At 42.7% G+C, this 57,559-nt stretch overlaps 5 protein-coding genes across 10 annotated transcripts; 2 read left to right on the top strand and 3 right to left on the bottom strand.

Annotated features, from left to right (window-relative positions):
* Positions 1-5,931: 5,931 nt before the first annotated feature.
* Positions 5,932-21,484, top strand: rimkla (ribosomal modification protein rimK-like family member A). Its single transcript, XM_034536188.1, has 5 exons — positions 5,932-6,094; positions 12,636-12,866; positions 14,704-14,790; positions 17,624-17,827; positions 18,529-21,484. Exons 1-5 carry the CDS (start codon positions 5,932-5,934, stop codon positions 19,038-19,040), a joined length of 1,197 nt encoding a protein of 398 aa, XP_034392079.1. The 3' UTR covers positions 19,041-21,484.
* Positions 21,485-22,961: 1,477 nt separating this feature from the next.
* On the bottom strand, positions 22,962-29,542 carry LOC117733498 (zinc finger MYND domain-containing protein 12-like). Its single transcript, XM_034537197.1, has 8 exons — positions 29,355-29,542; positions 27,728-27,857; positions 26,710-26,881; positions 26,453-26,616; positions 25,994-26,116; positions 25,803-25,896; positions 25,068-25,198; positions 22,962-23,312 (listed from the first exon to the last, which is right to left on the bottom strand). The coding sequence occupies exons 1-8, from the start codon at positions 29,492-29,494 to the stop codon at positions 23,181-23,183; spliced, it is 1,086 nt and encodes a 361-aa protein (XP_034393088.1). The 5' UTR covers positions 29,495-29,542; the 3' UTR covers positions 22,962-23,180.
* Positions 29,543-29,993: 451 nt separating this feature from the next.
* LOC117733869 (epithelial membrane protein 3-like) lies at positions 29,994-32,823 on the bottom strand. Its single transcript, XM_034537779.1, has 5 exons — positions 32,640-32,823; positions 31,467-31,555; positions 31,282-31,384; positions 31,029-31,169; positions 29,994-30,486 (listed from the first exon to the last, which is right to left on the bottom strand). The coding sequence occupies exons 2-5, from the start codon at positions 31,542-31,544 to the stop codon at positions 30,311-30,313; spliced, it is 498 nt and encodes a 165-aa protein (XP_034393670.1). The 5' UTR covers positions 31,545-31,555; positions 32,640-32,823; the 3' UTR covers positions 29,994-30,310.
* Positions 32,824-33,848: 1,025 nt separating this feature from the next.
* ccdc30 (coiled-coil domain containing 30) lies at positions 33,849-48,538 on the top strand. 2 transcript variants are annotated; one of them, XM_034537777.1, is made up of 28 exons: positions 34,454-34,605; positions 34,726-34,960; positions 35,628-35,810; positions 36,009-36,129; positions 36,413-36,603; positions 36,916-36,996; positions 37,168-37,242; positions 37,705-37,861; positions 38,316-38,387; positions 39,196-39,311; positions 39,402-39,529; positions 39,708-39,900; positions 40,139-40,237; positions 40,682-40,810; positions 40,982-41,119; positions 41,275-41,453; positions 41,623-41,896; positions 42,732-42,836; positions 43,226-43,396; positions 43,593-43,802; positions 44,422-44,579; positions 44,718-44,883; positions 45,418-45,539; positions 45,714-45,855; positions 45,968-46,104; positions 46,482-46,599; positions 46,773-46,837; positions 47,052-48,474. In XM_034537777.1, the coding sequence occupies exons 2-28, from the start codon at positions 34,946-34,948 to the stop codon at positions 47,230-47,232; spliced, it is 3,726 nt and encodes a 1,241-aa protein (XP_034393668.1). In that variant the 5' UTR covers positions 34,454-34,605; positions 34,726-34,945; the 3' UTR covers positions 47,233-48,474. The 2 variants fall into 2 exon arrangements, with proteins under 2 accessions (XP_034393669.1, XP_034393668.1); XM_034537778.1 differs by lacking the exons at positions 34,454-34,605; positions 37,168-37,242 and adding an exon at positions 33,849-33,932 and having other exon boundaries at positions 47,052-48,538.
* An 85-nt stretch (positions 48,539-48,623) lies between these two features.
* Positions 48,624-57,124, bottom strand: znf362b (zinc finger protein 362b). 5 transcript variants are annotated; one of them, XM_034537582.1, is made up of 9 exons: positions 56,995-57,124; positions 54,929-54,992; positions 54,408-54,669; positions 53,898-54,044; positions 53,171-53,489; positions 52,449-52,673; positions 52,009-52,087; positions 51,696-51,854; positions 48,624-50,848 (listed from the first exon to the last, which is right to left on the bottom strand). In XM_034537582.1, the coding sequence occupies exons 2-9, from the start codon at positions 54,989-54,991 to the stop codon at positions 50,732-50,734; spliced, it is 1,371 nt and encodes a 456-aa protein (XP_034393473.1). In that variant the 5' UTR covers position 54,992; positions 56,995-57,124; the 3' UTR covers positions 48,624-50,731. The 5 variants fall into 5 exon arrangements, with proteins under 5 accessions (XP_034393473.1, XP_034393475.1, XP_034393471.1 ...); XM_034537584.1 differs by having other exon boundaries at positions 53,940-54,044; XM_034537580.1 differs by lacking the exon at positions 56,995-57,124 and adding an exon at positions 56,609-56,657.
* Between the last annotated feature and the right edge of the window lie 435 nt (positions 57,125-57,559).

Here is a 57,559-nt window from a genome sequence, read left to right as displayed (position 1 = left end):
AAATGTATAAACACAAAACAGTATTGACGTGGTATGGGTTACTACTCTATGAGAGGTCAAATACTGACAGAAAGGAGGAGCATATGAATTACTTGAACAATATAAAACCGTCCTCAGTGTGTCAGTATTGATTTGGTTATTTGGAGGTCAGAAGCCGTCTAGACATGAAAGTTATGATTGAGATGAATGTGGGTGAAAAAGAAATGTTTTGGATGTCTAAGCTACATATAACTACAATTGCAAAACTGTTTCAACTACACAATTCCGAAAACATTACCATTTTCCAGTGAAATATGGCGATTGAAATGCTGTTAAAACACAGTCGTTGAAGGTTTAACTCAACTGTTGACACACAACAGTAGTTATAATGTATATACATATATATATATATATATATATGTATATACATATATATATATATATATATATATATATATATATATATATATATATATATATATATATACATATTATAGAGTATATACGGCACGTGACCTTGGTATATAAAGAAAGACATGGCTCAGGAGGTATACAAATATTATAACAATAAACTATGTCAGAAATAAATTAATAACAATAAATCAGAAGCAAAAAAAAAAATCAAACCAAGTCATTTTTTTTTAAAACCTAGACTGTCAAGTTTATAACTGGGCTACATTTAGCAATAACATATATGCCTTCAAGATACTGTAGCTGTAATACCAATCCTTGTTTGGCTGTTTATGAAGCGTAGACTCCCCATTTTATGAGACTATTTGAGGATCAACAAATATAGCATGGATGTTATCCGGATCTACATCTACAAGCTGTTGTGCGTTATTTACACTAGTTCATGCCATAAACTGAAAAAAGGGAATATTTGATGGCTAATAACTTTTACCCCACACTTTAAGTTCTTAGTTGCGAAATAACAGCTCTTTTTGGAAAAAATGCTTTGGAAAATATATGTAAAACTATACGTGTGAGTTTTAAGGGCTGTGGCTTGATAGCACATGCATCCATAAAGGGAAATTGTTTGCACATTAAACAGCCTGCAGTATCTCATTAGCAAGTTATATAGGGTTAGGGGTAACTTTACATGTTATTGATATTGCTTAAGAGGTTCATTCAAATAGCCGTTTTATCATGATAGAAAAGCAGAAATAATGTATATGTTATCAATATATCTCAAACAATATCTCTTAATATAGAATTAAAAAGAATAACGTTTCTCTGACAATTTCTTTCCTAATGTTCCTGTCCTACCACATAAATGGCATACCGCACAAGTTGACAGAAGCCACCACTCCAAAGTTGTTCAGTATTACCATATTATCACTCTGGCAGGTAATGAAGCATCAGTTGAGGATGTCAAAGACACATCAGTTAAAATAGCAATAGTAGATTTGTTTTGTTTGTACCAGCTGATGTGGCTGGTAGGTACACAATATGTCCTACACAGCATTATGTCGAAAATATAAAAATAGCCATTGAGTAAAGCTTGTGTACAGACTCACTCTGCCACTATAGCCAAGTACTTTCTCCTCCATTCCCTACCACACATTGACATGTTGCATTACTTATTAATATCAATGTACTTTATTGTATACATATACAGTATATGAATATATATATATATACGTATGACTTATGTATATATATACTGTTCTGTTACTTTGTAATTCCAGCTAGGCTGCATGTCAGAAATTGGTTGCATAAATGCGAGGAGAAGCTTAATGTGAAGCACAGCGCAGCCACCTGGACAGAACATCAGTCAGAGCATCTGGTTGGAGCTGAAGATGTCTGGTCAGGCACAAAGTGATATTTGTTTCCCATGTTTAACTCACACAGTCTCAAGGATGTGTTTTGCAGTGTATGGTCTCGCAGTATAAACTTTGCTGGTATTTTAATTTTTTGGGAGTTGAACATTGTAAATTAAAATAGGGATTTTAAACCCTGAAGACAATGCTGAAAGACGAGCGTGAGCTTTGATTATCATGCAGCCACCACACAGTCGGCTGTTGCTGTAGCCAATGTAACGTCCTGTAAATCAGTTGCATGTTTTGTAACTATTGGATCTAAGTGCTAATTTTGAGTGAAATCTGTATCTAGAAGTCACCGAGGTCAGCATAGAATACACACTCAAGTTCTTGAATGCGATATCAACCACCAAATATATACGTGCATCTAAACTTAGATGAACAACAGCTTTATCTGTTACAGCTCCTATGCCCCCTTACAACATGTTAGCTATGCTCAGTAGATGCATGTAGCAAGGTTTAAATATATGCAGACACAGTAGGCTTCAGATTACAATTTGCTTGGCAAGTCTACAAAACCCCCTAAATCTTAGCTCCAGAGCTGTTTGCTGTGGCGTTAGCATACAGCTAACTCCATAATCCCACCATAAAGCCTGAGAGGATACAACAATTCAGAGTGTCGAGACATCGTTGTATAAAATGTAGTGTTGTGTCTAGTGAGGAGCACTTGGAACTGCATTCTGGTTGAAAAGTGTAAGAATAAATGTATTCAAAACGGATTAATACTGATTTGATGCTGGCAAGATGAGCAAATGAAAAATTGGGAATATTCGGCCTGACTTGTAAATAATAGCAGTTTTGCATATTGCTATACTTCACTTGGATGTTTGACCTTCAATGTGGAGAATGACGTATGATTAAAGTTTGACTGCAGGGCTGTTTTCACATGTATCTGCTGGAAGGGGGGTATGTTTCTCTGTGTGTACCTTGATGATTTTGTGACATTACAACTGGTTTAGAAACCACCATTGGTGGGGCAGCATGCCACTTACACACATGTGGTGTGGATACCCGAACCCTCTGGGGCGAGTGGAATTTACAGGGGAGTAAAAAACATTTTGTGTCCAATAATTGGATATAGATATTGTGGATTTTTCAACAAAGGAGAAGGAGTAGACCTCATTTTTTTATATTGGTAATTTAACTTTGAATGTCTGAATGGGATCTTTATTTTGTCATCTATCAAAACAACTACAATTTCATTTCTGATCTGCATTCCTGCAATATAATGGCTTCCCCTATCATTTAACACCACTACATTTAGTCAGCCCAACTTGGTCACGTGGATCCCGGCCTGGATCAGTGTTGGCTCAGAAACAACTCAGTGCTGCACTCGTCTGGATGTTGGAGGTGCTTGCAACTGCAAATATTTATTATAGGATTTTCAAAGCAGCAATAAATCGATTTTTTTGTCTGAAGGAGATTGTAAACCTGTAACGATAACAATCCCTATATGTTAATGAATTTTCTCTAATTGTAGTCTTTGAAAGATTAAGAAAATCAAAACACACGATTAACTATAGTAATGTAAACGGTTGTAATTTGTAATCCACCACCAGAGGACACTCCAGGCTAAAAAAGAGTGTGTTGCCATAGTTGGACAAACCTATTAAAGGTTGTTGTTTTTTTATGTGCACTTATCTGCGTGTTGTGTTATTTTAATATATAATGTACTTAAACACTGTAAACTGTGAACAGCCACGTGAAAACACTCCAGACTTTTCATCTTTTAATTGAGTCGTTAAATGATTACGACCTGTCTGCTTCTTACAAAATGCAACCAGGCATGAACTGTCTGGACAAAATGTGAAAAGCTATAAGCTAAATCTTCTGAGTTGATTCTATCCAAACATGCTTAAATTATATTCGGCAAATTAAGTGACAATTAATGATTCGACTCCCACTTCACTTTCACGTGTGGGTCAAGTATGCAAAACATGTTTTTTTTGGGTTTTTTTTAGGAAAACCAGAGATCATTTTGGCACGGAATGTAAGGGTTATGTATATGTTACGGTTTATGTATATGTTGTAAACACGATGGAGGTTGGCTTTAAGGCTTCAGAACCCTGTCTGTCAGTTGTAGACTGTGTGGCGTTAATGAGGAGGAATGTGTCTGCCATTAGTCTTACCATTACATGGTGTCAATTAGGCAGCGCGACTGGATCTGCCTGGTTTGATCCTGTTGATTCTCAGACGTTGCGGTGTGAAGGGCCAAAACAAATCACAATACATGCAATATTTCAGGGAGGAACATGAAGGGTGCAACACCCTATATGCGCCAACATGTCCATCTCTAGGCTGCGGGCTTTCCGTGTCCTCTGAATGAGCAAATACCTCAAGGACAAGGTTCAGTCACATCATTTGTTTATTTCGTATCATATTTGAAGCATGCCGCAGCCTCGCGAGAATACGCCAAGCACTCCGTGAAAAAGAGGTGAGTGCTGCGCATGCGCAACAGTTGCATCTGCCGAAACAATTATCCCAAAGGATGCAAACACAATAATCAATAATTTGCTTCTGGTTTGAAGTGTATGTCCTGTAACATGGCTGTTTATGGAACAGTTCAGTTCTGTTTTACTCAACAGGGTCACAGGATCATCTTGGAGCCGCCTGCAACTCATTAAAATTAAACGGTCTCAAATTGTATAGGCAGCTGCATGCCTACTTTTGATGATCACATTTTCCTTTCATTCTAATAAAATAGTACGCACCGCCACAGTTGTTTTAGTTGTTGTCTTTTTCTAACACATGGCAAATACCAATACATGAATGTGTGAACGAGAACTTAAAGACCTGATTCGGGAGTTTTTTTCTAAGCGGATTCGTGGAGGTTATTCGTGATGGACAGCGGAGAAGATACCCTCGGACAGTCCCACTGAATCTAAGAATATGTGTATCATGTCTGCGTGTTCACGTCTGACTGGAGTCCCCCCCTCTCCCTCTCCCCGCCCCCGAGGTTCTCTGGCACAGGACAGCGGGAGGAAGTGGGTCACTCGCATAATTTCGCACATTATCACATGGAGTGTTTTCCCTCTACCCAGCCGACCCGGCTGTCCCGGGGTCCCGCTGCTAGACAGCAGCCAGCCCAAATACGAGTTAGGTGTCGGCGGAGAAAACGTTTCTCGATCTCTCACATCTGGCCCAGAACTGACGGGAAACAAAAGGAAGATAGGCAGATGCTTTGGTTTGCGATGACCTTGATCCATTTCCTGCCACTTCGGCATGGAGACAGCACCGTCGGTATTCGCCAAACCTCCTCGCACCGTCTGGTCTGAACCGGTTCGCGATGTGCGCAGTTTCGTGCGCACTGCAGACGCCACGCACTGACTCAATGCACTGACACCACGCAGCGCCCCGCGGCCTCTTCAGGCCCCACCCTCATTGGTTCGGAAGGCTCGCGTCCCGCCCACATTTTTCCGCGTGCCGAGTGGACAATGGGGACGCTTCCGATTTGCAATTGGTCCGCGACACTCCAAAACTTTGATTTTGGGCCAGACCCCGTATGTTGTGCACGGGCACGCAGAGAAGTGGAGTTGTAAACGAAGCTCGTGCACGTTTCAGCACCAAAACTCGTGGACAGCAGCCAACCGAAGGCGAGCGGGCGGTCGTTGTGGGCTAGCTTATTGTACTTAAGCGACGAGTCTGAGGTTTGCAACGCCATACCGCTGCGATCGTGGGACAAACTTCCTCTGTAGTTTTGAGTCGGAAAGGGGACATTATTCAGCGGCACGTCTTTGGCTTTGTTCGCCCCGGCGAGCAAGTAGTGCCGAGAGCTGGACGACGGCAGGAAAGAGGCGCGCTCCTGCGGGTAAACAGACCGTTATTCTCGGCTCCGCTTGTGTCGAATTAGCGCCGCCCGGGTTCAGCTAACTGCACCGCGGGGAGACTAGCTACATGGCTGCAGATGAAGGCGCCCGAAGGTGATACAGAACAGTCCTAGCCGGATTGGTCCAGACCACGGTGGAGCCCGTAGTCCTCTTTTTAGCCACAACACGCTCGTGCTGCTAGCCGCCGAGCTCTCCATTGTGTGAGCCGGATCACCACAAACACACCTGCCGCCTCGACACAGCTACAACTGGCTGTTTTTTTACATTTTATTTTTATTCTTTGTACATTCTCCACGCATCCAAAAATGTGTTCCCGGGTTTGGTTCGTGACCGACCGCCGCATCATCCAGGAATACCCTCAGGTCCAGATCCTCCGGGCTCTGAAGGAGCGCTGCGCTGACGGAGACGTAGAGTTCCGCTTTGTCCTCATGGATCAAATCGTGCTGACGATCAGCGAGGGACAATTAGGCAAGTAACCACACAACCAGTCAAAACGGGCGCATCTATTCGAGTAATGGCGCAGTGGAGCGGGTTGCCGCACGAAGTTAATGGCAGGCGCTTATTGTTTGGGGACCCTCGCTGCTGCTGTGAGGCGAGGAAGGGCTAGCCCGGTCTGCCCGCTAGCGAGGGAGCGGAGTGTAACCACAGACGTGACCGCCTAACCCACTTTCCAGCTCGAGTGCCTCCAGAGGGGAGCGATGATGCTTGATTTAATTTCGCTGAATACGTTGCAATCCCAGCAACGCCGTCGGTGGTACGGCTTGCTTCATCACAGAAGCAGCAGGGAAACGTTGCTATTACAGAGGCCTTGTAATTAAAACGTTGTGATGTGCTCTCATATGGGGGTTTCACGCTAACGTGCTCCACGCACAAAGGGGCGTATGCAGACCAGTCGAGTTCAAGGGACCGGCTGCATGTTTTCTTTATAACACGTTAAAGCTGAAGACGTAATGTGCATCAGATCCAACCTGCACCTAAAGTGTTATTTCACTTTAAATTGTGTCCACATAAAGTATTCAGGTTAAACTAAGGAAAGCATTAAGCACATCTTGCATTGATGGCGCCATAACCAGGACTCGTTTACTGATATTACTGGATACATTACTAAATTGGAACATTGATTGTCTCTCATTCGATTAGTTGACTAATCTTTCATCTTGGTGGACCAAGTAAACTAGTTATTTTTAAATGCTTTTTCATGCTGAATGACTTAATGCCGAGAAACTTCCAAGCACAACTCTGGTAAACAAAAGATTGAAAGTGATTATTTTTACAGATCTGTGGGTTAAATCAACTAATTAATTAGCCAACAGAATCACATGTGTTTCAGCTTAATCTTTCAGGATTTCTGTATATTTGACCAGATCTATGCTGCCTACATTATGTCACAATTAATGACAGATCGTATGTACATTTATTTGTATTTATTGTCATTTTGGTTCAGCTTTTGTCCAGATCACATTGTTTGAGTTCTGCTTGTCATGAGATGACAATATGTTCTCACTATTTACCCAGGAGGCCTTGAGAAAGAGACGGTAACAATTAGGAACTCTCAGCAAACAGACACACATGGAATTCATCGTGGTGGTGTGAAGCGGGGCTGGTGTCACCAGATGAGAGGCGTGCAGGTCTCAATTAACACATAAATGGTGTGGGCTGGCACTGGTAGATGCCAAATAGTTTGGAGACCATGTGGGATGAATAGGGGGTGAGATGGAGCAGCACGTCCCTTGCAGACCACATTCTGTTGATACTGTTACATCGGGTCTACTGTACAGCTCAGTCATGGCAAAGCATTAAGCTCAACGTGGGGCTTCATTTGACAACAATGGAGTATTAAAGGGGAAGGCATGACATTTAAGAAACCACATGTCTCTTTAACACCTTAGTTCAGCCAAAGGACAATTTGTGAACATAAGGAAATCCTGGAATCGGCTATTTGCAAAGAGAATATCTATTGCATAGAAATCACATTATGATGCAGTTTGTGTGACAATATCAAGATATTCCTATTTGAAAAATATGATAACCATCAGAAAATGCGAAATATATCAAGGAAATATTGAAAAGTAGACCATATTAGCCAACGCAGGGAGGTATGTAGGTGGCTGTCTAGACCTGTGATTTATTAGGATACACACAACTGGAGCAGGGCAGTTGGCATGAGCTGTAATGCATCCTGGCTCCAAGTCTGTATACGTCTTCTGAGCCGTGGCTTGACATCACAGATTAACAGCCAGTGGACAGATTAGCCATGCTGTGGGCCTGCTACACTTGCTCTGTGGCTGTGGTCTTGAGATGCACAGTGAGCACCGAGCATTACATGCAGCTTTTTGATCTACATTTGAATTAAACCACATTACACGTGCACATATGGAATACAGTAACTCTACAGTTGGAAGATGCTTTCCAATGCAAAATCCAAGTGGAAACTGCAGCGTGACCACATTGTCTTTACCAAGATAAAGAGAGCAATCTCTTGTGATATGTACATCCTTTCAGACTGTCTGAATCGTCGCGTGGATTAGCAGTTCAGCATAAGCATACACTGGAGTACTGTACTACACCAGGGAGTGTTTACAATCCATCCTGTTTCTACATTGGGAACAAGTGGTATTTCACCATCATGTGATTAATAATACCCTTTTGGTCAGTTTACGTTGTTCGAGTTATTCACCACTTCATCCTGTCTTGGGTGCATTTGTATTTGAAAAATAAAGTAAAAATAAATATGTTTTTTAACTAAAATGAATAGATGGTATTTTAAAGAAACATACTCTGATACCAGGACTGGTTCAAAGATGAGCTTAACGCTAGCAGAAGATGCTACCGTAACAACCTAAACCCAAAAAAGTCTAGGTCTTGGACACAAAGTATTTGTGAAGTAGGGCCGAATGCAATCCTAAAACTGAAAACACCTTTACAGCCTGCTCAGGTTGAGGTCCTCAGGTCACACTGGAGTTAATGGTTTCAATTTGGCCCCGGGAGGAGAGATAAGGACAGACATAAGCCAGCCAAACCAGTAATCAGTTAGCCAGAGGCATTTCACATTTGATGGTTTGTCCTGCAAGATGTTTTAACATGAATTGTTGTTACGCTCCTTTGCGAATCCTTACACTGCCAGTGGGCACATTTGGCCCCAAAGATGATAAATGCAACGCTCCTCTGTCAGTGAACTGGGGAGATGAAATGTTAAGGCAGGCTCAGTAATCTTGAGTAAATGTATATGAGCAATAACATATATGCCTTCAAGATACTGTAGCTGTAATACCAATCCTTGTTTGGTTGTTTATGAAGCGTAGACTCATTTTATGAGACTATTTGAGGATCAACAAATATAGCATGGATGTTATCCGGATCTACATCTACAAGCTGTTGTGCGTTATTTACACTAGTTCATGCCATAAACTGAAAAAAGGGAATATTTGATGGCTAATAACTTTTACCCCACACTTTAAGTTCTTAGTTGTGAAATAACAGCTCTTTTTGGAAAAAATGCTTTGGAAAATATATGTAAAACTATACGTGTGAGTTTTAAGGGCTGTGGCTTGATTGCACATGCATCCATAAAGGGAAATTGTTTGCACATTAAACAGCCTGCAGTATCTCATTAGCAAGTTATATAGGGTTAGGGGTAACTTTACATGTTATTGATATTGCTTAAGAGGTTCATTCAAATAGCCGTTTTAACATGATAGAAAAGCAGAAATAATGTATATGTTATCAATATATCTCAAACAATATCTCTTAATATAGAATTAAAAAGAATAACGTTTCTCTGACAATTTCTTTCCTAATGTTCCTGTCCTACCACATAAATGGCATACCGCACAAGTTGACAGAAGCCACCACTCCAAAGTTGTTCAGTATTACCATATTATCACTCTGGCAGGTGATGAAGCATCAGTTGAGGATGTCAAAGACACATCAGTTAAAATAGCAATAGTAGATTTGTTTTGTTTTGTTTGTACCAGCTGATGTGGCTGGTAGGTACACAATATGTCCTACACAGCATTATGTTGAAAATATAAAAATAGCCATTGAGTAAAGCTTGTGTACAGACTCACTCTGCCACTATACCCAAGTACGTTCTCCTCCATTCCCTACCACACATTGACATGTTGCATTACTTATTAATATCAATGTACTTTATTATATACATATACAGTATATGAATATATATATATATGACTTATGTATATTAGAGTAATTCAGTATTTAGTAAGTAGTCTGGGAAGTGAGATATCAAAGAAAAGTGGTGTTTGTGGACATCTTCAAAATAATCTTCATAAACATGTTTGATTCTTTTCAGAACTTTATCTGTTTAAATCAGGTGGCAACCTCCAGGTCTGAAAAGTGAAGCCAATACAGAGGTACCTTGAACCAAGCATGGTATGCTTTAGGGCGTGGCTACCTTATGATTGACAGGCTGCTACGGCCCGTCTGGGAGGTGTCCGTCTTTTATTTTGAGAACTTAAACCCTTTCACAGTGTGTTTTCAGTTCATGGAAGTTCATTGTAATCTTTTGGTCTTTTTGTAATCTAATGCTCGGCCTCACAGTAGGCATACAGCATATGCTTTCGTCTGATTTTAGTTACTGATGTCAGATATGAAAATAGACCATTGAAGGTATTGCTAGCCCAAGCTGAACCAGAAGAACCTGTAGATGAACCTGCTACCCCACCACGCTAATTAAAAAGGGATACCCAGACAGAGACTGGACTCAAAGCGGGCGGGACCCACCACCCGAGCATTGGCACAGCATTTGTCAGCATTGCCTGCTTTGTGACGTTGCAGCGGTATGCATAGAATGTTTGTTAGCTTTGTCAGGCAGATTGAAAATGGGACACACACACATATACAGTTCATCGAACCATAAAAACATCACGGCCTGTCATAGAGGAAAGAAGAAATCTCATCCGTTGTAACTCTATACAGGTCACACCCACACTAAATGTAGACATTTTCACACAGAAAAGAAAACACGTTGCCTTTGTTATACGCCACCATGTTCGGGAGGGCTTCTTAATGTTTTTTTGCAATGGTCACATGACGTACAGTGCAGTGCACAAGAACACTTGCACACATGAATAGGACTGATTCAACTGGCTGCCTCATTGGTCTCTGTTTGGTTCCCCCGGAGATGGAGATGAGCACCATGAACAGTTGAATACTGTCTGTCAAAAACCATGAGACTGTATCCCCTGACACTTCCCACTGTAATACCATTCTCAGTGCTCTCAGTAGCTGCACAATCAGAGCAGTGTGGCTGGAGAGACAGTAAATCCTCTTCTATACTGAGATTGTGAGGAGGATGAGGAGGAGGAGGATGAGGAGGAGGAGGAGGAGGAGGAGGAGGAGGAGGAGGAGGAGGAGGAGGAGGAGGAGGAGGAGAAGAAAAAGGGAGGGGTGGCAGTCTTTTCATGGCTTCCTACTGCTTTTTTTTTTGTTGCCCCTCCTCTTCCCCTCCCTTCCACTGTGTTCAGGCTACAAGACATCCCTGACCTTTTCTGCCTGCCGCCTGTCTCTGTTCCCTCCTCTACCTGTCTCTGCACTGAACTGCCTAAAAAAAACAAGTGTTGGCTGGGCTCTACTCATAGTGCATGCGCGATACCCAGCGTGGAGGCTTGATGCGCAGTGCATCTGCCGGCACATCAACGGCTGTCGGTTCTTATTACGTATGCAGAAACCATCAAGCTTCTGGTGACCTCTGATGATCTCAGCCAGGGGCATTTTCTCTATTGTGAGCATGCAGATTCTAAGATGGCTGAAATTCAGGACACGGTAGAGATAAAGTGCTGTGGTTGTGACAAATGTGTCTCCTCTCTTCTATCCTGTACATATATCCAGTATATGTGTGCATACCCACAGGAACACACAGGTTTGTGTTGTCAACCAATCTGTTCTTCCCGATGAACCGTTGGGTCGCATCGCCTGCTCAAAAAGATCTCACAGTCTGTCTCTGTTTCCTCTTCTCGTCCAGGGTGACAAAGTCACACCAGTCACCAGTGAAATGCTGCCAAATCTCTGGCTTTGGCTGGTGAATTTGCCATCTGTGTTTGGAAAATATCAAGCCAATATTCCATCAAAATGGTATTCGGTGGTATTCTGCAGATCCCGATAGCTGTCGATAGAGAAGGGAGATGGCGAGTAGGAAAGTTAGCGTCGCGCCACGTGTTCAGTTAACCTGTTGTATTCACGAAACTTACTGAGACGTCGACGACAAATGTCAGTTTGACTTTTAATAAAACAAAAGAACTGCCCATTATTATTTTTGCTTTGTTCATAAAAAATATATGACCAACTACAATATAGTGTTTCCAACCAGGCCTTTCTCCGCGATTTGTGTTCATGTGTGATTAAATTCCAGGCCCATGGGGTTTTAGACATCTCTCGCTACCCCACTGCCCTACATTGAGACAAAGTTGTGTACAGTGTTCACACATCGGCAACAATATCTCTCTCTCAGTCAAAGGAGGAGACGGTATCGGCCCAAAAGGCAGAGGAGCTGGCAGCAATGCAGGGGAGTGCTGTTTATGGATATGGGCAGCATGTAAATAATCGTATCAGCTATCAAGGCAGCTTCCAAATTCACGACTTAACACCAGCAGCCTTGGAGCTGGCTGCCTCTGCCTGGTCCTGTAACCCGGCCAACTCTCAGTCTGAGCTGTGTGGTGACGACTGCAGCATTGTCCACAAAATCAGATGAGTTAACTTTTCCACCAGGAGATGGTGGATTCCAGATCTCACCGATCACTTCCGTAATATTCCCAGCTCTGTAAATATGACTTTGGGGATGTAATGGTTGCTAACGGGGCATGTACAGAAGACGAGCAAGGTGTTGGCTGACGTCTCTGGTTACATACGAGTGCGTTCTCTTTAGAGTGGCTCAGAATTGTATTGCGTTGATATCACATGAATGAGGTTCAGGTCCACCGTCTGGATACTTGTTTAATGATGGCCATCTTGTTTCCCCTCCTCTCCCCACCACCTCCTCCTCAACCTCCAGGTCTGCGAGTAGAGCAGGAATTGGTGACCTCTTATCCTCAGGTGGTGGTGGTACGGGCGCCCACGCCCTGGGTACAGTCAGATAGTGACATCACCGTGCTGCGCCACCTGGAGAAGATGGGCTGCCGGCTCATCAACCGTCCCCAGGCCATACTCGCCTGTGTCAACAAGTTCTGGACCTTTCAGGAGCTGGCCGGCCATGGTGTACCTCTCCCGGACACCTTCTCATACGGTAAATCAACACTTGAGCACGGTGTTGTTGTAACTAAGGCGTCTGGACCAGTGTGTTTCTTCTGTGTGACTATTATCAGCAGGTCAGTTTATGAAAAGAGTGATGCAACTGTCTTTAGTAGTACTTCCCAGTGTGTGCACAACAAGTAGTCCACGCTGCATTGTACCGTATGAAGGGCTCTAGGGGTCCGGTGCAGAATGCAGACTGTGGTTCCCTCAGCGCAGGGCATAAAGAAGTGTTACACACAAATGCACAGACAAGTAAACACAGAGGCCTCGGCTCTAGTCGAGGTCTCCGTCGCAGCACCTGCTGGACAATTTCTTATCAGCAGTCCCAAAGATCTAGTCACGCTTGCTTCAAAGCCTTAGTTCTTTCATACATCGTTCATCAATTCTTTATGAAATTGCGTCCGACATGATTGTGTTAAAAAGAAATATGGACAGCTTAGCTGCTTATGTCAAGGATATGGCTGTGTTTTAGTCAAATTAAGGGATATTGAGTGAATACAAAGCTATAGATTATTACACAGTATATTTAATTATTATGGATGTAAATAATGTCTGCAAGTATGTATAACAAATTATAGGGCAATATAACTGCATCATATACAGTGAAATGATTATGAGCATAAACGCCAGCACAGCTGTGTTTTTGGACATTTCAATCACATTAGTTGCATCACAGGCTGCGGTCCATGTGTCTGAATAACAGTTTAATAGGCCATCCATCAGACAGTCACTACTCCACTGCTTTTACTCAAACAACAGAGAGAACATTCTATTTACATACCTGGTCAAATCCTCATAGCTGTCCACTAAACCACAGGCATTTTAAAGTTTTTGCTGTGGATCAGGGCAAGATATGTGCGGATGCAGCCCTCACAACACAGGCCAGACTGCTGTGTTTATTGCTTGTAGTTTGCTGATTTTATAAGACAAAACCCGAGGCTGACCAACACCACGCATTTCTTTCTGTTTTCCCCCCAAAAATCGACAGCGGTTTGGTGTTTGTGAGAGCAGACAGAGAAAGAAAGAAGGAGGAGGGGGTGTTTGGCCTACATTCCATCCGTCTCTCTGCACAGTAGGCCAGGCGATGCATGCAGAGCGGCTGGAGAGCTTATGTAACACCCCCAACGCCCCACCCCATGCCCCCTCATGATTTTTCAAAATAAAAGATGCCATTGCCTCCGCTCTTGCTCTTGCAGCTTATGACAAGGTTGGACCCACATGTGCAGCCCACTCTCTCCTCCTCGGCCCCCTCTGTTCTTTCTCCCGCTCACTGAAAACACATGTGAATGCGGAAAAACCTGTGAGACAGGTTAATTCACCTCTGTTCCCTGGCAAATGCCAGATAAGTCCGGACAGGCAAACAAAGAGAGAGGCAGGGTAGTGGAGATGGAGAGAAAATGAAGAAGTTCCACCTCAATTTTTCAATATGTTATTTTTTTACACATTTTCAATCACTTCTCAAGCCACAGCAGCGAGAGCTGAAGCACATCTGTTGCTACAAGCTGCCGTTCTGAGTCAAAGTCAGACGTGGTCAGCTGCTTCACATTAATGCATCCCTCAGTGACTGCTCTGTTCCAATCTCATGAATCAAGCGAGCGGCAAAATAAGTACAAGCTCCGGACAACACTCCTACAGCCTTGCTGTTTTGAGTCACTTCTGTTGCCATAGCAATGTGCTACATTCCCTCCCCCCACCCTGTTCAGTCGGCTGTAATGTGTAAATGCTATCAAAACAAGGACAATATTTTCCTATATATTTTTACACCACTGTGTGGGTGCATGTTTCTGGGTGTGTGTCTGCTGCGTGTTTGTGTGCATGGCATATCCCAGGAGGGCATGACAACTTCCGTAAGATGATTGACGAGGCAGAGCCACTGGGCTACCCTGTGGTGGTGAAGAATGCACGTGGCCACAGAGGTAAGACCATCAGTCTATTTCTTCCTGTCACCAGCTCTGTTCACCACACCTCAACAATAATCTGCATGCTGCAGGCCCCTAGTGGCAGCTCGGTCCATGAAATTCATTGACAGTGTTAAATGATTAGAACTCTGGCACTGCAACACCCAACTGCAATGCTGCTGGGTCAATCACCTTTGTTTCGAGTAAATGTATCCAGGGTTCCTCATTTTACATGAATTCACAAGGGGGCTTTTGTGGGAATCTTGAGCCTTGATTTTAATGTTGGAAATGAGCCCCAGAGTCTGTTGATCCATCAGGGTTTTCCTATTCATAGTAATTGACACATGAATGGCTCGCCAAGGAATAACAATGCACCGTGGCTCGCCCAGAGTTCTGCATCTCAAGGGTTGCTTTCCTCCCCTCTGTGCTTAACCATTGTCACTGGCTTAAGTCCAGCTTGCCTTGCCTCTCATAAAGGCCTGTAAACAATTTAAAGGGCTGTTATTAGGTCAATACTAATTCCCACATTTCATGTGCTTTTCCTGAACAGTTGTTGGGATGGGACATATTGTAATTCAAAACAAAGTGAATGTCTTTGTGTGCACAATCTCCAAATCAATATTTGAGTCTATCCAGTACAATACAGTCATGTGTCTCACTGAGTCACAGGACCACGATTCCTTGCTTGTCTTGTTTTTGTAAAGTGTGCCTGTCACTGTCCATCCTCACATCTTCATGATGTTACCAGGGGATTGCCGTGTCATCTTGTTTGGATTGTCACCTACTCACAATGTACACACACGTAGCAAGCGCAACATTTTCCTGGTACTGGATCAGGGCCTCACGACCAGCAGACAGAGCCAAGTGGAACTAATTAAAGCAGGCGTTTTCTATCCTCTGTGAGAAGCAATTCTGCGGCTGCGAAGAGGAGCGTCCCATTACAGCAGACACAGGAACTGGCATTAGACTTGGTCAGCAGAAGCAGCTTCTTGTCAGCAATACTTTGAGGAAGTTACCCAACCTCAACTAATATTAACAAATGTCTGACCCCGCTAGCATCTTATTTTCATATTCATTTACTGTATATCAAAGTGTATGGCCGTCAACTGGAACGCCTTGGACTCACTGTTCACCTTGATCCCTTCAAACTCCACCAACAACATTATAAAGATGCCCTCAACACCGCTCGCACCTCTCACTACTCCTCCATCATCCAATCTGGCTTCAGCAACCCCAAAATGCTTTTCTCCACTATCAACAAACTCCTCAAGCCCGTGGACACCATCTCCACCTCCTTCACCACCAGCAAATGCAACTAATTTCTATCCTTTTTCAACGACACTTCACAACCAGCTGGCTGCCCACTCTACTACCCCCCCCCCCCCCCCCCCCCCCCCAGCCCTCACCATGATCCTCCCTTACTTACAGTCTCCATAATCTCTACGAACCCTTCCAATCCGGCTTCCGTTTAAAACACAGCACAGAAACCGCCCTACTGAAAATCACTCCATCTTCCTTTCACGTCTCCAGTACTCCCTTGGCATAACTGGCACTGTCCTTTCCTGGTTCACCTCATATCTTTCAGTCAAATGTATTGCCATAAACAACTGTACATCCTCAACCTCCCCAGTCACCCACGGTGTCCCCCAAGGTTCTGTGCTTGGTCCCCTCCTCTTCATCATTTACATCCTTCCCCTTGGACAAATCATCCGTAGTCATGGTCTTGACTGTTACGCTGACGACACCCAACTTTACTTCTCCTCCAAGACCATCACCTCAGTCACCCACTCCACTCTCACTACCTGTCTCACTGATATAAAATTATGGATGCAACAGAACTTTCTGAAACTCAACTGCAATAAATCAGAAATACTCATCAGCGGCCCCAACTCCCTTACCCGCTCAGCCCAGACCTTCTCTCTCGATATTGATGGCTCCATCTTCACCCCCTCCACCCAGGTCCGCAACCTCGGTGTCATCCTTGACCCCACCCTCTCTTTCATACCCCACGCCAACCACATCACCAAAACTGCCTTCTTTCATCTCCGGCCCTCTCTGTCCTCTGCCACCACTGAAATTCTCATCCATGCCCTCATGACCTCCAGACTTGACTACTGCAACAGCATCATCTTTGGCTCTCCCAACAAAATTCTCAACAAACTTCAGTATGTTCAGAACTGTGCTGCTCGACTGCTCACCTCCACCCGCCACTATGAACACATCACCCCGGTCCTACCCAACCTTCAATGGCTCCCGGTCAAATTCAGGATAGACTTTAAAATACTACTCACCACCTACAAAGTCCTAAACAACATGGCCCCTCCCTACCTTTCAGACCTCCTCCCCCTCCAAGCCCCAACCCGTTGCCTCAGGTCCGCCGGTGCAAACACTCTGAAGACCATCAGGACCAAGCGCCGGACCTGGGGTGACAGAGCCTTCTCAGCTGCTGCACCCCCCCCCTCTGGAACGCCCTCCCCATTCACATCCGTCATGCTCCCACCCTATCATCATTCAAACAAGCCCTCAAAACCCACCTCTTCAAACTCTCCTTCACCTGCTAACCCCTCCACTCGGTATATTTCTCATTCCTCAGCTTCTCAAGTTTTCTTCTTTTTTTTACCTGAAATGTTCTATTTGTTTGTTTGTTTGCTCTTTGTCTTTTTATTTTGTTTTGTTTTGTATGCCTTATGTAAAGCGTCTTTGTGTGTTTTGAAAAGCGCTATATAAATTCGATAAATTATTATTATTATTATTATTATTATATAAACCTGGCGGCAATATCAACACAGTCTTACAAACGGGCTCCTCTTTCCTTTGGTTCCTTACTCTTCTCTCTCCTCCTTTCCTCCAGGCAAGGCTGTTTTCCTGGCACGAGACAAACACCACCTGATAGACCTGTGCCACTTAATCCGCCATGATACACCCTACTTGTTTCAAGAGTACGTCAAAGAGTCGCACGGCCGTGATGTCCGGGTGGTTCTGGTGGGCGGACGTGTCATCGGCTCGATGCTCCGCTGCTCCACTGATGGTCGCATGCAGAGCAACTGCTCCCTGGGTAGGCAGGCGCCCGAGAGTCAATGAGTACACAGTGAATTACTAAACTATTGAGCACTGTCTCACACACACACATTACATTACTGAACTTGCTCCCTCCGTTCCCTCAATTACCGTCACAGTTACCACAAGCGCCAGCACTTTCGAACTGGAACTGTTCCTAATCTTCAAAACAAGTCTATTTGTAATGTTTTGGTTTTGACTTTGATGTACTGATTATTTGGATCTTATTCTTCTTTTTTTCAAAAATAATAGAAAGGCATTAGTTCTCATCATTTATTTCGGACAATATGTTATGATTATATCATATTTCTAAATGATTGATCAAGTATAACGGTCCATCTGCTATGCCAACCAGTTTTGGGTGACTGCCAAATCAACACGCTTATCCTGAATCAAGGAGACATCCAGTGACACAGCATTCCAGCTGATTTTTCAATGTGAGAGCACGGGCAGGTTTGGCCTGGTTGGTGCTGTGATGTGCTGTGGCATATTTAGGACAACAGCCATCAGATGATTCTGCATTTATGAGACAGACATGTTGACACTGATTGTAGGTGGATCGGATGTGGTGTTTTGGTGTTTCTTATACCATCCACCATATACTGTATGTTTTAAGATTACTCTTGATTTGTCATAGAGCGATTGTTTGACGCACAGATTGCTGTGGGTATTTATCAGTTCGATTTCTCTCTGGATTAGGTGGCGTTGGTATGATGTGCCCACTGAGCGAGCAGGGGAAGCAGCTGGCCATAGAGGTGTCTAACATCCTCGGCATGGATGTGTGCGGCATTGACCTGCTGCAGCTCAAGGACGGCTCATTTGTGGTCTGTGAGGCCAACGCCAACGTGGGCTTCATCGCCTTCGACCAGGCCTGTGGCATGGATGTAGCAGGCATCGTTGCTGACTACGCCCTGTCGATGCTCCCCAGCCACCTCACACGTAAGATGTCCCTTCTGTCCGTCGTGTCGAGCACCAGCGAGACCAGCAGCGAGCCAGAGGTGTGCCCCGTGCCCACTGGCGGGGGCTCGCTGCCTGAGGCCGCCTGCAACATGAGTGTGGGTTCTACTTCCAGCGAAAGTGACCCAGAGCTGGCCGAGCCCTCCCAGTCCTCACCCTGCCAGTCCACAGCCCCCACCCTCCCCGATCTCCCTGATCCAGCCTACAACTTCAACACTCTTCTCGCCAATGAAATGACATTATTGACTGAGTAAGATTCGAGCAGCTTCATGCACACACAAACACCACAAATACATATTGAAAACACGCCGACACACACCTGTACGCATGCCAACAGACATTCCTTTTTAAAATGCATATCAATCCAAAAACAATTCAAACATTGAATGTTGAATGCAAAACATGAGCGGAGAAAAAGAAACACATACACACACACAACCACAAAAAAACAAACATGAGCCTTCTCATACTAACTCCCGTCAAAAGTGACAAAGATCTGAGGCTGCTCCCCTGACTCACTTTGCACCTCTACTCCCAAATTGCAAACCCCATTATCCAAACTTAGCTCACACATAAGCAAGGTGGCGGCATGGTGGTGAGATATATTACACAAGATAACTGCCAAATGGGCCTATTCTAGTTTCTATTTTGCAAAATAGTGAGGGTAATGGTAACTATGCTTTTTGGATGGGTGTGGGATTCCCATAAAGGCACCTGCCATATCTTTATCCTTACTTTACCATATTATTTAAAGGGGAATCTACAGTATGTTGTGATTTATTTTTTAAAGGTGGCGGGGTTTCCTGTGGAGACTGTAGTAAGGTTTGGTGGATTTTAGGCAAAATGAAGGTTTTTTTTTTTGTTCAGGTGATTAGCTCGTTGGGAGAGGAATACATCCTCATGCTAGCCACATTATACTGACAGTTCCAATGTAGCAATGTAGTACTCTTTTGAAGGATACATAACAGGATCGGATCCTCAGCAACTGGAGATGGAGGAACTTCATGTCACATTTACTGCTATTCATAATAACTGAAATGAGACTTGAATTCACGACACGTCACAACTACAACAGAATGTATACACAATGTTTTATCACTCCGATAACTAAATTATCCATCTTGAATGGCTAATATTTAAATGTAGCCAGAGCTTCTACGGTCACAGTTAATAAGAGGCTGACTGTGTGCTGTCAGAATGATTTCCCGTTCATGCGCTGATAAGAATACCATCAACCCAGAGCACCACAGAGTCCTCCTGGGTGCTAACACGGTGTCCGTTCACTGTGACTGAAGCAGGCTATTATAAATGTCAACAAAGCTGCACTAACCGGTGCCACGTAGGAGAAATAACAAATAGCTGTTCTGTTTTTGAGTCCCATCCCGAAAGAAAATATGAATTGAGTGCCATGACTCAAATTCTAGTTTTTAATTCTTAGATAGCTCGTTTGGTTAGCCTTACCAGCAGCAGTCTGCGGCTTTTTAACATTATTTCAATAGCACTTTATGATAAGCAGATGCATTTTTTTTTTTTTTTGTCGCTCAGATGGCATATTTAGGAAACACAAGACAGTGTGAGAGCTGCGTCTACACATGCGAACAAAAAATACCTCAAAACAGTGACGTTTCACTGCCATAACGACATAGATATTCCAACATACAGTACATATCAGCCAGGATGCTTGTGGTTTTCAAATGGCCCCTGATATACCAGGTGTTCCTTCTCTTTATGTCCAAGAGCTAAAAGGGTAGTAGTGTTATTAATATTTTTAGTTTTAGTTTTAGTTTCTTTGTAAATATTTAGGTAGTGAATTAGCTTCAGTGCATACAAGTATCCAGCGGATGAAACTGGAATGGCTGACATAACTGCCAACATTGACATTTCCTAAAACTAATGTGGACAAATTTATTTGTGCAGACCTGCAACATCAAAAGGTTGAAACTGAAAATTGGTGCTAACATTTCTGGATCTGGTCAGATGTATTTTCATAGTCATATGATTTTTAGATTTTACTTTTGTTGTTTTCATCTTATTTTTTGATAACAATGAAGTACCTAACCCACAAAATATGTTGGCATGATGTACAAATAAAAAAAATGGGAACTATATTTTTGCAGTCTCTTTGATTAGAATGTTATGTTTTCTTTTCTTATTAAAGAAATAAAAGAAATACAGGGATTTCAGTGGCCAAGAGCTTATTGCTATGGTTTTTCTTCCAGTTGCTTTACCCCCTGTACACCTGAGGTGATAACTATCAACATAGAAGTAGGGCATTCTGGTGTGAATGTCATCCAGTCAGAAGAATAATTTACAGCTCTGATCAAAAGCACAAAGTCTTCAGTTCTACGTTGTGACGTCTATGTTGTTAGACATCCGAACCCTTTCTTTTGAACAATACTCAGGGAAGCAGCCTGGATCTCACCCCTGACCCCCAGAAGCACGACAAATCCATTCGAACTAGAGACAAAAAAACAAAAACATGACACATACCCACAGGCAGACAAAAAGATACACAAACAACGAAAAAAAGGTTGTAAACTACAGTATAAGACGATGTGGTGTATACCATGGTTAACATTCACTTTTTTTTGTTCCTTGTTTTCTTCCTAATTTATAGTATTTTTAAAAGTGGGTTTTTAAAAGTGGGTTTTGTGCACTAATATTGTCTCAATAAAGTGAAACCGCTGTGAAGCTTGAATTTATTTTGCCTTTTTTGTGGGCCAAATTTACTAACTGGACCTGAAATCTAACATGGGCCTGCTTGAGGGTGCCAAATCTGAACAGGAAACAACAGGAAATGCAGCTTTTATTTCAAGTCTGCTGTCAGGTGACCACAGTGGCTCCACTGAGAAGATGACACCATTTATACGACTGTGATGTCGTCCCGTATCTACATAATGAAAGTATCTGAAAGACAAACTGTGAAATCTGCTGATGTCCACTCCCCTGACATGCAAGGAAGGGCTGGTGGCCTTGATCATTAACGAGTCGCATCCCAACATAGAAGCTGATATGAGCGAACTATCTCCAGATGTGGTTATCCCCTATTTTTCACAGTCTTTGTCTTTCTATTGATGCCTGTGTCACTCTCTACATTGTGTACTTCAGTGTAGATCAAAGATCACATATCCTTAACAAGCCAGCCATAGGAAAGAGTGAACATGTTCATATCATTCTTACAGCCCTGTCATTTAAATATGTAGTTTACACAGCATCCATATGCACACAGAGCACATCTAGCCCTTTCAAGTTAGCACTGTGCCCCGACAACTTTCACAATGCCTTTTCTTTGTCTGGCTTCCTCTGGGAGCAATGACTTGAGGATCATAGTTGAGTCATGATCAGTTCAGGTGGGTTTCTTTCTGCTTGGTGTTTATACATCAGTGGCCGTGATGTGTGGATACGAGACCTGGATGCTACTGAAAGAAACGGGTACTGCATGCTAGCGACACAGGGAATGAAGAAAAACGTGTGTAAATCATGAAATGATTGAACGTGTTTTGTCCTGTGTGGTGCCTGGGCAGCCTGGAACAAACCTTTGGTGGAGCCCTTTGGACTGGTCACTGTACAACAACACACAACAGAGCGATTTAATTCCAAACTGCTGCTAATGTTTATTTGGCACCACAATGAAAAAGGGAATATGCGGAAATCCCAGGGTTTCCATGTTTTGCTGCCTCTCGACACATAAAAATGAATCTGAATGCCAAAAAACTAAGATTTTGTTGTACAGTTCAGTACTAGTGACACTAGTAGTGGAATGATTTTAACGGTGATTCTTTGTTTTGATAAAATGAATAAATGTTTCATAATTGTATATAATATGAAGAATTTCACTGCAATCATTGGGTTCATTTTATGTCAATGTGTTTTAAAGCGAACCTGAGGTTTGATTAGGTTCACAATATACTTTGATTTGCAGAAGGAAAATGCAAAGTTTATGCTGTGTTGATGATTTATAGACATTAGATTATATTTGCATAACACAGTGAATTGATCATGAGATTCTGGACAGTACGAGGTACGCAAAAACATTGCGGGAAAAAAAATGGTTTTAGCAGATGCCCTAACCATTATTCTGTTCTGTATCATTCTGACAGTGTTACAAAATGATCCCAAGATCATGTTATTTACAAATGTGCATAACAATGTAAATATATATCCTTCTTTTTTTTTAGATACAAATAAAGATGAGTCATGATTCAAAACCAATGAAAATGAGTCTCCTCCACTTCATGAGCGCCAATGTGAATGTTTTTTTTTCATTATCCGCTTACAATATGAAATCACAACATCTGTTCTTACTCCAAAAGCTCTGTACTCTTTTATTTGTCAGTAAGTCATTGGTTCCTACATGTGCATGTGTGGAGGGATCGGCAGGGCAGGTACGGGGACTAGTCCGAACCAGGGTGTTGCTCCATCTGTAGACTCTGCACCAGCTGCAGCAGGCCCTGGATAGGCTCTGTCAGGTCATGGTTTGGTATCAGCTGGCTGGCCTGCAGGGCTGTGCTGCCAAATCCCAGTGCCTGGCACACAAACACATGTGGAAACAAACACAGCAGCTGCAGCTGTTAGACTCCGGGGAGAGTAAAGCTGACTTATATAATAATATCACTGAAAATTGGATTGCAACCTGGTCGGCTTCACTTATCCCACTGAACCCCTCCGACAACCTGATGTGGTCGGTTGTTACACTATAACAGTTAAACTAGCGCGAGAAAATTAGGATATATAAAAGCACTGATTTATACTGTTGACAAAACTATGACGCAACCTTAGATGGAAACATGCCAGGCACAATGTGGAATTAATTAAGGTTTGCAGTGGCATCTGTGGAATTCCTGCAATTTGTAAACAGCTATGCATTGTGTATGTGCTGCACAAGTGTTTGTGTTGTATCCACCCAGAGCTCTCTCAGTAGTGACTACCCAGGCTGCTGTGTATTTCTTTTGTTTTTTATTATTTTTTTATTTCAATAAATCTCACAAACAGTAGACTTGTGGCTTGGTGGCACGAGGTTGAGCAAATAAAGTTCAGCCAGAAAGACTCTCTTTACACTCCTTTTCATTGATAATCTCTCAGTCTCTCTCTCCCTGGGATTCTTCTATCAGCTGATTGTGGGCGTTGACTTTAAATTAACCAAACAGGTTCTGCACAGTTTCCTGAAGCCAATCACATCGTTGCTGTCAAACTTGTATAACTAGCTCTGCTGCTGTCAGTTGTCATTTCAGCACAATCGGATGTGATCCCTCCTCGACTCCAGTCACCTGTAGTCAGCATCCCAGTGATGCTCCTCGTTCATCATCGGATGGCAGCTCCCTTCGTCATCATCACCACCACCACCAGTTTCTAGACTCCAGGGGGATTAGGCCTTATCTGACCTCACTGCCCCTCTATTATCCGACGGAGTCCAATCGCCAACGACTTCTGTTCAATTTGTATGCATGTGTAATACATTAGAGTTCAATTCTAATGAAGTACCTCCTGATTGAAATGTTTTACCCGACAACACCCTCCATGTTGATGAAGGCAAGCAAACAATGAATATCACTGTGGAGATGAAAGATACTGTTCAATAAGGCCCTCGGGGTTAGTTAGGTACCTTAGCACCGTCCTGGCATGGTGAGCCCTTGTCTTTATTCCTACAGCTGCCAGTTTGTCCCTCAAAGGGTAAGTAACTGTGCTATGCTGCTTAACATGTTGACCTGGGAGAAAAGTTACCATTTTAAAAGAGTTTTGGAACTCTTGTGTGGATGAAATACAAACAACACCAATTGTATTTCCTCCAGCGGACTGTCAAACAATAGAACACATAAACGGATAGTAGTCTACCTGTCTGGTGTTGTTTCTGTGTTTGCAAGAGTGAAGCTACTTGCCGGGTGGACCCACCGAATCTAAAGTCTGTGGCAGTCACCTCACTGGGACAGGATGTCCTGTTCAATCAGTATGGGCACACACACACACACACACACACACACACACACCATCGGTGCCTCATTTTCTAAACTTGCCTGACACACTAGAGCTCTGCTCCTTCATCCCACATCTAAAGAGGTGCTGTTTTCACACACAAATAGTGTCCAAAGTATTACAGAGACTGGAGGAAGTCAGAGAATCGAGACTCCCGCTAATTCCCACCTCATCTTTACGGCTTTACCAATTAGAGATAATCCCACCTAGAGCACGGCCATCCAAAGTACGTGCACAAAGGGGAAATTGGGAACTGTGTCACTGTGTCAAACCGAACCTTTGTTGCCTGGACACCTCGTCAGGTGACTCACCTTTATGGAGTCTCCTCCGAGGAACCACAGCATGGCCAGGCAGTAGGCCACCAGTGCAATCTGAGCTGAGTCTTTTCTGATGTAGTTTTGCTCAAACTCCAACATGACTTTTAACATTCGCCTGGCTTCGCCTGATTGAAAGTTAAGGATAAAAGCAAAGATGCATTTGTTCGTTAGCTTTTACAGTATACTACCCCGGGCATAAGTGCACTGTACATTTGAAGATTGGAACACCTAATTCATTTAATAGTGATCAACATAAATGATGCTCTGTCTGCATCTTCTGTATAGTTTGTTTAAGCTTCCACGTCAACTTTTCCTTGGTAAACATCCAACAAAGCCTTGGAAATTGCAGGCAGCTAACAGGCTTAGAATCATATGTGGGGCAGCAGCTGCGATAGAGGATAGTGGTGCGGATGCTGCACAGCCAGAGATGTCTCAGCACTGGTCTCTGGTCAGCCCTAAACATGCTAGTGTAAATCTGGGGTTTAGCTTTCGGATTGCACAGCAAGACAGCTCATATAAACATAGGCACTATTGACCTTGTTTTTTTAGTGATACGCCAATGGAGATCCCTGCTGTTTACCAAGTGGAGAAAATGATAGATAGGTGATTTAATTTGATGATTCTTTCTGTTTAAATAGTGCGGTAGAATTGGATGTATAGACAAATCCTGAGTGTGTGCATTTTCTTGGGGTTCTATATTACATTTAAAGTGTGCATGACAAGACGCACCATAAGAGGGCTCCAACACCATGTCAGGATTTTGGACATTTTGGGCGTGGGTCTCGAGGAGTTTGGTCAAATGGCAGTGCCAAGTTTGTGCCACCTACAATATGAGCAATATAAGATAAGCCATGTGACACATTAACAAAAACAGATTTGGCAAAATTGCCTCATGCCTCATCCCATCAGTTTTATTTTACCTTAGAGAACAAGGAACGAGCAGTGGGTATCTTCTCCTGTTTGGCAAACACATCCGCCATGAGAAAGAAGCCACCACAGGTCACTGTGCTATCCAGACCATATTCCTCACTGGCAAAGTATATCTGAAATGAAATCTGAGAAATTAGCTTTATTTATTTTCATATGGAGGTTTCATAGAGATTTCCAATGGTGGTGGGCGTACATGACACAAAAGCAACAAAATAGTGCACATCCTGAGGGATCAACAATGTCCAGCATGATGCTGTTCTGATCTCACTCAGATTTAAGAAGTATTTACACGCTGCGAGACAGAAGTTCATATGTGAACAAAGTGCAGGAACTTCCACCGAGTTGTGGCTATCATTTTGCTTTCACAATGCATATAACGTAACTGAACAGTTTAAAATACTTTATGTACTCAAGACATTTCTGGCGAGTGAGTTACTTATGAGACAGACATCATTTGCAAAGTGAAACAGAGCTGCTTCCAGGTTTCCAGTCGCTGTGTGGAGGCGGCCCAGGCTCCTGTGCAGCTGGTGGTGGGCCGAGTGTTCTGGGCTCTTCAGCCCCGCCCACTCTGCCTGTGACAGGAGCTCCGCTACCTGAGAGAGATTACCCAAAGCTGGAAAGTACAAATCCACAAATTAAATATCATACCGAGGAAAGAGAAAGGAGACAATTGGAGCCGAGAAACCATTTTGTGCTCTTTCCTCACCCATGTTGGCCTCAGCCAGTAGTAGATAGGCGGGGACCATTTTGACCGTACTGGGGCCGTAGACGTCTTTGGAACAGCGCAGGCAGAACTGGGCGGCAGGCAGAGCCTCCTGGTGTTTCCCCTCAGACAGCTTGCTCTGAGCCACCGACCTACAAATCTCAATCAGCTCCACCTAAGTAAGGAACCAAAACCAAAGTACCCGTCAGGTTGTTCTTACCCTTCATTAATTCACTTTTTACTGACAGCAATCACAGGAATATCCCATGTAAGCTTGAATATCACTATTGTAACATCCAGACATTGATCACTGATGATGGAACCCGCTCTGGAAACAATGGCAACCAAACTACAGGCAAAAACATGTTTTGAGTATTTCCCTGCACTTGTCAGTCAAAGCACATGACAAACTCCTGCTCAGATAAAAGACTCAAAGGGGTAGAACTGAGACTAAAAAAGTATTGTGTGCAAGAATGTCCTCTGTCTTCTTCCTCCCCGTCAACTAAAACATCAGCCTTGTTATCCCTCTAGCCTTATCTTTTCTGTGTTTCATGACATTTTCACTCAGCTTATAAAGTACTAGCAAAGATCCAAGGTTCTTGTGTTTTACCATTACTGTTTCCTGAGAGATAACACATACATTTGTGAGAATCTATGCTGTTTTGTTCTTGTTAGACAGTTAATTCTACCATGTCATTGTCTGCTTCAGGTTTGGATTTTAATAAAATAATATTGGAAAAAAAACTCGAGGCTATTTGAAAAGACTTGATGGATCGGAGACAGACTTCTGAGAGGAACATACAAAATGGCCTGGAGATGGTTTTTAGAATCCATGTTATTCTTTGTATTTTCCTTGACAGTGAGAAATGAAAACTAGACTCAGACTCAACTGTGTGTGTGTGTGTGTGTGTGTGTGCGTGTGTGTGTGTGTGTGTGTGTGTGTGTGTGTGTGTGTGTGTGTGTGTGTGTGTGTGTGTGTGTGTGTGCACATGTGCTCCCAGTGCATCACAGAGATCCTCACCTTATCAAGCTCTGTTTCATTGTGGCCAGCCTGCTGGAGACTAACAAGTGTTGAGGTGCGAATGGGAACAAGCAACTGACAGATTCTCTCATGGATCCCCACCCAGTCCGCCTGCTGGTGCTCTGCAGTACTGAGGAATACAGAAGATTTGTTGGAAATGACTGCAACTTTAGGCCATTTTTAAGTCAACATTATTAATATAGCCCTCTCTCAATTCAGTCACCTTGGATCCACATAGTCCCCAAATCTCCCTCTGGGCACAATGCGGGTGATGTTGGCTCAGGAATCGAGCTATTAGAGAATAACCTAACATTTCCAAAGCAGAGCCTCTATCCCGTTTAGAGAATATCATCTGAGTGCACAGAGGGCATGCTAAATTGTATGCCATTACATAACTGGTCTGTAATTTTGTTCATCTGGCTCTCCAGTTTTTTTTCTTCTACTGAAGAGCATGTGTGTTCGTGCCAGTGTATTTATGTTTCTGACCTTGAGACAGACGCAGCGAGAAGGCAGTGATCTGGCCACGTCACATCAACAGTCACACTGTGTGTGTGTGTGCGTGCGTGCGTGCGTGCGTGCGTGCGTGCGTGCGTGCGTGCGTGCGTGCGTGCGTGCGTGCGTGCGTGCGTGTGTGTGTGTGTGTGTGTGTGTGTGTGTGCGTCACAAATAAAGGGGTCTTCTCTGGTCGTGGGGCAACTATTCTTTCTTGTATCTGCTGACTTTGCATATAACTCTTTCTCTCTCTCTCTCTCTCTCGCTGCATAATAATAGTCCGCAAATACATTAGTCTGACTCTAAATACTAGTAAACCAGCAGCATGATACTATGGCTGTCTAATTTTCAGCCAAAGTAACACGCTCAAAAGACATAAACATTATTTTGCTCATACAAATAATAATAGCTCCAACATGTATATGCTGTAGTATTTGCTTCAGTTCTCGTGAAAACTCCTGTTTTCTCCTGTTTATGCAGTGTTTCAAGGTATAGCTGAATGACATGTAGGCTAGTATAATGTTTAATCTAAATCAAGAAATGTGCCAGCCAGGTGTGTAGTTCATTTTAATCGCTGAGAGGGAAGCGAGCACAATAAGTGTCTGTAAGCTCCTCTAAGGAAACTGGGTTTAGTGTATCATCCCTTCACATAAATCCCCGCAGGGAGGGACGTCACCACGTGGTCCTCCTCACTCCCCATACCGTTTCACGAGCACCATCTTATGATCTGTAATTGACTCTGAAGAGAAGCCCACTTCTGCCAAACGGTGTTGTTGATTCTTTCATTTGGCCCCCCAAAAAAAAAGTTTATGTGAACTAATTCAAATGATCAAACAGGTAAGGGCCTCCAGTCACGTGAACAAAAATAACCGTTCTGGTCATTTTATTTCCACCTGTTCCGCTCCCTTCTGACGACACAGCCACGTGATTGTTCCTCAAGCCGACGTGTTCCGTGCGTGGTTCCCTCGTGGGGTTGCGCCGTGTAACAACGTGGCGAACACTGCCCCCTAACGTCCAGACCGCGGACATGGTTTCAGCACGCGCACACAAAAAGAATACAGCACCCTGTGGTATTTGTAAAAGTATGCTGTCGCAAACTAACCCGACGGCCACGAACAGCCCAACCCGAGCTTACCAGTAAAAGGTGACCCGACATTCGGAGCATTGCAGGCGCGCCGCTCCTTGACAAAGTTCACACAACGTGTCCTTTCCTCGGGGAAAGGCGAGAGGAACCACCTCCGAGGCCGTCTTCAAAGCACTAGCCTCAGCTTGCATTGTCAAAAGATAGCCCGCTTGAAGTGGGCCAGCACGCGTCCAGTGTTGTGCTAACGTTAGTTGTTCAACAGGATTGGCGAATGAAGCTAATGCCAGTTGTTGAGAAACTCAAAGTTTACGGTCGCTATGGCAACTGGTTCTCTTTCTACGTTGCTAAAGGTAGCAGACACGCGTGCGCGCACAAACACAATAAACTCTAGTCTACCTGCTGCATATAGTTAATATGATCAAATAATGTCGAATTTACAGGTTTATTTGGTATCAAATGTGCATTGTATTTAATGCATTATCAAAAATGAAAACAACTGCGGATGCTGTAGATAACAACACACACATTCTGTTTCTTTGTGTGATATTTATTTTAAGCAGCTACTGAATATATTCTTAATAGCTTTAGGTACAAAAATATATACATTTTCAGCTTGCTCTATGGGCTATAGGGAAATTAAAAGTAATTTAAATGCCTACCTGCAACACTATTAAAAAAAATAGACAACACTGCTTTGGTATTTACCTTTCTTGGTAAACACAGGACAACAGTGGACAAAAAAAAAACTCTTATAGTAGACATGACTTAAAAAATAAGGGGCACATTATATTTTGGATTGATATTGAGGATTAAATGTTTGCTAAAGAGAAAACCAATACACAGTGAGGGCATAACAATATTAGCAAATTAACCAAAGCCCAAGCAATAATAATGACAGGCATTCGTGGTCCTGCAACAAACATTTCTGATTAACAACAAGTCAATGTATTTATTTTTGCCATAAAAAATAAACAACCCAAAAAACATTGTTGTTTTCCCTTTTCTGGTCATTCTTTCTTACGCAAGTGGATGTATATGACCCCACTACACAGCAACAAGGGGACACACACCCAAGCCAGGATGAAGCAGTAGCCAAAGTGTCCGGATGTCAGTTCTCTGGAGTCTTGAAGGATTTCCTTTTTGTGTAATGTATAAATGAGAGCTGCAGAAAAGGCGGCCAGCCCTAGAAAAAAAAAGTACATGTTGGTTTTAGGAGCAGAATGTGTGAAAAAGTTTGCAATGTTTGTAACCTGCTTCATTTCGTATACCCATTGAATAATGTCATATACAGCAGAGTGATTACAACCCCCCTGCCTACCTGTACATGTTGGGCAAAACAACATGAATACGTCACAACATACTAATTTTTACTTCCGACAGTGTCACAGAAACATTAATATCGGCAAGCAATGCAAAATATAGACATACAAAATAGAGGTATATTCGTTTGCCATAACAGGCACATTTGTGATCATAATAAGCGTCAGAAGTATACCTGATCCACCTTATTACAAAAGTTTGAACCAATTTAGCCATAACGAAGAGTAATCTAAAGATACAGCCATTGTACTCAAGAATTATACCATGATATAAATTACTCTAACCCTAAAATGTAGATGGTCAAAATGTCCCGTATTTGCTAAATCAGAGCAAGCGTCAGCCTTTTTCAAATGGTATCGTCATACTGAGGCATGTTGTCGGGACATTGTTTCACTCCACTGTTACCTGCAAAGACTTGACACAGCCCAGTGAAGTAGAAGAGTCCACCCTTAGACATGGTGAATAGTTGACCCAGGAACACCAAGAAGGACACAGAGGAGAAGACCACCGAGAGAACCATCAGGACCTGCACTGCCTTAAGCCAATCTGAGGAAAGGAAAACATTCCGAGATCTAAAAAACTGTCTTAGTTCTAAGATATTACCTTTGGGAGGGAAATGTTTGCGTGCAGAGATAATGAAAAATACATTGTTGCTCACCAGTTTCTTTGGAGGATGCACACAACCAGGTTTCCGTGAAGTTGTCAAACCTACAGTTGTACCATAGGTCGGAGTTCTCCATGCCATCCCACACCCACCAGGACTTTAAAGAGAGAGATGAGAAATTATACATACAGCTGAATATGTTGGGCACGATTGTTCGCTGTCCTTAATATGACTACTACCTTCTCCATAGTAGCAATGAACAGAATTGCCAGTGTGATGAGATGCAGCAGGGTCACAAACATAAGCAGGTATGCCATTTTTCAACTCCCTGCCAAAAACAAACAAAACTGTTTAAATGTAGGCTTCCTGAGCAACAGCATACAACATAATTGTGAGCAAGGAAATAGCATGCAACCAATGTAACATGTTTGCAGGTTCCACAGTGAAAATCAGTGTGAGGGAACGTTCTTGTTTTTGCCCTTGAAACATGAAATGGAAAATCTGAGTAGCTGAACAGAGTATACTCTGTGTTATATAAGACTACGCTTCCAAACAGAGTGCAATGAGTTATTTCTGAAACTCCTCGTTGACTGGGCTGTGTGTCGCCATCGTAAAGCAAACCACAGAGAACTTGGGAGGGACTTGAAATCTAAACGGTACCAAAATATTTGCACAATTAATCTCTCTACCCTTCTGAATGGCTGGTTTTTAAATTGGGTATAGGGTATACAGTCTGTAATTCAACTTACATTTGGTTTTCATCAAAGCTGGGAATTATAGTTTGAGGAAAGCCTGTGACTTTACACAGCTATTTGGCATTGCACCTATACAGTAGTAAGCCGGGACAATCGAATGCCTTAGAGGCTATAAAATCTGTAGTGACAATAATTTCTGTTCACAATAAGGAGACATGCAGCGAGAGAAAAAGACAGGAGGAAAAAAAGTCAAAAATGATCTGTGTAGATCTTTATCTGTAGGAGAAGTCCATTTCGGTGGGCGGTGGAGTCACAATACTGTCAAATGATATCATTACACTAGATTTCATCCATCACATGGAAGTCAATGAAAGGTAAACATGTGAAAACGGGTTTCAAAACAAAGCCAATTATTATGAAAAAAATGTAGTTGCAAGAAAGAAAGAAAATACACCAATCCCGCAGATTGAATAAGTAACATATTTTTTTCTCTGGCAAAATTATTAAAATAAGCTATGGCACCCAAAATGTGTGATAGTAAAAACATGTGTCTTTTGACGGCATGATTTTCTTGCTTCCTGTTACTTTCAGAACTTGTGCTCTTTGAAGATATGAAGAATCACTATGACAACATCTTTGTTTTACAATCAACTGGAACCGTGATTTAACAAGGTATTAACTGAAATCATATGAAAAGTCAAGTATCCATCTACTTACCCTGTGTATTGCTTGTCTTTCTGAATCGGGTCTCAGGAGCTGCGTAGAAGCAGCTTCACCACTCTACTACAACGATTCGTCCCTCTTGGTGGTCCTACCCTTTCCAGCCATACCACACCCCCTTATTTTTTCAGTCACTCCATCCAAACTTTCCAAGGAGAACGCCCATTTCCTCTGAGCAGAACAGAGCTCTCTTTTACAGTGCGTTGTAATTGCTCAGGTCAACATCTCCCTCAAAAGAGACTGAAATGGGACCCACCCATGGGCAATGGAGGCACATGAAACCACAGGGAAAAGCCTCCTCTGTAAACAGTTCGCTTGGCAGGCTTTTTTGGCATGATGATCATTCCACCATATCACATCCATTCATGATTCCAGTCTTGGTAGTGCATATATGAAAAATAAACACACAGCTGCAACATAACACATTTCTACACCAGAACATAATATTGAGAGTGCATACAGAAAACATCTGGGTGGGGGAGACCATGTACACATGCCTGAGTTAATGTAGAAAGGTCAGTGGAGGCCACAGCAAAACAACAAATTCAAAACACCAATTATACATTTTAATCTATGTTAAAAAGGAAAAGGTTAGAAGGAATCAAGTACTTGAAAAGTTTATGTTAAGGCCATTATCCCTCCATTGAGTCTATACATTTAAAAAAAATATTGTATTGCTTACCTGTATGTATGCTGCTGTAGCAAAAAAAGGTTCCCTTGTGGGATTAATAAAGTATCTATCTATCAATCTATCTATCCATCTATATATTATTGGGTTATTGGTACTAAATTCATGTGTATTAGTCGCCCCCTGGTGTTTACACCCATGTAGTCATAAGGCTCTATGGACAAGCTTCATCAAAAGCGATGCCACTTAACTGTCAGTGAGAACAGTGAATAAAGCACAATATTGATAAAGATTGATCTCTTTTGGATTACTCCTTGCTTGCCAAGGACGAAACCATTCTTGAAGATTGTTTCATTCCCATAAGGTCCAGGCACAGGGTCCAGGCCACGACCCGGGTCAACTCTATCCTGGTTAGAAACCGTTACTGTTAGGACTCGCACCAAATTGCAAAACTGTCATTTACAACGACAATATTGGTGGAATATTTATTTATAAACGCAACACAAACGCCACTTAGTTGCTTGCAACTTTTCCCGATCGACCGTCCCCCCTGCATAATGTCAATGGTACGGTCCGTTGCCTAGGCGCTAGTAGAAGCCAATTCCCTTCGCCACGCCTGTCCTCCTGCGCTTGGCTTTCTGACCCCGTTTACCTTTTGAAAGGTGAGTAACAACCCGAACAGCACATTGCACACCGCAGTAAGCAAGTTAGCGTGTTGAACCAGGAGCCCTCAGTTATCTCAACCACACGCTCACCCGTCGCTGCCGAGCGGTCACTCGAGAAAGCCATGGCGACCGTCAGCGAGCTCGCGCTAGCTGGACGTAAACTACACTGACGGTTACTTTGAAAACTAACTTCACTAACTAATCCCGCCGGGGCTGCGGGTGATAACGGGCGTCGGCCCCGGTTATTTAGCAGCCTACTCTGGCACAACGTGGTCAGCACGTTAGTTCACCACGTCTCCCTGACAAGTGAGCGTGCGGCCAAAAGGAATGCAAGTGGCCCGACACAAACACTCCTTCGCTCCTCCTCGTCAGACATTTTGGGAAGAATGGTTCGCTGGAAAGCAAATGTGTTTTAACTCCACATGAGAAGGAGGAGGAGGAGGAGGAGGAGGAGGAGGGGGCTCTCGGTACTTACTGCGGCGACGCTGTGCACATTTGCAGGGAAGTAACTGGTAAGAAAGATTGTGTCGCTTAATGCAACGGATCCCAACTGATGGAGACGTTTCCCGTGTTGCTGTGCGGTTGTTCGATTCCTCCTGATTACATGCAGCAGGAGTTCAAACGTAACGTTAGCTAACGTGAATCATCTCGGAGCGTTGCGTCGCCTCAGGTGATGTTAAACTGAAGTGTGCCTGTCTGAACTGAGAGAGATTGTCTCATCTCTGTACGTGTGGCTGCAAGTCCCAACACGACTGGAAAGCATTGTTAAAAAGTATCTCGTGTTTTTCAGAACCCGAGGACAAGAGACGTTGTCATGGATGAATTGCGACAACAATGGAAGTGATGGAGTTTGAAGAGTTGCTGTTCTTTTCTGGATCATTGCAAACTACCCTGTGTTCTGCGGGATACCAAATATATAGGCGGAAGAGTTGTTTGGGATCAGAACTTTCACTTTTGAGGAACACGTCGGTCATTCACAGATGCTGCTTCATCAAAGTTGATGTCTGACCATGGATCATGAAGAGGTAACATTCACAGCTGTGCATTTGCCTACAGAAAAACACAGCGGCAGTCACTCTTGAGTAGCTTTGTTCCTGTGTTCAACACCAGACATTAAGTGATTGCACTTGTGCTGACCTTTTCAATCTACACAATGTGTGACACTGTTTGTCAATTTAACAAGAAGAAGTTGCTTTAAAAACAAAGGATGCAAAAGCGGCTGTTGCAGTGAACACATCTTGCACCCACAGCCAACGTTCAGTCCATACGGATGGTGGTTTTAGTTGATGTCTGCTCCTCAAGCCATTTGTTCCACACATGCAAGATCATATACCAGCTGCTGTGATGTTTAAGTACAACAGGCACATGAGACCTGATACGCAGCAATGTGTTGCATGTTGTTGGGAGCGGTGACAGGAGTAGGTTGAATGCTGCATGGGGACATGCTCTGGTTACAAGCCCGACAAAGCACAGTATTGAATTCAGTAACAGGTGTTTCGTGCTGGCATGCCACTTTGATGTTGTGATGTCCTCCTCCTGTGTGTGTTACACATCTTGGAACACTTTTTTTTTCATGCTATTGCTTTCAGTTAGTTTGCTGGATAATTGTTTGTCAAAAGTAAGTATTTCAAAAGTTAAAGTATGACTGTTCGTCTTTGCGGCAGTTGTCATTGTCCTCGTCTGGGTTCTCAGGTGAGGACAGAGCTGGACCAGATTTCTATGCGGCTTCAGGAGGATGGCTTGCCTCCAGGGGCCAGTACGGAGCAGCAGCAGCGCCACCTGTGGCGGCAGCTGCTTGCTCGGGAGGCAACGCTTCAGTCAGCCACTCAAGAGCTGCAGACCCTACGTACCCAGCAAGCCAATGAAATGAAGGAGGTGAACACTCTTTTGTTTTAAATTTTACTCTACAAACTGCACCACTGCCGTAGTCCTCGTGACCTGATTGTGTATGATGGAAAGCTCCCAAACTACCAGTTTAACATACATCTAATATTGGTACAGGACATTGCCAATTGCTTGAAACAGGATGTCAGTCCCTGTCAGCAGTTTGATTTTTGTCTTTTTGTCTGTCAGGTCGAAAATTATGTTGCACATATTCGAGGGCTGCTGGAAGAGCGAGAGTGTCGGACTTCAGACTATGAGAGAGACAATGAACACTTGCGACAAGAGCTTCACCAGATCGGACAACATCAAGGTGAATTCACTGTAAATATAGTACAATGTTGGCATTCTTTCCTTTTGCATTGCCTGGCTCTCCAGAGCCCCTGAGCAGGATAGTTCAAACACACCATAGTTTACAATTTATGCCTGTGAATATATTGAATTTGCTATCTGAGTTGGATCTTTGACTTGTGTTTATGTTAAATCTTCTGCCATATAGCAAACGTGTGCACTATTATCTTGTTATTCTGTCTTGTCGTCAATGTTATTTCACAGTCCGGCGAACCTCTGACCAGTGAAAAATCCCTTTCTTCCAGAGAGTCAGAGCAAGGAGCTGGCGGAGATGTTGGCTCAGGAGGACCTCGGGGAGATGGGCTTGAGCAGCCCGAGTGAGCAGGTGGCTTACTTGCTGGTGGAGAGGGCCACACTTCTGGAGAGGCTAGAGGCTGCTGAGAGGAGACTGGAAAGTCAGAGCCTCACTGTCAACTTTAGGGAAGTCCACCACCAGGTAAAGGACTGACCTACGTACAGGAGTGTCATCAGAACTGTTCAGTTTACTCAGAGTATCAAATCTTCACAGGAAACAAACCACACACAAAAGTCCATTTTGAAATGTTTTAACAGCTAGTGTAGAATGGTGCGGTTCATTTTCATCATTTCAACTGTACATGAGAGTTTTCCAGTGAAAGTGCACAGCCTGTACAATCTTAAACAAGGAATGTACGTTCAGTGAATATAATAGTTGTAATATCTAAGGCAGAGACAGAGATCATATAAACGTGGTGAAGTGAGTCTCTGTCTTTCGGTGACTCTTGGACAGGAGCGTATCCGTCACACGATGGGGGAAGAGCTAAGGCAGCAGAGGGAGGATATGCAGAACACCATGGATAACCTGAAGAAGGTGAGGTGACTGTCATTGTGCCTTGACGGTGGTACATGTCTGTGTAACTTTTAGGTTGAACTAAATTTGTGAAGAAAAGAACATTATTTTTTCCAGTACAAGGACAGGGAATACCGCGTGTTATGTAGTGTCTGTTGTGATTCTGCACACATGGGTCTCTCCTCTCAGCAGTGTTCATCCCAGAGTCCATGGAAGAAGCTCTTTGGACTACGCAGGTCTGGTCAGAGCAAACACAATATCACCCCTGTAGGTTTCCACCTCGTAGCATATCCTAACTAAGTAACTAACACTGGAGTTGTGATAAAGAGGGCGTCGCAGGCTTGTTGCAAAGTGTTACTACTTTTTTAAAATACATTCCACGCTGACACTGTGCATTCTGCATGACCAATGTGACACATCTTTGAATGTCATTTTCTAACCACTGATGAGTGCTCGGAATGGGTGGAACAGGAATGGCATGTCACGGGTAACAGCATGTGTACTTTTTGTCCCACTGGCCTCTCTGTGCAGGAGAATGTTTAAATATAAGATAATAACTCATTGCCCTCACTCCTTTCCAGGCCTGTGTCGGCAAGGAATCTCAACCTCTGAATGCATGTCTCTTACAACAGCATGCTGGGACACTTGCATCTCCAGTCTAACTACCAATCTTCTTTCCTGTTGCACTCCTCCAACTCTTACCCTCCATGCTTCATTCTTGTACATCAGGCCCTCGGTGTGCAGATTTCCCAGGAGCGAATTGAGCGCCAGCAGCTTGAGCGGGACCTCGAAGAAGCATCTAGGAGGCTGGCAATGGCTCATCAGGATATTCGCAGACTTACCAACGAGCTGGATGCTGCCAAAAATGACAACCTAGACCAAAGTGGTATGTTGCAAGACTTGCAGTATGTATCCCTCAACGAATTGTGAGTCTGGGTTAGGTTTTGATACAATGTTTCTAAAGACTACACAATAAAGTTTTGTATTTTGTTGTGCACATTGTTGCTGAATTAAGTGGTTGAAAGAAACACACAGATGTTCAAATGCAGCCCCAGTATCTGGTCTACCCAGCTGGCTACCTCCGACCTTTTAAAACCCTTTTATCTCCAAATACAGTAGCTTCAATGTCTTGCCCCACTCGTATTCCAATATTATTTGGTTTTCAGGCTACAGATTTGGCAATATAACCACGTACATTTGTAATGTGGAACTGGTGTGTTCTAGAAATCTGCAGGAGTTCGTTCACAAAATGTTATATAAAGAAATGTTATATAAGTCATGCATGAGAAGAACCTATATTTTTGGCTTTATGGAATAAAAAAATCTGTTTATAATCTCAGGATCTGAGCTTCAAGAAACGGTCCAAGAAGTAGAGAACCTAAGGAAGGAAGTGGACAAACTGAAACACTGTGGTGAGACCGACTTGGTTGTGAACCTAAAAACTGCCATTCACTGTGTGACGTCAATGCCAGACACATTGTTTGGAGTTATCATTTTACTATTCTAAAATTCTGGTGGGTTGAAGAGTTCGGGTTTGGTTATTACTGTTCTGTTTGTGCTTTGGAAATGGAAAATATATAGTGTTTCAACAAACTTTTCTTTTCATATTTAGGTTAATTTACATTCATATTTTATTATTTTTAAACTAGTAGAAACCATACCTGATTAGGAGGTAGATGTACATACTATTACTTGTACACTGTATATCCCTCTGCATTGGCTTGCACACTTGAATAGGGTTTATTCTATTATTCCCTGTATATTCATATTAGTCTGGAGAAAAATGTTTTTATTATGTTGGTGTCTGTTTCCCCCATACTGCTAGTGGTTTGACTGAATATTTTAGTTTTCTGAGTCAAATCTCACCGCAGCTACCAAATGCATCCATGGTATGGCACGCCATTTGGCAAGTAAACAATCTTGCATAACCAGAAGTCACTAAAGTAACACTAGTCCCAACAGAAAGTTAAAAATGCTTAATGCCGTTCACTTTACAGACTGAAATAAGCATATTTTTAACATGCTGAGCAAGTTTCAAACAACTCTATTAACATATTGATCACCTACTCTTTGTAGCTATAAGTATTATCATCATAGCTACTTCATACCGCGTGTGTGCAATATTGTGTAATCTGGTTTAAAACGGCAAAACAAGATGAAAACCAAAATGTTTCATGTCTTAAGATATTCATGCACGGTCATGGTTTTGTCTTTTCACAGATATGATAAAGCTGCAGCGAGCCAAAGAGCAAAATGCAACACTAGACGTTGAGAACACAGCTCTGAGGGAGAGAGTCTGCACTTTGGAGTCCGAAAAGAAAAATATCCTGGCCCAGGTTGGTATTTTACACATTTTCTTTATTGAATTGAAAAAAGTATACTGTTGTTGCAGCATCTTGGCATTGTTTTGTGTTGCGTTTGTCCAGTTGGCAATAAATGACGCAGCCCAAGATGTTGTGACCAAAAAGGATCAAAAGGACAAAGGCATTAGCAGCGAACATCAAAACAATCTGTCAGGCTCTTCAATCCAAGACAAGGATTACAATCACAAACGGTAAATGCATTGATTGCATCAGATAAAATCAGAAAATAACTTTATTCATCCCACACCAGGCAAATTCAGTTGTTACAGCAGCTCAATAGTGGTTGAACATGAGATGCATGAATGTTGACATTCTTTAAGACAATCCCACCTGCCTTTTCTGACTCAAATCATCATCGATCTCTGTTAGGTGTCATGAGGCGGCAGAAGATCGGCTTATACAGATGAGGGAGCTGCAACGGCAACTCCAGAGGCTACGCAAGGAACACGAAGAGCTGGAGGAGAGGAATGAGGAGCTGGAGGCTGTGCTAGGGGAGGCCCAGAACGCCAGCAAGTCGGAGAGGCATCGCCACGATGGAGAACTAGAGGGACTACACAGGAGGGTAATGAGCAGCGCTGAAAAAACATTTTCTTAACCGAACAAAGGATTGATGGATTATTTACTAAATGTGAGTTTAAAAACATTTCCTCTGGCATGTTGAATGAAGCTAGTGTCTCAGACATTCATTAATGTCAGTCCTTGACTATAAGGACTCGTACAGTATAATTTAGTCTCGGACTTGTCTTGGAAACGGTCATCTCCCTCATGGCTGAGTAATAATCGTAACTGGTCAATGGCAGATCAGAGGCCTGGAGGCAGAGTTGAAGAAGCAGGAGGTCCATGAAAAAATGTTGAAGAGTGGGGAGGAGGTCAAAACTACTGAGTCCTACTTGCAATTGGTAAGACATTACTCACTTTTGAATATCAGATATTTTTGTTATATATATTATGTATGTGCTCATTTCACAGTGGTTTGTTTACACAGCAAGAGCTCTACAACTTGTGACGAGCACACAGATTAGAATAGAGCATGAAGGTGTAATAAGGTGCTTTTGGGGGGGGGTAATATAAGCAGCAACAGGACAATTGATGCCACTTAGACAGGTATATTCATCTATGAAATCTTTTACAGTATCTCGAGTTTGACAAACGTATGTAATTTCGATTACGATATAAACTTCTTTTACTGTACAGTCAAATTTATAATACTATTTTCTTAAATTCACATGCAGAGAAAGTTGAATGTGAAAAAGGAGGAATAACCTTAAACCTGGATCATCAGCCTGCAGGTTATCTGACTCGGCCTATAAATGCTTTGTTTTCCCCTGACACCATGTCTGAAGCCCCTAAGGGACAGCAGCCAGGAGAGACTGGCTCTTCTCGAGGCTCGTCTGACTGAGGAGAAAGACTGGAGGAAACAGCTGGAGGTAGACCTCAATGCTGCCCAGGCCGCCCTCAAAAAAGACAAGGAGGTAAAAAAAAACACATAACCAATACTTTGTCTGGCAGGAAGCAATAACCCCACAGCTACACAAATATGTGAAATTATATTTTCAGCTCAGGAGATATCGTCCGTAAGTACAACATTAGAGTTATGAGCCACACAGATACGTTATCAAAGTCCCTTATTCTCTCCATTAAAGGCTTTGAAGATAGGTGAGCGAGAGCTGAAGAAGCTGAGACTTGAGGTCAACAGCCTTCAGACAGAATGCCAACAAGGGAAAACACTCATCAAGAGCCTAACCCAAGTCAAGGGGGAAAAAGTAGTTCTGGAGGAAAAGGTTTGTTGATACCTGCAATAGGGATAAATGAGTGAATACAGCAAATAAATGAACTTGACAACATTTAAATATGCCAATGTGAATTTACAGCACGTATCAATTTCACCTTTACACCACTGAGACTACTTTCCTGTCTTTGCTTCTCTGCCTGACAGGTGGCCCAGATGGAGCGTGCCCGCAGCCGGCTCGAGAACGAGTTGGAACGCTACAAGGACAGTAGCCGAACCCAGCTGAATAAGAGTGAGAACCAGCTTCAGGTGGACCAGCTGCAGGAGCAGGCTGACCGACTAACTGCTGAGCTCAGCAGCCTCCAGACAACACACAATGCCTCGAGGTGGTTGTCACTCCAGAGTTCACTCAGTTCATGCATTTGTATTTTTTAGGTTCATAAGTGATAGCATTGCTACAATTGGTACCATCATGTATCATGGCTAGTCCTTTCCTGTGACTGGCCATGATACACCGGAGCTTACTTGTTTTGCACAACTTTTCATATATTCCAGGGATGAAGTGGTTTCTGAGCGGCTGCAGACTGCCGATCTCCAGGCCAAGCTGAGCTCTAGTGTCCAGGAGAAGCTGACCGCTGAGGGGCAAAGAGAGAGACTGGAGCTTGAGATGCAGCGCCTCAAAGAGCAGCTCAAGTGGCATCAAGAGCAACTCTCCTTAACAAAGGAAGCAGTTACGAGCAGCCAGACGCCTGATCAGCAAGTGTGCTGTTCAGCAGCTCATATAGAATCTAGGCTTAGTCCAGTGGAGAGGATAATGGGGGAGTGTCAGGTAATAATAATGATAATAATATACATTTAAAGTATATGCTTTGTGTGCGTTTCATAACAAATTTACAAAGTGGTTGAACCAGGATGAAAACATTTCCGGACTAAAATCTGGCAAATAAACAAATAAGACATGTTGAAGAAAGAATGGTGTGCGAAACTTTAGTAAAAGGTTTTTTTCAAAAAGGGAATTCAATGCCAATGATTCTGCAAGCCTGAGACACTCATGCAGGTAGTTCCAGAGCTGAGGGTCCTTGACCATAAAAGCCCGGTCACCGTTAGTCTTGAGCGGGGAACTGGGAACAGCCAGCGGAGTCCTGTCTGAGGATCTGAGGCTCATAGAGGAGCAGCAATTGAGCAATGTAGCTGGGGGCTGAACCATGAAGTGCTTTAAAGGTGATCAGTAAAATCTTGAAGTCAATTCTAAAACTGACCGGTAACCAGTGAAGAGAGGCTAAAACAGGGCTGCGTTTTATACCAGCTGGAGGTTACTGGATTACATGTCCTTTGGTAGTTTTAAATTGGTTTGTAAAAAGCTTCATTTGTAAAATCATCTAGTAAGACTAATTCATTGTTTAGAGGCTCAGCAATCGGGGTAACAGGATAGAGTAGAGAAGAAGTCCTTCAACATTACAGCCCTGGTTTAACGTGCTGCTGTCCGTTTTTTATGTCCTTGAGTAAGGCACTAGTTCCCACCAGCTTGGGTACTGAAGCTGATCCTAACCTTTGACCTGCTTGTAGAGGAAAGTGATCAGAGAGGGAATGTCCTCTGCCAGAATCATGTATTATTCATACTGTATACGTCTGTGTTTTCTAAGTGGCTTTCATGTGTGACGCAGGAGCTGAATGATCTGCAGACCAAGCTGGGGCACGAGCGGCAGCTGGCCTCTCAGCACCAACTGTCCCTGCAAGCTCAGGTCAAGGAAGCCCAGGCTCGCATCATGGTATGCATGATCCTAACTCACCGTTACCATGCTGTTTCTGCAGTTCAATTCAAAATCTATAATAATCTCGGTCTCATTGTATTTAGTGATTTAGGAGTTTCAGTTTATTACTCTCTTTGTATTGCTTTACGTTGGCCTAGGCAGCAGCAATTTTGAGCATTTTCCTCTCTTTAATATTACTAATAAATGCTGATTGAAAACAAAAACTCCAGGTCTCCCAGTGCGATGTCATGCTTTTTACAGAATTTTACTTTTCATTCATTTAAATCGAGGGCCCTTGGGATTCATTTAATGATTGACAGAAGCCACAAAAAAAGCTTAGCTGGGCTACCTGTATTTGTCTTTACTCCCCTTCAATTAAACACCCCCCACAACATTTCCCTCTTCAGTCCCAGTACTCGGTGATGATCCAGAAGGCAGAGGAGGCTAAACAGATGAAGCAGGACCTGCAGAGGGCCCAGAGCCTGTTCACCTCAGCAGAGCGAGAGCTGCGCTACGAGAAGGAGAAAAACATGGACCTGAAGAGACATAACACCCTGCTGGACCAGGAAAAACTCAAAGTTTGTATTTCATTACAGTACAGTTGGAATTTCCTGAATGCCTCTGACATTTATTATATAATCATCATCTTAATCGCTCTCTTTGTTACCCAGCTCTCTCACTGTAAATAACTACTATGAGCAAATGTGAAACTGTAGTTTGTAACTACAACAAGCTTTTATGCTCCTGCTCTGTTGTTTCACATGCTTCCTTCAGCTTTGTGCAGAGCTGAAGCAGGTCCAGACCAAGCTAGTCCAGGTGGAGCAGAGCGTCCACACTCAGGCTGCTGAGTGTGAGCGTCAGCAGCAGAAGATCAAGGAACTGGAGTTGGAACTGGCACGCAACTCTACAAACCGCAGCACCACTACCAGTCTGCAGGAGGACCTGCAGGCCGAGAGGGTGCGGCTCATTGCTGTTGACAAGAAGGTCAGCACTTTCATCCCAACTCGTTTGGTTGGTTAACCCAGAGTTAACAGGGCTATTTGGTAACTAGCTTTGCGGCACTGGTTATCCCTGGTCAGGCTTGGTGACAGAGACACCAGAGGATGTTACGCCTTAGTTTTATCTCTCATGTTGAGGTTCTGCTTATCAGTGAAATCCCGAATGAAAGCTGCATTCTTAATGCTTAAAGGAATATGGTTTCCCATCCCTTGGAAGATGTGATTCTGCAAATTGTCCATTTGAATATATATTTTCATACACATCACATACAAAGCACGCAATATAAATGATGTGACCTAGTTTGCCCTTGAGTTTTAATAAAATGTATTCTCATCTTAATCTTAATGAGTATGCAGAAGAAGCAGTTGCCCCTTGTAAAGAAACCATGGGACATTAATGTAGCCTTTGTTGAGATGGAGAGAGTAAAATGTGTTGTGCCTCACTAGGCGTCGCTCTCTCCCAGGGTTATTCACCAACGTTATAGACCATTTGTGTCAAACGCCTTCAGGAATACCAGGGATACTCTGGAAATGGTGGGAGGTTGGTAGCTCATGTTATCGGTTTGTGACACTGAGTGAAGCCCGTGGCTCTGTTGGAATGACAGGTGTTGGATCTGCAGCTGCAGCTTAAGAGTGCCCACCACCAGCTGCGCGTGGAGGAAGCCCGGGCCGGAGAAAGCAGCCGCCTGGAGAGGGACAGCAGGGATCTGTCTGACTCCTTGTCGGCTCTGAGAGCCCAGCAGCAGGAGGAGCACATCACCAGGTTGCACAGATTGCATTGCTGCTGACGCTGCCCAGTTTGACTTGGTCCCAGTAGCAGTGATGGTGCCAATACCAATATTGAAGGCACCCTTTTTGTCGGTACTCCTCTTATCCATCTTTTCTTCCATTTTGATCTCAGGAAGCTGTTAGAGCAGCGTGAGGAGGAGCTGCAGCAGCAAGTGCGCTCCCTGAGGCTGAAAGAGGCCTCCATGTCGAGGACTAATGCAGAACTCAGCCACCGTGCCCAGCAGCTGGACACCCGTCTGGCCATCCTGGAGGCTGAGCTTAGCAAGGCCAGAGAGGAGGTAAGGACAGTTTCTCGGATGTTGTTGGTACTGGAGGGTTTCGGACACCAGAGGCCCGGTCTTATTGTTGTAATGTCTATTTCACATAATTAAAACGTCTTTTTATCAAACTTGATTCATAATGTGTAGCCATTCTGGTTCTTAGCCTGTACTCATGATTTTTTTGTGACTATATTGACTCTAAAAAAAAAATGTTGTTGTATTTTCTAAGCACATGTTAAAATCAATTAATAGGAGTGTAATAAAAAGTGGGAGCTTTTATAAAGTTGTTGTGCTGACAGCTAATGTTGCTTTATGTCCACTTCAAATCTTGAGCAATCTCAATATTTTAGTCAGTAGCTGCAATCCAGTAAATTCCAGTGTGATATAATAATTTTTGGACTGTAGTAATATATTATCAGGATTTCTTTTCAAATCTGCTTGACTTTTGGCTTTCATCTTTACAAAGTCAGTATACACAGTCAGTCACATTAAACCGCTTGCCATATTTATTATATGTATATGTATTTATGTACCGGTATACGTTTCCCTCAGGCAAGAGACAGCCAAAAGTCAAACCACAGACTGCAGGAGGACTTGATGGCCAGTCAGCTGGAGTGTGACAGACAGCAGGGGGAGCTGCAGCAAGTTCTCCTCCAACTGGACACACACATCAGGTGAGACACCCACATATACAGGAATACTTGTATATTGAAATAAAATTAACTCTGGTGAACAAATGACCATGTATTTTCTGATCAACTGAACAAGGTTATAGTATAATCCGTAATCAAAACACTCATCATGTAGTTGCTTTTCCGGATGTCAATTTCTTCTGCTCCACCAACCAGAAAGTACAATGAGAAGAAGAGTCAGCACAAGATCAAGCTGCGTTATGCCAAGCAGGTGTATCTCAAGGAGACTGCCCAGAGGGATCGCACCATCCAGAAGCAGGAGAACGACCTGGCGATGGCCTTCAGCCTCTCACACAAGGTCACATACGCATGACGCAGAACGCTGTCTGACTTCCTCGACGTATGAATATCCCACAATAGATGCCATAGAAATCTTTTCTAAAGTATCCCTGTTTTTGTTTATTTCTCAGGAGAAGGACAGGATCCATACAGTGACGGAGGAAAATGAGAAGCTTTTGGAGGAGAAAAGGGAACTGTTGCGGAAGATGAGCGAGGCAGAGGAAATGGGCAGCAAAGGCATGAGGACCGCCTCCACTGTCCAGCACAGGTATCTTAATGAACCACCCCAATGAATTACTTGTTACACGCATACATGCCGCTGTGCCTTTTTTGAGGTGGCAAATGATGTGTTATGATTGGATACCCGATTGCAGAATGTATGTTAACTTGACTGAATTGTTTTATTGGTGCAGTTATTGATTGGGACCTTTCTCAACCAAGACTTTAATGATTATTGTCAAGAAAAAATACTTAAGCAAAGGCCAAACAGTTCTGTCTGTCTCCTCAAGTTTGTCTGGATGCCTTATGACGCTTTTCATTGTCAACCAAAACTGTCAGTAACCTACATTGTGCTGGTGAGGACAAAAAGGCCACATTGGGTGAATTGTGTTTGTAAGTGAATGTGAACACTAATCTGTGTTCAAGGGTCAACGTCTTAGAAATGGAAAATAGACAACTTCAGGATCGAACCCTGAAGCTCTCCAACCAAGTCAGTTCCTTAGAGCGTGCCCTGAGGAACGTCCAATCATTCTACAGCCTGGAGGTAACACCATACAGATCTGTATGCCTTAATGGGACATGACACAGACAATTCACAGGTTTTATGTATTGTTTTGAAAATGCTTTACATCACAGCCGAGGCGGCCGGGTGAAGTGTGGCTTCTTTTATTGCAAATTTAAAATGTTTTGATCATAAATGGTGCAAATGCCCAACAGACTGCCAAGAAAGTGCTCCCCTCTGAAAGGCTCTGTGATGGCTTCCTGCATACATCCACGCTGAGGTAAGGTGGTTTTGAGACGATTCTTCTCTTATAATGATTTGTTGATTGACATTTTAAATGTAATCTAATAGAAAATGTAATAGACAGCTTTGTTAAGCTCTTCAAAGAATTCTTAACATAGTGTTCAACTCGTATCACACATTGAGAGTTTTACATATAGGTGGATGCTTGTATGTGCATTTTCTGCCAATTCTCACCACGTCTGTGTTGCCAGTCTGACGCCAGGTTCGTGTGACCCCCTCGACATCCTCGATGCGATCTGCCGCGGGAAGGTGTCCGAGCGAGCGGTGGTGGACGGCACTCAAGCGTCTGTCTCCACACACCAAGCATCAGAGCAGGGCTACCTGAATCTCACCTCACCATTAGTTCTTCCAGACACCACAGGCAAAAAGTGATCAGATATGAGCGCTGGTGGGTTTTGGCCACATTCTTGCCCGCGTTTTCAACAGCGAGCTACCAGCGAGGATATGTGCTCGAAGTCAATGTCTTGTGTTGTACTGAAGCATCCGCCACTTCCACCGGAGACAAAAGAAGAAATATCTTCAATAATAAAGAATCCTTGTTATAAGGCAGTAACAAGGAAATTGGAGCTTGCACTGCAGTTCTGCTCAGGGTGATATCTCTTTTGTATTCCAAGGCTGATTGTTGTTCGGCTTGCCAGCACTGTTTTTTTTTTATCCAGATTCAGAATTAACATTTGGTGGACATCGTTTTAAAAAAAAAAAAAAAGTTTTTTAAAAAGTGTCAATTCTTATGCTGTATGTAAAAGAAAACCGAAAGTAATGGGAGATTTGATTTGGAAGCTAAACACGCGGCTCATCCTTGTATGTATGCACCTGTGTGCATCGGCCTGGGAGGTTGGTCAGTTGTTTGCATCAGCAAACCAAAGCAAATCAGAATGCTAGAAAGGGAAAGATTGTCATATTTTAATAATTTAATGGTACAAGATTTGAGTGAGACTCGTTTAAACTGAGCACTTTATTAGATGTTTTACTTGTGTTTACATTTTGGTAAATTGTAGCAGTGGAATGTAACAGTATGTCAATAGTACATATTGTTTTCAGTTACATTTTTAGCCTGGCAGTGTTTTCAATGAAAAAATGCCAATTATGTTTGTCAAAGAAATCTTCACACATTTTGACTTGAGTATATAACGTTGATATTGTGGACCCACTTGCCTATTGCATGTGATGTGTGTAGCCACTCCAGTATTTACAAATGTACTTCGCTTGTAGTTTAAAAACAGCCAAAATATCAGAAAAGGCCTCAAAATTCCAGGAGTTCTTTTTTATTTTTGTCTATTTACAAATTCACAAGCGCTTTAACAATAAAAGTTTTAATAATTTGTCAACCTCAATAGTTTCCTCCAGGGACGCTCATTCAGAAAGTACCTGTACACATTTACGAAGAGATGTGTGCGACATGGGAATTAAATACACACGAAATATTACTGATTTGTGTAAATAATAGTATTGTACAGTGTGGAAAGCATTTTATATTTTGTCTACAATGTGCCTGAAACAATGAAGTGTTTCACTTTATCCGTCTGCTGCGTGAACACGTCAAATATCAAACGCCTGTTTGCAACAGACAAGTAAACCGAGATCGAACAGACAAGAAACTTTGACTTGTGTTGAATCCATGTAAATACATTCTTAAACAAACATATTTTTATAAATAAAAGTGAATAAATGACAAACGTATTTGTTTCCTCCTCCCTGCTCTCTTCAACCACAGATCTGACATCAGCTAGTTGTTGTTTTTATACAAAACACGCAATCAATGGTGAATTTATAACAGTCTGTTTATTAAACAAGGTAAAGATACAAAGCTTGTTTTCCTTTTTTAAACATTGATAACCTTAGTTTAACTTTTCAGTCTTGGCTGTGCATATTTAGTTGTCTAAAAACTGTATATGAAACCACAATGCAAGACAGGAAAAAGTGTAATAAATCTACGCAATATCTTTTCATAGAGAACATGGGTTAAACAGTTATCATACAGATTACAGCTCAGGAACTCCATGCGGAAGGAAAAAAATTAAAATGTTTACACGACTGAATACTGCAGAACACAATACAGATTAATGGAAATGGGATGATAAAACAGTTAAGGCTTACATGTAAATAACTGATATAAAACATGAATATTAATAACATATGGGTAGACTAAAATAATTACAGTAAGTTCATACATAAACTTTTACAAAACCCAAACAGCATGTTTATGAAAACTAAAAAATAGGTACTATAAATGAGTAACATGTGTTACAGTACAGCAACATGTACATTTTCCCATTATCTCAAAAGAGAGATTAAGTTGAAGAGGCAGGGTCTGTTGTTGGCGTAAATGTCTGATTTCAGGCCAGTGGCTTGAGTAATAAGTTGTTATTCTTTTGAAAACATACTATATACTGTATATGTATTTTACATCATTCTCAGTTCCATCTCAAGCGTACTGTCTAGCCGTAGCACCTTTTCTGAAGTGCCCTGAAGAATACAGGGTACTCTATTAGTACCATCCAGAGGTTAAAGTTACAGTAAAAATACAACAAACAATACTGTGTACAATACAAAGAATGGAGAAAGGAGAAAAACAATTAAAAAGGAGAAGCATCACCTCCACACAAACTCAAAACATAGGCCTATGGAATATGACTTGTACTGCAGTTTATTTCAAATGGGTAAAGCTTATTAAAGTTAAAAAAATACTTAACTGGGTCAGAGTAGCTGTACATAACTTCACATTTTGGTCCAATGTTTGGGTTTAAAATGTACCACTGGGGTAAGATAATAAATTTGAGCTGAAGTGTGTTTGAAAGGAGGGATGAGCAGAGTGGAGCCGGCACGGATACATGTGCAATGCATTCAACTTCTAATACTTCTAATAGTCAAAGCTTGACTGACTAGAGAAAGCACACTAGCTATGGCAAGATTTGCTTTCTCTCAAAACCTAAATAAGGTTCATATATGGCACAGGTTAATGGGACGTCAGGAAAACATAATGTCAAAAACAGTGTTTCTTTGATCACATGTTATGATCATAAAGGTGCCGTAAAGGTGAATGTCAAATATGGAGTGAAAGATTTTGGGGGGAAAAAACAAAGAAAACATTCATCCTTCTTCCCTTTCAGGTTGCTCTACTTTTTGTCTTCGCAAGTCAATAATGCAACTTCTTAATACAATCATTAAATGTTTCAATTGTCATCTAGCGATTGCCTTTCTTCAAATTTAGATGACCCTGTAAATGTGTACTTTCACAAACTGAGTTAAAAACACAAACAAAGTAATAGAAAAAGACTGTTATTTATACACAGACAGTATTCTTAGCTGCCACAAATAATGCCCTTTGGCATTTCCCATCCAACAAGATTGAAACAATTTGAGCCAAAACCACGAGGCCTAAAAGTGCTTTAAGATTATCTTTGGATGTCTCCAGAACACACCCAGCAAACATTTTTTTCATATTTTCTCAATTCTTTATAAGGGCAAATATCATCTGGCACATTTTGGAAACCCATTTCATGGAAGAGGAAAAAAAATAAAAACAAATCTAACAAAAACAATTCTGATGGCCAATGCATCCGGCAGTTTTACATGACGCTTACGAAAGTGCTTATTAAATCTGACGCAAGACATTCTTTGCCACTCGATCCTCCGGGCAAACATCTAGCTGTATTTTTACATTCACAAAATAACGCTGTGCTCATTTTTGACGGACGGCCTGTGTCGAGATGGATGGAGGTGATCTGTTTACTGAATCTAGCACTGAATGCTTATGTCAGCTGTCATAATGCTAATGTAAGCCTGATGTAGATGGCGGTGGGTGCAGGGCCTCATAAACTCCAGCCTAACATAGACTTTGAATCCGACCTGCTGCTGAGCGGCCGGGAGCTCAGATGAGGGAGATGCGTATGGGGATGCTGGGGGAATCGTTCCTCTGAGGCGACTGGTGGCTCACTAGGTGCTCCACCACCGTGTGTTTGGACATGTGCTTCATAAGGTAGGTCTCCTACAAAAGACATGAACACAAACCAAATAGTCCAAGATTACATTATTGCCATTCGGACAAACACACTGGACATATTATCTTTGTCGACAGTAACAGTTGAATTTGCCACATTGCTGCTTACTGACATTTTATTTTCAGAATATTGGAAACTTTTCTTTGCTTGAATAGGAAATTAAAATACACCCAAAGTACCGTAGAAAATAACACATATTCTAGATGAATATATGTGAAGTCAGAGGATCCATCAACTGTAGCAAAACTCAAAAGATATTCCCATTATTATTATTATGGATAAAAACAGCCAACATTCACATTTTAGATGCTGGGACTAGTAAATATTTAGTATTTGTGCCTGAAATTATCATTACAATTATGCTATGATCAAAACAGTTGATTGAGGTAATTCATTTAGCGTACCTAATTAATTGTTTCAGCCCTAGAGTAATTTGTCGGGCTTAGAGAGTAATTCGCAGATTGGCGGCGGTGGTAGAAAACATTTTTATTTGACTGAACAAAAGATTAAATATGTAACTTGCAAACCAGTTTTAAAAGTAAAAATAATAAAGTGAACTGGTACTTCGTAGATCCCCATAAGCCAAAATAAGGACTGGTCCCTTTTGATTATATATATATATAACAATTTATAAGAGACTTCACCTCTTTTCTGTATGTTTGAATAAGAGCAAGACCATGTGAATTGTTAAATATCACAAGGAGGAAACTGCCAGTTTCAAGGGATGTGAGGCAGAGTGACATCGTGGCCATCGTCTTCTCAGTCCGTCTGAGGGCACACTGGAAAAGGCTGACGTGCATATCACAACATACAGAAGACATGCGGTTTACTCACTGAGGTGTATGCCCGGCCACACATGCTACAGCAGTAGGCCTTAGCGTTTTTGATGGCGTGCGCTGACAAGTGGATCTGCAACGATGCCGAGTCCGAGTAGGCACGGTAGCAGTTAGGACATTTATACGGCTTGTCTTTGTTGTGCTGCCTCTGGTGAGACTGTTGGGGAAGAAACACAGACAAAGGCTGTTAATTCTAACATCCGCTTTAAAAGCACTGAACCCGTTTGTCCCTCTACGGTTGTTCTCTCAATGTGTGATACAGTTGTCGATATCTACTGTGGCAGAATTACGATGAGTGACCATGTACTGACCTGGAGGTTAGACAGCTGGGTAAAAGCCTTTTCACATCCAGGGTGAGCACATTTATAAGGCCTATCGCCAGTGTGGATTCTGTGGCAAAAGAAGATACAAATAAGTAGGTTTGCTTTTTGAGAGATGATGACCCTAGCGTTGCAAACGAAATCAAACAGATTTTATAAGTCCAACTTGTTGCCGAAAGTTTTAGTCACAATGTTTAATCTAATATACAATAAGAGAAATACCTAGCCACGCAAATAAATACAAATATGTAATTCCTCAAATGATATTTCTGAAGTGTAAAGGGATGTCGGCAATCCGCTGCAAGAAGAACAACACATTTAACAATGTTTCGCGGCAGATTTCTGCCTTCCAGGTCTAGCTAAGTAAATTAGCAGTAGCCCCTCCCCCACTAGCTTAGCTTCCCTTGCTTTGAGTTCACAGCTGGACCGACCTGGTGTGCTGCTGCAGGTGTGACAGCTGACGGAATGAGTTTTCGCAGTAGGAGCAGTGGTAGGGTTTGATCCCCAGGTGGATGCGCAGGTGCTGGGACAGGTAGGAGGCGTTGGCGAACGTCTTGGAGCAGTGGGGACACTTGTGTGGTTTGGCCTCCGTGTGGGACTTGGAGTGAAACTGCATCTCGGACTTTGTTAAGAAGGTGAGCGGGCACACTTTACATCTTGAGGACAAAAACAGGACACAAGAAGGCATAAATGTGATCAGTTAAGGGTGTGTATAGAAATAGAGCCTTATAGAGACTATACAGTGTCACGCCATTAAATTAATTTTAAGTATTGAACCATTGTTTTTGCAATAGCAAGACTACGTAAGTCATTTTCAAGACATATAAACCAGAACAAGACCAATCCTGAATCGTAATCATAAAGCGTTAGCACCGAGTCAGAATAGAGTTTAATTCTAGAATAATTCTTTAAAGTGGTTTCGTATCCAACCGAGTATTCCAGGTGATAAAAGGGGGCAAAGATCAATTGAAAGTCCACTGAGGGAATCCAGTCAGCTGAAAGATGGGTTCATTGTTTATGTACCACATCTCACTCATCGACAGCCTACTTAAAACCAAACTTGTCTCAAGGAAATGCCTATGTGCAATGGCTTTACGAGGCCAGCGCTGAAAGGAAATATCCAAGACAATAGTAGCAGCTTCCTGTGGCCAACCTGTAGATTTTTCCCTCTTTGGGAGCCACAGTGCCATAGCCTTGGTCAGCCAGGATTGGGTAGGGCACCACCAGCAGAGGGCCAGTCTGGTTTTCAGCCTTGATCTTCTTCCGTCCACGGGGTGCCTTGGGTGGGGGGCCCAACAGGCCAGCCAGGCCTCCGATTTTCATGTGGTCCATGCCAGGACCGCTGGCCAGCCCAGAGAGGAGGTTCACAGAGGGGGCACCGCCCAGGCGGATCTGGCTGCTGGAGGTTGGAGTTGTGGGGGTCAGGGCCTCTGAGGTGCTGTGGCTGTCGGGTCGGGATGAAGGAGCCAGACCTGTTGAAATGAAAAGCAGTCCTGTTTTAACACAAACGCCCAGCACAACACTACACCTGACTTGAGAGGAGTTCTACAGATTTACATGATTGGTACACAGGTTCATTTTTGATGAGCGATTTTGAATGCATGCTATACAGTTTTCAATTAATATTTCCTACAATTCAAAAGAGCAATAGGTTTCCATTCATTTCTGTATGAAAGCCAAAGACCGCATTGTTCCCCAACTATCGTTGGTACTCTAATGCACCGCTCAGCCTGAGCCCTCCATTTATTTCCATACTTTAAGCCTCAGCAACTGTTAAATAACCTTTCAACTAACTGACCAATGCTCCACTAAGTACGTAAGTATGCACACTGAACAGTAAATGTACTTGTCTTTTTACCACCTGTAGTGTGTCCATTTACCGGTATTTTGGCCCATGTCAACAGGCCACCCGGCTGCAATACCTGAGCGATGGTTGATCCGGCCCTGTTGCTCGCTGAGCTGTCTCATGTGCCAGTCTTCCCACAGTCCTTTGGCCTTCACTGCCGACTTATCGTCCATATTTCCATCTGGAAGGTGAACGTTAACAGTTGATGGTCTTGATACAGACAGACCTTTTTAATACTGTGCAGGGCTCATGTGTGAGTAAAAGTCAACAACTGTAGACTATAGAGACCGTCACCACCGCACACTCTTGAGTTCCTCTTTCTAAATTATTTGATGAAAGAAAATCAACCAGAGAACTTCAAAATACATATCAGTAAGATAGCTCATTAACTTCAATTTAGAGAGTTAATAAATCCACAGAACACTAAGGCTCGGTGTGGTTTGACTTTTTTTTAAATATGTTTGGCACAGGTAACAAAACATGATAGCTGAGTTACTGTACCAATACACAGTATTGTTTTACATTTAACAAATGAAGACTGTACCTGGCCCAGAGCTGGAGGCGGGGCGAGCGTGGAGAGCAATGTCCGGTTGCCCGGAGCCCTGCGGCTGCGGGTGGTGGCCCTGCACCTGCTGGGACTGGGGCTTCGGCAACGACATGACGTGCTGAGCGCTGACGTCCGGGGACGAGGTGGGCACCAGCAAAGACTGCTGGGATGGGGTCGAGGTAGGCGGCAGGTGAAGGGGTCGGATCTTCTCAGCCATCAGCTGCTCCTTGATCTTGTTAATGAGCACCAGGTTATCCAGCTGAAAGGGTTAACGGGTCATGCTCAACAGAAAACAGACACCGTGTGTGAATGTCATTCACGCCCCATAAACACTTCCCAGGAAAAGAAAACACAGACCAGCACACAGTACAAGTTCAATTACTCCTCTTTTTTTTTTATCTATGAGAAAGACCTGTGAAGGATTCTCGCTGAATGGCTGAAAAGACATTCACACATGGAAACAAATGGCAATGAAAGGCAGAAACGTCATAGTAACTACACGTGACGAGTGGACTTACCTGGCCTGGCATGGATGGGGGAGGCGGCCAGAAATACGGGTTGTTAAATCGAGGCTCTGCCATCCTGAAATGAATTAAATGTATTTTAGTCACATTCAAGTGTCAAGTTATAGTTGTTGAGCTCGGTCGGGATCAGAGAGGGGTTGATGATACAAACCGATGTTCTGAACAAGATCTACAGGCTGTGTGCGTTAAAGTTACAAACTGGCAGACTTTAACTGGGAAGAAAAGAAACGCTGACAATGGAAAAGGTGAGGCGTTTCCTTCGGCACCAAATGACTGTGTAGGTTTCATTAGTTGCCGACACATACACTCTCAGCTGTGCATGCACTTCCATGCTTAAGCACATCTTTTACAATTCATGGTAAGCAAACTGCTCGCACAGATTTTTTCCCAGAACTTTTGAAACCTTTTTTATGACCAAGAATAAATACATTTAGGAGCCAAGTTCCACTGCACTGGTTGCGCAACAACGAGCAACTGGAGGATATTTTATAGGCAGCTCCATATAAGTTATTCATATTTTTGTATTAATATATATATGTTCCAATTTCCTGAAGGCCAAATAAAAAGGTTATTTTGCATTTGACATTTAAGTAAAAAGGGAAGTTGGATAAACCTAAAAAAAGAGTTATGTTGGGTTTTATGGACTTTTAGAACTTGAATCAATCAAATAATGTGGACAAAAATAAATAAATGTAAGGTTTAATTTAAATTAAACAGAAATTAGAAACGCATAGTTTTGAAAAACTAAAATACACATAAAATGTTCACTCATTAGACTGTTCTGGCTTTCATCAGCATCTCATGAACAAACTCCATCTGCCGAGGGGAAAACTGAGAGAGATGCAGTTGAAAGGTGGAACAACCCTTTAAGTGGCTCTGGAGTTTACATTTATTTGTCCAAACAACTGGATTTAAAACATGTTTGATCGATTTTTAAAAAGGACCTGCATTAACCTTGAAACAAAAAATTAATTATAATTATAAATATGTCATAAACCTTGAATAAATATCTTACGACTATTTGAAAGCTGAGAAGTTGCTATAAATGCATGTTAATCAGCCCAGTGTGTGAATCAGGCCGAGCCGGGGAGCCAAACTGTCTCTTTGAAGTAAACACAGGTCAAACATTAAATGTCGCCTAGAAATAGTGTGTCGCGTATAAAAAGGCGTCAGTGTGACAGAGCCACAGCCGGTTAGCTTCCACAGTTAGCCCTCTGGTCCTTTTGTCTGAGACCGAAATTGTACAAAATAAGTGGACGTCGCTTTAAACGTTCCGATAAACGCCGTAAGAGACACAACTTTCCGTTCCCTGACTTTTCGGACACGTCGTCTGTCTGGGAGCATCTCGCCGACCCACACTGATGGAGGCTTTTTTTTTTTTTTCTTGCTTTTTCTTTTTTTTTTTTTAGCGGATCGACCCTCCCGGTGCGACTCCGACATTCTCAGACAGTTTTCTTTAAACATTTCCAGACAAAAGAGAAACAAAAATGGCAGCCTTATTTTTATAAGGCGGGACGCCATATTCTGCAGACCCCCCCAAAAAATTTAGGAGCGTGAAAAATGTCGTCGCGAGGCGTTGGTGTTGGAGAGAAGACACAAAGGTGTGTTTATCATGTCAAAGGCATGAATGATTGTTTACGGCGAATTGCAGGTTTGAATAGCCCGGCCTCCCACCTCTTAAAAAAAAAACGGACACTTCCTACAACAACCATGCCCTGCAAAAAAAAAAAAAAAAAAAAAAAAAAAAAAAAAAACCAGCACGGAAACGGACAAGATGCAGACTCGACCCCGACACCGGACCGATTAAAACAACCGTAGCGACGCGTTAAGGTCACAATGTGGCCGGTGCACGGTGCCCTTTCTCCCGACTAACGCTGTTCCATCTTAAGCACATTTCCACTTTTAGGGGAAGCTTTTTTTTTTTCACATTCTGCAACTTTTGGACGAATCAAAAGACAGCGATTGCATTTTTTTGGGTGCACATTGCACGCATCTTGGGTGATATAACGTGTCGGAGACATGCACAGCAGCGGAGACACGAACAGACATGCACACAATACCTGGTGTCCTGGTTGCAGATATTGTCTTGCGAGTGTAGGCTACAGCTATAATATAAAAGGTTGATGTTCTTTCTGTCTGCTTCCAGTCGGACCACCGCTTCCGGGTCGCTTTGTTCACTTCTGGGTGCTGCTGCAGGCTCAGTGCAGTACACACACAGAGGGAAGTATTCGGCTAATGTTATTTTGGTGTTTTTTTTTTTTTTTAACACGATGCCCGACTCTGTTAACGTTTAATACGCACGCATGATGCATCCGGTAACGTTATTTACGCGCGTGTCTGGGTTGGATTTAGCCGACACGGGTGGAAGTAGTAGGACACTCAAATCCTAAAATAGCAGCGCCACAGTGTCGAAATACTCCCATTGCAAAGAAAATAGCCTACTGCATTCAAAAGGTCCATTAAGTCAAGAACTGACTGCTAAATGTACAGAAAGCATCGAAAGAAACAGTGAAATAAGACAAACTGCTGATGTCTGGGGTGAAATAGCTTGAACTTTCAAAGAGGTGTTGGGTATTTTAATTTGCAATAAGCATAATATTTTGAGTCCATCAACATCATGATGCA

This window comes from Cyclopterus lumpus, chromosome 7 (genome assembly GCF_009769545.1).
Source record: "Cyclopterus lumpus isolate fCycLum1 chromosome 7, fCycLum1.pri, whole genome shotgun sequence".
NCBI classification, from domain to species: domain Eukaryota; kingdom Metazoa; phylum Chordata; class Actinopteri; order Perciformes; family Cyclopteridae; genus Cyclopterus; species Cyclopterus lumpus.
The sequence above is the reverse complement of the archived record's forward strand: the minus strand, read 5'-3'. Positions and strand labels throughout refer to the sequence as shown.

Coding starts and splice junctions, on each gene's coding strand:
- rimkla (XM_034536188.1), top strand. CDS start 5,932: ATGTGTTCCCGGGTTTGGTTCGTGACCGACCGCCGCATCATCCAGGAA. Junction 6,095..12,635: donor GATCAGCGAGGGACAATTAG/GCAAGTAACCAC, acceptor CTCAACCTCCAG/GTCTGCGAGTAGAGCAGGAA. Junction 14,791..17,623: donor GAATGCACGTGGCCACAGAG/GTAAGACCATCA, acceptor CCTTTCCTCCAG/GCAAGGCTGTTTTCCTGGCA.
- LOC117733498 (XM_034537197.1), bottom strand. CDS start 29,494: ATGCAAGCTGAGGCTAGTGCTTTGAAGACGGCCTCGGAGGTGGTTCCT. Junction 26,117..26,452: donor TGTTTCACTTTGCAAATGAT/GTCTGTCTCATA, acceptor ATTTCATTTCAG/ATATACTTTGCCAGTGAGGA. Junction 25,199..25,802: donor GGTGTTGGAGCCCTCTTATG/GTGCGTCTTGTC, acceptor ACTTTCAATCAG/GCGAAGCCAGGCGAATGTTA.
- LOC117733869 (XM_034537779.1), bottom strand. CDS start 31,544: ATGGCATACCTGCTTATGTTTGTGACCCTGCTGCATCTCATCACACTG. Junction 31,170..31,281: donor TGCATCCTCCAAAGAAACTG/GTGAGCAACAAT, acceptor TCCTTTCCTCAG/ATTGGCTTAAGGCAGTGCAG. Junction 30,487..31,028: donor GCTGTGTCAAGTCTTTGCAG/GTAACAGTGGAG, acceptor TTTTTTTTCTAG/GGCTGGCCGCCTTTTCTGCA.
- ccdc30 (XM_034537777.1), top strand. Junction 44,580..44,717: donor CAGGAGGAGCACATCACCAG/GTTGCACAGATT, acceptor TTTTGATCTCAG/GAAGCTGTTAGAGCAGCGTG. Junction 45,856..45,967: donor CCTTCAGCCTCTCACACAAG/GTCACATACGCA, acceptor TTTATTTCTCAG/GAGAAGGACAGGATCCATAC.
- znf362b (XM_034537580.1), bottom strand. CDS start 56,646: ATGGTTGTTGTAGGAAGTGTCCGTTTTTTTTTTAAGAG. Junction 54,045..54,407: donor CGCCTCCAGCTCTGGGCCAG/GTACAGTCTTCA, acceptor TTCACCTTCCAG/ATGGAAATATGGACGATAAG. Junction 52,674..53,170: donor AAAGAGGGAAAAATCTACAG/GTTGGCCACAGG, acceptor TTTGTCCTCAAG/ATGTAAAGTGTGCCCGCTCA.